Below are 69,547 nucleotides of genomic sequence, written 5' to 3'. Positions count from 1 at the left end.
CTTTCCTTTTATACAATTAATAAACATTCCCACAGGGAGTAGGGCAGGGAGGGAGCTGCTTCCTCCAGCTCCTGCCCAGTGACAGCTATTTTGGGGAAATCGCCAGGGAAAGTGGGGCTCTGACTTCTTTTTTTTTTTTAGCTTTTATTTTTATTTATTTATTTTTTCTTTTTAGGGCTGCACCTGTGGCATATGGATGTTCCCAGGCTAGGCGGTAGAATCAGAGCTAGAGCTGCCAGCCTACACCACAGCTCATGGCAACACTGGATCCCCAACCTACTGAGCCAGGCAGGGGATTGAACCCTGCATCCTCATAGATATTAGTGGGATTTGTTTCCACTGCGCCACAACCGGAACTCCGAGGAGCTGACTTTTTCCACAGCCACAGCAAACCACGTCTTCGACCTACACCACAGCTCACAGCAAAGCTCCATCCTTAACCCAACTGAGTGAGGCCAGGGATTGAACCCACATCCTCGTGGATTGTAGTCGGGTTCATTAACCTCTGAGCCACGAAGGGAACTCCGTGGGGAGCTGACTTCTAATCTTGGAGCATCTGTAATGGTTACAGGGCAACTCACTCCAGTGGACTGGAGTGGGACCGCTGCCAAGAAAAGTCAAAAGGTGGGGGATGGGCAGGATCGGGCCCTGCTGGAGAGCAGGGATGGGGAGGCTGCTGGGAGCAGCTAATCCAAAGGATAGGCAGGGAGTGGAGCCCAGGTCTTCCTGGGGCCCAAGTGGACTTTGGGGAGGACTGTTTGAAAAGCAATCCTGGGAGTTCCCACTGTGGCTCAGTGGATTAAGAACCTGACCTAGTGTCTATGAGGATGTGAGTTCAATCCCTGGCCTCGCTCAGTGGGTTAAGGATCTGGTGTTGCTGTGTTCCATGGCAGCTCTGATTCGACCCCTAGCCTGGGAACTTCCATATGCTGTGGGTGCAGCCAAAAAAAAAAAAAAAAAGGGGGGTATAGCTATAGATCCCATAGACATTAAAGTGATAGGCAAGGAGTTTCCATGTAGCTCGCTCAGTGGGTTAAGGATCTGGTGTTGACACTGCTGTGGCTCATGTAGCTGCTGGGTTCCATCTCTGATCTGGGAACTTCTACATGCTGCAGGCATGGTAGGAAAAAAAAAAAAGATAAATTCTAACTTACTAAAATGAATTTAAGAAGAAAAAGAAAATGTGAGTTGCCCTGTAACCATTACAGAAATCCAATCAATCATCAGCCAATCTTTCCACAAAGAGACTTACAGACAAGCAAATAAACTGCTCATCCTCAAAGGTGCACCACTTGACAAGCATTTAAAAATGAACTTTTAATTTAGAAAGTTGTAGATTTGCAGAAAAATTGTGAAATCCCATATACTGTATTATCTTATATTAGTATGATGCATTTGTTACAATTAACGAACCACCAGTAATACATCATTAGTCAAAGTCCATGCCTTATTTAGACTTCCTTGCCCTTTTCCTGGTCTAGGAGCTCATGTTATATTTAATCACGTCTCTTTAGGCTGCTTTCGGCTCTGACGGTTTCTCTGACTTTCCTTGGTCTTGATGACCTTGACAGCCATCAGATGTTGTGTAGGTCGTCCCTCTGTTGGAATTTGTTGGCTGTTTCCTTTCTCATTAGACCAGGGTTGTGGGTTTGGGGGAGGAAGAGCGCAGAGGTGCGGTGCCGCTTTTGCATCCCGCCCTGGGAAGGGTGCCTACTATCGACATGACTGCTCACGGTGGGTGCTGACCTTGATCTCCTGGCTGAGGAGGGACGGTCAGCTTGCTCCACGGCCAAGTCACTCTGCTTCCCCCTTCTCACACTGAGCTCTTGGGAGGAAAGTCACTCTGCACAGCCCGTATCCTAGTGGGGGCAGTTTTGCTCCACCTCCTCGAGGGCAAGGTGTCTACACACAGAATTCCCGTCGTGGCTCAGGGGAAAGGAATCTAACTGGTATCCATGAGGATCCGGGTTTGATCCCTGGCCTCGCTTGGTGGGTTGGGGATCCAGCCTTGCTGTGAGCTGTGATGTAGGTAACAGACAGGGCTTGGATCCTGAGTTGCTGTGGCTGTGGTGTAGGCCGGCAGCTGCATCTCAGATTTGACCCCTAGCCGGGAACATCCATATGCTGTGGGTTCAGACCTAAAAAGCAAAAAAAAAAAAAAAAAGTATACACACAAATTATTTGGAATTTTTCTGCACAGGTCTCTTTGTGTCTTCTCATTTACCAATTCAATCATTTATTTTTTTAATTTTTATTTTTTTAGGACCACAAGTGTGGCATATGGGAGTTCCCAGGCTAGGGGTCGAACTGGAGCTGCAGCTGGGGGCCACGTCTGCGACCTACACCACAGCTCACTGCAACGCCAGATCCTTAACCCACTGAGCGGGGCCAGGGATTGAACATTCATCCTCATGGGTACTAGTCAGGTTCGTTTCCACTGAGTCACAAGCAGAGGAACCCAGTTCTTAAGAGGCAGGACTGCAGAAGAGAGAGCGAGGGAAAACAAGGAGGGGTGGGGTCCCACGGCTGGCTCATGTGTCCAGGAGACTGGCCGCTAGGGTCAGATACGAATGGGAGGTCACAGAACCTATAGCCCAGAATGGGGCTCCTGGGCTGGTAGGATCTGGGCTATGCCTGGACAGAGGCTCTGTCCTCTCTTCTGTATGAGAACCCTGAGTCTCAGTCACCTGTCCCCAGATGTTCCACAGCAACAGGGAAAAGCACAACCATTCCTGGGATTTGCTCAGACTTGAGCAACTATCCAGCTCAGCCACAGGCAGGAGACCCCCTGGCTGGAATGAATTAAGGAAGAGGCAGTACAGGGACCCAGGGCAGTGAGCACTGGATGGCAGGCAGAGATGTGGGCCTGACCCTACCTCCTGCCAATCTTTCCAGGAGGACACAAGGGAGAATTTGCCAAGTGGTTTGGTGGAAGATTGGATCACAGGGTTTCCTTCCTATACTTGGCAAAGGTGGAGAAGCTGCTGAGTGGGCAAAAAATAGGCTTCTCTAAAACACTGGCCTCACGGGCCTCCAGGCTCTGCCCATTCGTTTTCTCATTTAATCCTGGCCCATCTCGATGCAGGAGACACTACCCGTCATTCTTATTTTGCAGATGGGGAAACGGAGGCTCCAGAAGGTGAGAAGGGAGCTGACGGTTCTCTCTCCACACCCCCACCCCCACCCCCCGCAGTGCTGTGCAGGCAACAGGCGGCTTTAGTAAGCAAGTCACATTCGCCAGGGCTCCAAGCCACACCAGCAAAGGGGGCAGGGGATGCTGATTCAGCAAGTTGGCACGCCCACCCAGAGGGTCCACGCCTGACCACGCCCTCTTGAGGAGCCCCCGTCTCCAACGGGCCTGAAAGAAGTGGCTAGAACAAATCCAAATCCTAACGGCCCCCAGTTTCCTCATCTGTGGCCTGTGGCCACAGTTCTTGAACGCTGCAGTTTCCAGAGACCCGCTAGCAGTGCTCGCCCTGAACCCCAGGAGCACGCCTGCAGCTCCGGACCCACCCGGGGGCGAGGGGATGGAGGAGGGCTCTGCTGTTCCTTCCCGGCCCCTATCCCACACCCCAGGTCTCTTCCCAAGAGAGCACCCCCGAAAAAGCAAATGTCGCTTCAGCAGCCCCTCTGGGTCGCCTGCTTCCCCAAAGCCGTCGTTCCCGCCTTCCGAGCCCAGGTCCCGACATTGTGGGCTAGGGCGCCATAAGGACCGCGGGACGATCCAAGGTGGCGAGGGTCGCGCAGACAGCTGGCACCAGGAGGAAAGTGGAGGCGGTGGAATAAACTCAGAGCTGGAAGGGTGGAAAGCGGCAGAGGAACCCACTCGGATGGCTGGTGCCCTGACCCCCGGGTCGGAGCCCCGAGGCCCGAGCTCCGCCCCTGATCCGCCCCGCCCAATCCAGAGCAGGTTCCTCTGAGCAGCCCTGCTCTCTCTTCTTCTGGGGGAGTCAAGCTCTGTGCCCGCCTGTCCTTCAATCTCCGTCTTGCCCCGCCCACAACCTGTCCCGCCTACAAATCCCCCCTCCCACTCCAGGAGCACCGCTGCACTCGCGATCGCCGGGCGGGGCCAACCTGGGGCTGCCCGCCGAGAAGCCTAGGTGGCTGAGGCTCGGGCCCTCGACTTGGGAGAAGGAGCCCGACAGAGGGGCAGAATATCTTGGGACCCCAATTCTCTCTGTTCCATCCTGCCGCTGGAGACCTGCGGGTCGGCCAGCCAGCGCCTCGGGCTGGGAGAAATCTGAGACACGTGGTTTCTAAAGCCCCCTGAGTGCACGGAAAATTTTATGGTTCAGGCTACAGAAGAAATTGGGCATCGGTGCGGGAGGGCAGAAAAAGCCCCAGTCGCGGGCTCCCACCTACTGCGGGTCCGGTGGGCAGTTTCCGTGGCTTTCCTGGACCCGATGCCGTGACGCTATCCCCAGTATCCTAAAGGGTTCAATCTCTTTCTATTGGTTGCATATTACGGATGACGCTGAGGGCCATAAGGCGAACTACGCGGCCGAGTTCCTACGTTCGGCTCCGGGTCACCGCCGCGACCAGTTACATCTACGCGTTAGAAGCGGGGACAGTTAGCAGATCTCCCTAGATGTTTCTTTGTTTCTGACGAGTGTGTGAAAGCTGGGTGCCGGGGACTCACGCCCCGTCCCATGAGAGCTGTACCTTCCCGCTCCGCGTCACAGTCACCCCTGGCAACCTCCTGGCGCCGGAGACCCGCCCCTTTAAAGAGAGCCTGAGCCCGGGCCGTCTTTGTTTCTCGCGCCCTCCCGCGGCGCCGGCGAAACGAACATGGCCCATGCTGCACGGGTTCTCTGGCCCAACGGGCGCGCCCTGGCCTGGAGACTGGGCGGTCGTCCCTCTCCAAGACTCCCCGAGCAGAGCCGGGCGGGCTTCACCGGAGCGGCGGGAGGCCCAGGCCCCACCGCCACCACCCGCAAGGGGGGCCCACGGCTCCTGGGGGCGGCCGCACTGGCCTTGGGGGGCGCCCTGGGGCTGTACCACACCGTGCGGTGGCACCTTCGCGCCCAGGACCTCCGAGCGGAGCGCACAGCAGCGCAGGTAAGCCCTGGCCAGACCGAGCCTTGGGTGGGGGCGCTGGGATCAGCGCCGAACTTCGGGACTTCTGGGAACCGGCGGGGTCAGGAATCGTCTCCTCTGTCCATTCTTGACCTTGAGCGAGTGACTTGGTTTTAAGTCTCTGATCCCTCAGCGTCCTCATCTGTGAAATGGGGCGCTAATGTCAGCTAACTAGAATTGTCTTTGTTTTAAGGTCGTTTTTCTAACCGGCTTTAAGACTTCTTAATAGAAAGATTTGGCGATCACTGAAACGGAAAGCCTCTTTCACAGTTTATCACTTTAGCAAACGTTTGTCTCCCTCCTACCGTCTCCAAATCCTGAGGTTGTGTGTTTATTTATTAGTAATATTATTAGTGTTTTTACGAAACCGATGACCCTAGCTGCCCTTATGACCCTACCTGCCCTTACGATGCTTTGTACACAGCACCAGCCCCTCCCCATCACACCCCACAGGCGCCTGGTTTCGGAATCCAAGGGAAACAGAATGGCAGATGGGGAGTAGATTTCTCTGTATCTCCCTGTCCACTCCCCCCCGCCCCATGGTCCAGATTCAGTCTCCCATCTCTGAACAGCGTCAGGGGCGAGGCGACTGCAGCTGTGGCTTTCAGATAGGAATCTGCAGCAAGCTTACCTGGGGCTCTCCTGCTGTGCATGTTCTATGCAGGTCCGTGGCCCAGATACAAGGACTCCCCTCTTGGGAGACTCGGAAACGCTGGGCTCTGCCCCCTCACCCCGAGGTCCCTTGGATTGAGAGTGGGGGAGTTGGGGGGGGCACTCCCAAGTTGAAGAAACAATTGCATCGGGGAGGGGGGTCCACCTGGCAGTGTCTGAAGTTCCCTCGGGACAGGAAGGAGAGAGATGTCTATCTAGCGGTGGCGAGAAACCGGAAGAGTCCTCCTTTCTTCCCGGGGAGCCCACTGGTCGGTCGCCTGAGCCTGAGCTGCCCGCTGCTCGAGCCCGCTCCCCTCCCTGCGCCTCCTCTTTTCCTTGCCGTCTATCCTCGGTTCCTTCTCTAGTTCTCAGGGTCAGCCTAGAAGACGCCTTCGGGAAACTTCAGCTTGAGGGCGGGGCCGGGGGCGGGGCCTGGGCACCAGGTCTCAGAAGCCCCCCTCCTCTGCTCCTCCCCCAGCTCTTGCTGTCCAGCCGCCTGCAGCTGACTCTATACCAGTACAAAACGTGTCCATTCTGCAGCAAAGTCCGCGCCTTCCTCGACTTCCACGCCCTGCCCTACCAGGTGGTGGAGGTGAACCCTGTCCGCAGGGCCGAGATCAAGTTCTCCTCCTACAGGAAGGTGCCCATCCTGCTGGCCCAGGAAGGAGACAGCTTGGTGAGCCCCCAGGGAGCCCCCTCCAGTGTCCCGGGTTGTCCTGGAATCCCCCTGAGTCAGGCCCTGCTCTGCAGCGCTGGAAGGAGCTTGGGCTCTCTGGGCCTTGGCTGAGGATTGGGACGCAGCCTGTCTAAGGGAGGAAGAGCACCACAGGCCTTAACAATGTGGGTTTGAGGTCAGGCTGGTCTGGGTTCAAGGTGGGGCTCTGCCACTCACTGGCTCTGTGACTTGCGGCCAGTCACTTAGCCTCTCTGGGCTTGCTTCATTCATCAACAGAGAACCATACTGTCTGGGGTGTAGGGCTTGGCTCCTAGTATGTAGCGTCTGAGTCCACCCTACCTGTCAGCGTGCAGGAGGCCAGGTGGGTGGGTCCTGCCTCCTCCCCACTAGCCACACTACTCCCTCACTTGGAGGGTGGGCTGTCCTGAGGGTGGGGACTGGGTCCTGGGGGTGGGGAAGCTCGGTGGCATTGATTTTGGGGGGGGTGAACCCCCAGGGGCAGATAAACAAGGCTCAGGTTCCACTGGACCAGTTTCCGCAGGATGCCTAGTTTAGGAGCCCCCCGGGATTCTGCCAGTGGCTGCCAGACCCCCCATCCCACCCCCAACCTTGATCTAAACCATCTTCCTCTCCAGCAACAACTGAATGACTCCTCTGTCATCATCAGCGCCCTCAAGACCTACCTGGTGTCAGGGTAAGGAGCCCCCGGCTGGCACTGCATCTCGTCCCCTCTCCTGTCCCAGGGCGGCCTCCCCTGGGTTCCCACGTGGAGTGGGATGGGGCTGCCGCTTGGATTTCCACAGTGGGCCACGGCCGTCACTCTGAGACGGCCTCCCCTCTGCGCCTCTCCCTCTGTCGGGGGGATGCTTTCGGAGTGTCTGCCCCAGATCCCTCTCGCTGCAGGACCTGCTGTGTCACTCATGGGAAGGGAGAAAGCCTTTGTGGGGCAGCCCCGGGGCCGGATCCAGCTGGGGTGGGCAGTCCCCCCCCAGGAGGGGAGGGCTCTGAATCCGGGAAGATGGAGTCGGGCTGAGACTCAGGACGTCTCCCAAAGGCAGCCCCTGGAAGACATCGTCACCTACTACCCGCCCATGAAGGCTGTCAACGAGCAGGGCAAGGAGGTGACCGAGTTCTGCAACAAGTACTGGCTTATGCTGGATGAGAAGGAGGCCCAGCGGATGTACGGTGGAAAGGAGGCGAGGACGTGCGTGGGGCGAGGGGCGGGGCGGGGGCGGGGCCTGGGGGCGGGGCCTCCCCCAGAGGGGACCAGGCTGCGCGGGATGCTCTGCGGTGGGGAGCAGCGTGGGAGACCACGAGGGCTGGGGCTACGTTAAGGGCCCTCCTCCTTGGGGCTCAGCGTCCCATCTGTGCACGGGGCAATGGAGATACTGTGCCTGCGCCCCCCACCCCCCGTCCCAGGCCCTGGCTCAAGAAGCCTACCTGGCTCACCTTCTGTGCCCCTTTTGCCCCCAGGGAGGAGATGAAGTGGCGGCAGTGGGCAGATGACTGGCTGGTGCACCTGATCTCCCCCAACGTGTACCGCACGCCGGCCGAGGCCCTGGCCTCCTTCGACTACATTGTCAAGGAGGGCAATTTCGGGACGGTGGAGGGCGCCATGGCCAAGTACATGGGCGCAGCTGCCATGTACCTCATCAGCAAGCGGCTCAAGAGCAGGTGATGGTGCTGAGTGTGTGTGTGTGTGTGTGTGTGTGTGTGTGTGTGTGGGCACACGTGTGCGCACACATCCCCAGGCCCCCAGCATTAGCCAAGCTGGAACTCAGAACCTGTGATTGCTTCCCTGACCCCAGGGAAAGCAGGGCTGGTCGTGGAGGCCAGAGCTGGGTCCCTGCCCTGTGCCTTCCTCTGCTTTCCTCTCCATAGTCAGGGCTCTTGTTCCTGCTACCCTGTTCTCCCCCACCCCCCAAGTAGCCTTGGCCCCCAGGCCTTCTCCCTCTCCCCACCTGGGCCAGGAATTGGAGCTCCCCTGATGGACTCCCCCCACCTAGGCACCACCTCCAGGATGACGTCCGCGAGGACCTCTACGAGGCTGCCAACAAGTGGGTGGCAGCTGTGGGCAAAGACCGGCCCTTCATGGGGGGCCAGAAGCCGAACTTGGCTGATTTGGTGAGTGCAGTCGGGGTGGCAGCAGGGGCACAGACTTGGGGTCTGAGAACCTGGGTGGAGAACACCCAGGTGCAGGCAATGCCTATGTCTCACAGCTTCTCCACCCAGAGGTACTGGTTGTCAGGGGCTTACGGAGAACCAGATACAAGGAATTTAGTTCACATAACTGAAAAAAATAGGGGATGTGTGTGTTGGCTTCAGGACTAGCTGGATCCAGGGGCCCAAGTGGTGTTACCAGAGTTTAGGCCCTCCTGCCACATATCAACTAAACGTGAAGTTGGTTTCAGCCTGAGGCAGGCCTGGATCCAGCGCTCTAGGCTTCTACTCAGCAAAAGTCCTGGGACAGTGTCTTGTTGGCCTGGCTTCAATGCCAGTCCTTGAAGCAGGTCGATGGCCAGAGTGGGACATGTTGATTGCCCGGACTAGGTCTTGGAGCTGGGGGATGGGGTTCCCTCTCCCCACATCTCAGGACCTGGATGTGGGGGAGCGCATTTTCCTAAAGGGAACTCCTGGGGGAGGATGGTTACCCAGAAAGGGGGTGTGGGTGCTGGGCAGGGAAAAGCTGCAGTCATTCCCCACACTGCATTCAAAGCCCTGCATGCAAAATTGGTCCTTTATTGGGTCGGGGGGCTCTCAGAGAGGGGAGGTGATAGGCTCAGGGCACACACCTGGCAGGACCAGGCAGCCGAGAACCCACCTCTGTACCCACCCCCAGGCGGTGTACGGCGTGCTGCGGGTGATGGAGGGCCTGGAGGCCTTCGAGGACCTGATGCGTCACACGCACATCCAGCCCTGGTACCTGCGGGTGGAGAAGGCCATCGCCGAGGCCCTCCAGTGAGCTGAGCATCCCCGCCAGGAGGAGGCGGAAGACAGTGGAGGATGCCGGCCGTGGGGCACAGGGCGATGCTGTGAGGCTGGGCAGTGGGGGATGGGGTCATCTGGCCTCTTGCGCACCCCCACCCCCACCCCCAGGCCTCTCACTTCCAACACTGGACATTTGCTGGGGCCCTGGGATGCTGGGGGATGAAGCCCAAGCTTGGTTTCCATTCACAGCCACCTCCCCGCACACACAGGCGCACAGAAGGCTACCTCCCCCACCCCCCACTGCCCCCTCTCTGGGGGAACCCCAACCGTCCCTGACCACCCCCCCTTCCCCACCCCCTCCTGGGTCTCCCTGCTGTCAGCCTGCTCTGGGGCTCTCAGGGCTGTGCTGTCTGTGCCCCGTGGATGGGAACTGGGTTGGGCTCCCGCCCAGGCAAGGGAAATGGGGTTTGTCTGGTTTGGGGAGGCCCCATGCCTGGCTCCCTTGTTCCTGCTCCTTCCAGGTGCCCCCTGGACTGTGTGTCATGTTTGCAATAAAGAGATTGGCCTCTCCCCACGTGGCGGCCCCTCCTGCTCCCCGTGTGGTGGCGCTGTAATGGAGGCCTGCAGGCAGTGCCTCTAGGGCAGCTTCTGATAGAGGCCAGCCCAGCCCTGGTGCTAAATACCACTCATCCAGTGCTTATCATGTGTCAGGCCTGGGGTGAAAGGCTCAGCGGGCTTTGCATCCCACAGCTCCTGGGACCTGGCCAGGGGATGTGCAGCAGGGAGGCTCAGAGACAGCCTGGGGCACGGGTCAGCTCTTCTCCCCGCTGACTGTGGGACTCTGGGCAGGGGCACCCCTCTCTGGGCCCGAATCTCATCATCTGTCAGATGCCGCGATGAGAGGCCCCACCTCAAGGGGAAGTTGTGACGAGTTGACAACGGGGTGGTTGTCCGGTGTGTAGAAGGATGCGTGGCTCAGCAGCGGCCAGAATGGCTCCAGTCCTGTGCTGTGGACCAGGAGACCGAGGCTCAGGGGCCCCGTGGCAGCAGCAGGCCACCCAGGTCCTCACTCGCAGGCCTGGGACTTTGCAGGGAGTGGGCGCTGGGACAAGGGTCTGTAGGGAGAAGCAGCTCTGGGAATGAGGAAGGGGCTGTGGGTAGAACCCCCTGGGTCTGGGGTCCCTGTTGCCCTGGATGCAGCAGACAAGGGGCTGCTGAGGTGGCCCTCCGGAGGCGTGACAAAACCCTCCCCCTCTACTGGGGAGTGACTGGGCAACCCTTTCAGGTCCTCTGGGGAGAATTATTTTTCTTTATGAATTTTCTTTTTTTTTTTTTTTTGGTCTTTTTATGGCTGCACCCGTGGCATATGGAGGTTCCCAGGCTAGGGGTCAAATCGGAGCTGTAGCTGCCGTACTACACCCCAGCCACAGCAACGCCAGATCCAAGCTGCATCTGCAACCTACACCACAACTCACAGCAACGCGGGATCCTTAACCCACTGAGCAAGGCCGGGGATTGAACCCGCAACCTCATGGTTCCTAGTCAGATTTGTTACCACTGTGCCATGAAGTGAACTCCTGGCTCGTCTTTTTCTGTCTCAGTCCCGAATTCCCCAAAAGCAGCATTTGGTGTCACCTGCTCAGGGCAGTTGTCCACCTTCTGTCCATGACACCGTGGCCAGGGGAGGTCTCACGTCCCACGACCCTGCCCTGTGCTCCCTGCCCCTTCTGCTCCTCCTGCTCAGCCCAGCGACATTTCCTAGCCTCGGCTTCCGCTGGAGGTTTGGTCCCACTGAGGAGACCCCAGGTACAGGCCAGACCCCAGCTACTGGGCCCCACCTTCCTTGTTTTCACGGACTGAGATGATTCCTTCTGTGTTTGTATTTTTTCAGAGGAGGATACTGTTGATGGCAGAGCCATGCTAGGGACAGGGGCCCAACTTCTGACTGGGGCTTTATTCCTGGGGCTGCTACAGGCAGAGAGGAGCCCGCCCACACCTTCCTCACCCACCTCCACTGAAGGGTCACTTTGATGAAAAGTCCAAGGACTGTGCTATCTAGACCCGTTCTCTGTGACTGAGGCTGGAGAATGACCAGTCAACCCAAGGCCACCACAGGGCAATGAGGCCTGCTTCTGTCACTGAGCATTTCTCCCAGAGGTGGCAACCTCTCCTCAGTTACCCCAAATAGTCTTTCATCAGACCCCTGGACTTGTCTTCCCATAACCACCAGAGGGCGGTAGAGGACGCGAAGCCCTGTAGGAGATGGCAACGAGGCCTGGTCCTGCCCCCCTTGTGGCCAATTCTGGGATCGCACCTTTGGGCTGGCACCTGCCCATCTGCATAATGGGTTTAGCATTCAAGGATCTGAAGATTGGCAGATAGGGAAAATCACACCTCTCGGGGGGAAGGGGCTTCAGGCCAGGAACCCTTGCCCCTGTCTTGGTCATGCTCAGTTCATGGCATATGCCCTGTGGCGTTTGGTGGCAGTAGAACTGTGACCTTGGGCAAGCCCTGGGAAGTCAGTTACCCTTCATGGGGTGGTTGTAATCAGGGATGGGAAGGTTGCATAAAGCTGACATGCGCAGTTGATGTGTGAGGGGTATTTTTCTGCGGCCAATGGGCTCCGCTGTCTCTTAGATTCCCTGCTTGGGGTCCAGCTGGGCTCCCAGAGTTCACGGTCAAGAGCTCCAGGAAGTATGAAGGGAAGAGAGTCGTGAGAACGGCAAGATCCCTCCTCCCTGGGGGGCGGGGAGGACTCCCTGGAGAGAACGAACCACAGCAGGGGCTTTGAAGATTAGGAGGATTCTGGTTTGCTTTTTTTTTGTTTGTTAGACTGTTAAATTTTAAAATTTCATTTCGATTATGCAGATGATTTTTATTGTACATAAACAGAACCTAGAGATAAACAAAAAGATGATACCGATTATTCCTAGCCTTCCTGATTTTTTCATCAGTCAGATGAAAAAATTTGAAAGTCAAGGAGTACAGTGGGTTAAGGATCTAACATTGAGTTAGAGTTCCTGGAGTGGCTTGGGTTGCTGCTGTGGCACAGGTTCAATCCCTGGCCTGGGAACTTTCACGTGCCACGGGGGTGGCCAAAGAAATTTTGTTTTAAATCAAAGATTAAAAATTCTTTGGAGTATCACCTACTAGTTTATGTTTTATGTAGCCTACATATAGCATGTGTGCCTACTATATGTAGATATACACGTACATAAGATATGTAAATTTATATTTATATATAACTCGTATATATAATAAATATATATATTTATCTAACACTTGAACAGAACCTATTTTGTGGCAAGCACAGTTTTAAGCACTTTACATATATTACCTCATTTAGTCTTTTCAAAATCCCTATATATTAGGTACAAACATTCCCCTTTTAAAGTTGAGAAAGCCAAGGCATCGGAAAGGTTAAGCGACAGAGTTCCCACTGTGGCTCAGTGGTAACAAACCTGACTAGTATCACCGAGGACGCGGGTTTGATCTCTGGCCTTGACCAGTGGGTTAAAGGATCTGGCGTTGCTGTGAGCTGTGGTGTAGGTCACAGACGCGGCTTGGGTCCCACATGACGTGGGTTTGATCTCTGGCCTTGACCAGTGGGTTAAAGGATCTGGCGTTGCTGTGAGCTGTGGTGTAGGTCACAGACGCGGCTTGGGTCCCACATGGCTGTGGCTGTGGTGTAGGCCGGCAGCTACAGCTCCGACTGGAGCTCTAGCCTGGGAACCATTATATGCTGCAGGCGTGGCCCTAAAATAATAATAATACTAATAAGCAAAAAATAAATAAATAAATAAAGAGAAATGTTAAGTGAATCGCCTGGTGTCACCCAGTAAGGGGCAGAGGCAGAATTTGAACCCAGAGCTCCAGGCTCCAGAGTCCATGATCTTCAGCACAATGTCTTTTTTTTTAAATAAAAGTTCAGATCACACAGTAGTTCCTCAATTGTGAACGTACTCTGGATCAATACTGAGCTCCATCTCCATTTTAAATGATTGTGTAATATTCTGCAGTTCACCATATCCCATAGGGGTGACCGTTCCCTAATTTATTTAACCAGTTGAATGGGAAGGATTTTGATGGGGAGAGGTGTCTAATGGGGAACAGGGCCGGTGGGGGGAACGGAGGTGGCAGGCTGAATAATGGCCCCCAACTATATCCAGATCCTCATCCTCGGGACCTGAGGATGTTACCTCTTGCGACCAAGAAAATCTGTAGATGTGATGAAATTAGCGGTTTTGAGCTGGAGAGAGGTTCCTGGATTATCCAGGGGGGCCCTGAAAGTAATCACAGACTCTTTATAAGAGGGAGGCAGGGGAGGTTCGGCTAGAGAAGGGCCGTGAGACCGAAGTGAGGCTGGAAAGAGGCCAGGAAAAGGTCACAAGCCAGGGACAGCCAGTGGCCTCCAGGAGCCGGAAGAGGCAAGGCAACAAATTCTCCTTGAGAGCCGCCGGAAGGAACCAGCCCGTGGGCCACTTTGATTTTGGCCCAGTGACATGGATGTGGGGCTTCCGGCCTCTAGCACTGCCAGCGAATCCATCGACACTGTTTTGAGATGCTGCATGTGTGTGGATTTGTCACAGCGGCCGTGGGACATTAATGCAGATGGTAGAAAAAAGAGTGTATTCGGGGAGGAGAAAAGGCCCCTGGGAGCCAGGGGCCCCGTGTCACTTTCCTCCTCTGTGAAATGGGGGGCAGGGGTTGGGCTCCTCGGTGCTGGCTGCCAGTGGGCCCCACCCTGGTGGCCGTGGGTCGAACCAGCCCCCCTCCCTCCAGCCTTCACCACTGCTGTGGGGAGATAATGGTTTTTCCTGGGCCACGGGCATGTGCTGAGGGGTGATAGCACGTGGCCAAAGGAGACCATTCCTTCTGCTGCTCCGCCTTCCACCCCCCGCCCCCGCCAGCCTCCCTGTAATGGGAAACAGAGAGCCGGAGAGGCCTAGGCTTGTCTGGCCCCCAGGGGGGCTGGGGCAGGCCTCTGGGCCTCTCCGGTCTGTTTCCTCATTCTTGGGTCCTCCCTGCCCTCCTGCGGCCTTGCCAGCCTGTGCTGGCCAGCCTCCCTAGCCACTTTGACTGGGCCTCACTGGTCCGCTCCTGCACCTGTTGGCCCTGGAGGGCGGGGGCAAAGGTCCAAGCCTGGGCATCAGGGCCCAGCACGGGGGCTGCTCCTTCTCACCCTTCCCCTACATTCTGGCGGCGGCGCTGAAACCAGTGAGATCGGGGATCGGGGGCATCTGGCTGGCCAGGAGCCAACCCTGAGAACGTGGCTTTAGAGCCAGCAAAGTTGTTTGAATCTCAGCACAACAGGTGCCCTTTGCATGACCCTGGCCGTGTCCCTTCAGCAAAGTACTGAGCCCCGCTTGCTTGCGAGGCAACCGAGGCTCAGAGAAGCAGGAGATTTGCCCAAGGATCACAGTGCCAAGTGCCAGGACGCTCAACGTTTCTCAGGTTCTCTGCAGCCACCTGGTCTGGGAGGGCAGCCAGGGACCAGGTGTCACCTACCTGAGGGAAGGCAAGGTCCCCACAGGGAGGTTGTGGCATGGTTCCAGGTTCCAGGGCACCGTGGGGTGGGCAGGAGCCCCAGGGGAGCCCACCCTGTCTTCACTCCCAAGCATGCCACACACCTGGGACCCTCTCACCTGTACTCCCGAGGCCCTGTCACCTGCTCACGGGGAGCCGCTGGGCAAGTCCCTTCCCCTCCGGGAGTCTTCGTTGCTGCCTCTGTACAATGGGGACATGGCAGTGGCAGCTCTTGTCCCCTGTGTGCAGAGCCCCAGCTGGCGCTCAGGAATGGCGCTCCCAGGATTGAGAGATGAAAGGGTCTAGCTTCAGAAAGGGCGCCTGAGGAGTTCCCGTTGTGGCTCAGTGGTGGGGCCTTAAAAAGGAAAAAAAAAAAAAAAGGAAGGGAGGAAGCATGAAGAGGATGCGGTCAGATCCCGCAGCCCCAGCGGCTCCCCGGCTTCCTCACCCAGGGAGGGGGCAGGTTGGAATGAAAAGCATTTAGGGGAAATTACTCTGTGTGTCTGGAATCTTGGATGGGGCAGGGGAACTGGGAGATAAAAAACAAAAACTTTATTAATTATGAAGGTCATTTCCATTTCCTGTCTCATCTTAACTTTCCAACAGCCCTCCCGGCAGCTGATGTCCGGAGGCTCTTGGGGAGAGTCAGTCTCTGCATTTTCCAGTTTCTTTTCTCTCTCTTTTTCTTGTCTTTTCTAGACCTGCACCCACGACATGTGGAGGTTCCCAGGCTAGGGGTCAAATCGGAGCTGTAGCCACCGGCCTACGCCAGAGCCACAGCAACACGGGATCCAAGCCACGTCTGCGACCTACACCACAGCTCACGGCAATGCTGAATCCTCAACCCACTGAGCAAGGCCAGGGCTCGAACCCGCAACCTCATGATTCCTAGTCAGATTCGTTAACCACTGAGCCACGGCGGGAACTCCTGCATGTTCCAGTTTCTAGAGGCTGCAGCATTCCCTGCCTTGGGGCTCCCCGCCTCATCTCCAAAGCCAGAGACCTCAGGGACCTTGGGCTGAGTCTTGGCCCATCCCTCTCCCCCATGGAAGGATCTTATGACAGCCTTGAGTCCACCTGGAAAAACCAGGCTAATCTCCCTATTTTAAGGTCTGCTGATTAGCAACCTTAATTCCATCTGCGGCCTTAGTTAGCTTTGCCACGTCATCATGTAATTCACATGTTCTGGGGATTCGGCTGTGGACGCCTTTGGGAGAGGCTGTAATTCGGCCTCCCACACTTAGAATATTTGCACCTGTTTTATCCAAGTAGTAAGTATTCCTCAAGCACATAGTGGGTGCCAGGCACCTACTGGGAACGGTAGTGAAAACCAACAAGTCCCCTGCAACCCTATAGGTGAGGATGAGCCGTGCAAGGGAAAAAAACAAATGGGGTGGGGAATGGGCTGGGTTGGTGGGGGAAGTGGGGGGTGGGGGGGACAAGACTGCCATTATCAGTAGGGTGACCAAGGAAGAAGAATGTGACGTGTGGGGTTCCCATCGTGGCTCAGCAGTGATGAACCTGAGCAGTATCCCTGAGGACGAGAGTTCGATCCCTGGCCTCGCTCAGTGGGTTAAGGATCTGGTGTTGCCGTGAGCTGTGGTGTGGGTCGCAAATGCGGCTGGGATCCTGCGTGGCTGTGATTATGGCTGTGGCTGGTGGCTGCAGCACTGACTCGACCCCCAGCCTGGGCACCTCCACATGCCGTGGGTGCGGCCCTAAAAAAATAAAAAAGAGAAGAATGTGACATGGGTTTAAGACTGGAAGGAGGGATGAAGGGACAAGGGAGGTGACCACAGGAAGGTTGGCTTGGGGACACACCACCTGTCACCTTAGAGCACCTCCCCAAATTAACCTCTGTGGAGAAACCCCAAGAACCTGACATCTGGCCACCGTCCCAAGGGGAAGCCTGGATGGGGTGGGTGGAGGGACTCACTTGATAAGACCTGATGGTGTTGGGAAAGGTTTATGCCGTTGCCCTGGTAACGAATGACGCACATGGCATATTAATTTCCTAGGGCTGCAGTAGTCATAGTCTTGGGTGGCTAAAAACAATAGAAATGAATTCTCTCACAGTTCAGGAGACCAGAAGTCAGAAGTCCAGGTGCCGGCGGGGTTAGTTCCCTCCAGAGGGTCTGATGGAGGAATCGAGAAATCACTCCTGCCTCTTCCCTCGCTTCAGGGGGCTGTCTGCTTTCCTTGGCATTTAACCAGAAGGTTGGTCACTCCCACCTCTTCCTCTCCCTGTATCACACGGGCTTCTCCCTGTGTCGCTCTCTCCTCTGTGTCCAAACTGCCCCCTGCGTTCCTTTTTTTTTTTTTTGGCTTTCTTTTAGGGCCGCACCTGTGGCATATGGAGGTTCCCAGGCTAGGGGTCGAGTCGGAGCTTCACTTGCCAGCCTCCACCACAGCCACTGCAAACACAGGATCTGAGCTGAGCCTGCGACCGACACCACAGCTCATGGCAACGCCAGATCCTTAACCCACTGAGGAGGCCAGGGATTGAAACTGCGTCCTCATGGATGCTAGTCAGATTTGTTTCCTCGGAGCCAGACGGGAACTCCCTTTTTTCCCTTTTTTGGAAACGCTGCAGCACATGGAGTTCCCGGGGCCAGGGATCAGATCTGAGCCACAGAGGCCACCTAGGTCGCAGCTGTGGCAATGAGGGATCCTTAGTCCACTGTGCCAGGCCAGGGATCGAACCTGTGCTCCAGCGCTCCCGAGACACGGCCAATCCTGTTGCACCACAGCGGGAACTCCAAACTCCCTTCTGTTTAAGGACACCAGTCCTTGGTCTTGGGGCCCATCCTCATCCAGGATGACCCCATCTTGACCCGACTACATTGGCAAAAACCCTTTTCCAAACCAAGTGACATCTGAGGTTCCCAGTGGAAATGAACTTGGAGGGATACTGCTCAACCCAGCACAAGTGATGCCAGTTACGCACACGGGCACGCCGCTGTGCGCCTTCCTCCAGCCTCTGAACGCCAGAGCCCCCACCACATTCCCCAAGCTGCTTTACACAGTCCCGTGCTAGCCTGGCCCCCAGGTGCCCAGGGCTGTCGTGGGATGGGGAGGGGCGGGGGGACGGGGACTGGGACGTGGGGTTATTTAATGAACATTTTATTGAGCACTCTGTGCACTGGGCACTGCCCTACGCTTTGCCCTGGGCACTAGAGGTACAACTGCAAACACATTCCCTGTCCCCAGAAAGCAAATAATGTTGGGGGCCCCCTCCAGCATCTCTGAGTCAGAAAGATGGGCAGGAACCAACCCTGAGGCTGGGGAAGGGCAGCCAGGGACAAGCAGAGAGGCACCGTGGTGTCTGGAGGTGCTTCAAGCAGGAGGGATCAGTTTTGCCTGAGATGGGCTGAGGAAGGAGCTCCGGACTCAGCAACTTCCAGGGTGCTGGCAGAGCACCCCAAACTCAGCAAGCACTCACTCCAAAGAGGGACTGCCTCCATAGGGAGCTCCCTGGTGGCCCAGCAGTTAAGGATCTGGTGTTATCACTGCTGTGGCATGGGTTCCATCCCTGGCCCTGGAACTTCCGCATGCTGCAGGCATGGCCAAAAAAATTGGGGGGCGGAGAGCCTCCAGAAACCCAGAGGGGTAGCTGCTCTGAGCGGGAGGGTAGCTTTCTCATGTTCTCTGATGAGAAAAATGGATTCACATTCTTTTTTTTTTTTAATTCATTTTTTGGCCAATGGTAGATGGAAGTTCCCAGACCAGGGATTGAATCCGAGCTGCAGCTGTAACCTATGCTACATCTGAAGCAATGCCGGGTCCTTAACCCACTGTGCCAGGCTGGGGATCAAACCGTGCTACCACGGAAATGGTGCCAGGTCCTTAACCCACTGTGCCACAGCAGGAACTCCTGGATTCTTATTCTAACATGCAAACAGTCCCACACCAGCCAAGCCCAGATCGGAAGAATCATGGCTCCGTCATCTGCTTCGAAACAACTTTATTAGAAGGCTGTTTTCAATGACAACTTCCAATTCTTTCTTAATTCGCTTTGTCACCAATTCCAGTTATAACTATTTATATATAACAGTAATTTTTGCATTGATCTTTGCATCCTATTTAAATTGTCCTCATCAGACCATTCCGGTGCAACAGAGGGATGACTGCACAGCTGCACGCTGACCAGCATTACTGAGCAGGGGCAGTGGGGCCCCGGACAGAGAGGAGCCCGTTTCACAGGTACAGGTGGGGAGCCCGCTGCCCTCTCCTCCGGCCCCCACCCCAAACTCACAGTGATGGGCACCTCACTGTCCTGTCATTCGAGAGGGTGAATGAAGAAATCCTCCCAGTGCAAGAAATGGTTTGGACATCTGTCTTCAGGGCTGACATTTCTCCCACGCTTCCCACCTCCTAGGCAAACCCTTGGGTCCGGAAGCTTCCTGGGTGCTGGCCCCGGCCGGACCTGCCAAAGGGCTTCCTCTGTGGTCAGGGCCCTTCTGCCTTCTTGCCTTTCTTCTGTCACCAGTTCCGAGAGGAATTTCTTTGGACAGACACGACGGTCGTGGCGAGAAGGGTCACGTCACTCCCACGGCCCCCCTCCTTCCTCTCCCCACCCCACCTTGCAGGTGTTGGGAAGGTACAATCAACCGTGAACATAAATACGAATAAAAAATGGACTTGAAAATGACAGGCTATTAATTAAACAAATCTATAAAAATAGTTAGGACATAACTCTGTTAAATAAATACGAAATAAATAGGCTCCAAGCAGTGAGATACGTTGAAGCAGTGGAATGTGAGGCTGGTCCCACTTTGCCCCCGTGGGGATTGGACACGAATCCCCCGGCGCGGCAGAAACAGACGTTAATGCCATCAGCCGAGCCACCGGCTCCCTGCTCTTCCCTTTGGAAGAACGCGGAACTGCACCTTTGTCCAGCTTGTCTTTCTGAACCAAACCCTTTGCCCAACGATACAAAATTAAGGCCTTGAACGCCTTTTCCTTCTCCCGCCAGGACCCACAGCCACCGGGCAGCAACTGCCTGTCCTGCTCCAACACGATGCCTGCTGCCCTCATACCAGCGAGGGGAGAGGGAGTTGATTCTGAGCTGGTGCCAGGCCTGACAGCGTCCGGGGCCAGCTCAGAGCCCCGGGAGCGCAGGGAGCAGAGGCCGTCTGGGTTCCAGGACCCGCAAAGCCATGCGCCAAGATGCCGGGCAGCCTCTCGCCCCTCATGCATGCGCCACCCGGGTGCCCATCAGCAGGGCCGCTCAGAAGCCGGAGCCCGCCTGGCGGACTGAGGGTGGGGAGCGGCATGGGGAGTGGGCTGGTGGCCCTCCTCCTACCATTTCCAACAGTAGCGAGGAAGGAAGCAAGGTGGGCCCGGGGGCAAACGCTCGGCAGGCCAGAAGGCGGCCTGTGTCAGCCGGCTGGCTGCGAGGATGCGATGGAAGAACTAAGCCGGCCCCCCAGCCGTGCTTCTGGGCAGGTGCTGCAGGAAACATTCTGTCCCTGTGCGCGCGCGAGCCCGTGTCCTGCTGAGCCCTGGTCCCTGAGGAATACCCATAGGTCTTCCCCGGAAAGAACGTGAGGGTCGGCCAGGGTCAGCAGGACACACCCAGTGGGCCTGCGGCTCGCCCCACCCCCTTTGCAGGCGCATCCCAGGGTTTTCACAGCTTGGCTTAAGTCAGCTTAGTGTTGGCACATTCACAGAATGAGATGGCGATACATCCCAGGGCTGCAGGCCCAGGATCAGTGAGTCCGCGGGCGGGCTGCCCCCCCTCCCGTCACCGCGACTGCACGCCCAGGGTGATCTTCAGATTCTCGTACACCACGTAGCTGATGCTCACGGCCGGGATCACCTTCATGAAGTTGGGGGCCAGCCCCCGGTACAGGCCGAAGGCCCCCTCGGTCCGCAGGATCTGTTTGAAGAGGCTGCTCATGCTCACTTCCGGAGCGCCCTCGACCGAGGCTGCGGGGAGAGAGGCCGCCCGTCAGAGGCCTTTCGCCAGCTCCTCCCTCCATCCCAGCCTGCCCGGGAGAGGGACCCCTGGGCGCCGACGGGCCAGGGCCCAGCCTTACCTTGGGCCTGCATCCGGGTCCTGACCAGGGCCAGCGGGTAGCTGGCCAGCTGGCCACAGGTGCTGGACATGGTGCCACAGGCCAGGAGCACAAACACGCCGGGGTCTGCGCTGTTCACTGCGTAGCGCTGCAGCCAGGCGTTCTTGAGTGTCTGGAAGGGGCGAGGGGGAGGGGGTGAGCACAGTGCCTGCAGACCCCAGAATGGAAGCGCTTGCCAGGCAGTGAGCGTCTGGGCGGGGGAGCTGGGGGACAGTTATTGGATCCCCACAGGAGGCGTTTCCCCATCACATGGGACCTGTGGGAGGCCACTGTAACCCAATTCGCTTGGCCTGGGTTGGCCTGGAGCTTGCAGAGCTCCTGGCCTGCCTGCCCTTTGCTTTTGCTGTCACTAGGGATTCCTGCATAAGATGGGGAGCGGGGAGAGGGCAGAGAGAGCACCCCCCTTTCCTTCCCCAGGGAGCCCGACTCCTGTGCTCCGGAGTCTGCCCGCCGAGCCCTCGGGGGTACAGAGCCTGGGGGTGCGGGGGCCAGGCAGTGTGATGGGAGACCCTTGCAACAGACAGAAGAGCTGGTGAGGAGACCAGCTTCTGATCTCGCTGGTCCCCAGGGGGTCTACCCGGCAGGGTGTCTGACCCACGGCTGGGAGGGGGGCTCTGAGTCTCTTGTGCTGCTCAAGGGGCTGAAGTCCTCCAGGGCGCACCTCGTAGACGGCGAGGTCTATCCCAGCATAGGGGATGATCCCGAGCATGTTGGGAACGTAGCCTTTGTAGAAGGCGGCCACGCCCTCGCGGGCCAGGATCTTTCTGGCACAGTCCAGCATGCCCGAGTACTGGCCCGTCTTGCGCAGAGCCATCCGGGTCTTCAGGACCTGCAGGGCCCAACAGGAGTGATGGAAGCGTGAGCCCCGGCCGCCCCCACCCTCGCCCGCACACGTGCTGCCCACCCCAGGACCAGGGACCCTCACCTCCATCGGGTAGATGCTGCTCTGGGCGATGGCTCCTGCCAAGGACCCTGCCACCAGCCTCTCGTGAATCCTCAGAGTCTCCTGGTCAGTCCCCACGAGACGCTTGATCTGGAACAGGGGGCAAACAAACTGATACACCCGGAAACCAGAACACCTGCTCTGTCCCGCTCTGCCTCTCGGAACCTGTAGGGTTTAGCTGGGACCCGGTCTTCCTGGCACTTTATTTGTGTATTTTTGTCTTTTTAGGGCTGCATCTGTGGCATATGGAAGTTCCCAGGCTAGGGGTCCAGTTGGAGCTACAGCTGCTGGCCTACACCAGATCTGAGCCACATCTGCAGCCTATGCCACAGCTCAGGGCAATGCCGGATCCTTTAACCCACTGAGGGAGGCCAGGGATGGAACCCACATCCTCGTGGATATGAGTGGGATTCTTAACCACTGAGTCACAATGGGAACTCCCTCCCTAGTACTTTTTTTTTTTTTTTGCTTTTTAGGGCTGCCCCTGTGGCACATGGAGGTTCCCAGGCTAGGGATCCAATCAGAGCTGTAGCTACTGGCCTACGCCACAGCCACAGCCACGCAGGACCTGAGCCATGTCTGCAACCTACACCAAAGCTCACAGCAACGCCGGATCCTTCACCCACTGAGCGAGGCCAGGGATCGAACCTGCATCCTCATGGATACCAGTCAGATTCTTTTCCGCTGAGCCATGACGGGAACTCCTCTCCCTAGCACTTTTGATGCTGTCCAGAAACAGAAGGACCTGGCCCCCAGTGGAACAGGGGGGCAGAGCTGGGGGCAGATCCAGGCCTCCCCCTCCCACTCTGGCCCTGCTGTGTCCCTCAGGTACAAGGACTGGCTCCAGGTCCCAGGGAATCAACAGGGCAGGGACCTCATTCCAGGGGAAGCTCGGGAAGCGGCTGCCAACTGGCGACTCTCCCTGCACAGCTGGGTCCTCACCTGCTCATAGGCCATGAATTTGATGGCCGACTCGGGGGCAATCTTGAGGACGTTGATGCCGTTGCCCCGCCAGAGTGATCTGGCCCCTCCTTCCCGAATCATCTGGGTGAAGCCACCCACGATGCACATGTTGTTGCTGCGGGAGGCGTGGACCTGGGGTGGGAAGGACAAACGGTCAGCATCAAGGTCAGCGGACATGCTCTTCCTTCTTGGCCCTGAGACCAGCCCAGCACCCTGAGCATCAACCATGGTTACTCGAGGCCCAACGAGACTTTGCTGTGGACCGGCTGCTGCCGACATCATGCTAGACACCGCCCCAAGGACTACTTTTTAAAAATTAAAAAAACAAAAAAACAAAAAAAAAATTGAGCTTTTTTATTATGAAGAAATGTCAAACATAGATACGAGTTTAGAGAATTATATAAGGAGCTTCAGCAATCACCAATGACAGCCAATCTGCCTCTCCCCCCCACAACCCCGCTCCCCCCTGCCCCCAACTCTCCCACTCCCACCCCAGGCATTGCGTCATTTCACCCAAGGTCTGCCATTATCTCTAAAGCATTCCTGGGGATTCAGTCAAGACAAACAAACGGATGAGGTGATTTGCTCGAACCCCTTAGTCTCCGGAGGAATAGAAGCCCTGGGGTTAAAGTGACTTGCCCAGGGTTACCCAGCTGGGAGGGTGGGCCCCCAGGTTGGGTCCCAGGCCCGGAGCGCCTCCTCCCGAACCACGCTGCCTCCCTGATTTGGCAGTGGCAGGGAGTCCTCATTCTCCTGTCCAGTGGCCTGGACCCGAGGTAGGCCCAGGGGGCCGAGGGGCATAGGGAAAGGATGACACCTTTTCTGAGCAGGGTGCATGGCACAAAAAGGGCCAGGATACAAGCCCGAGGACAAGGGGTGGCCGGCCATCACAGAGACAACACTTTAGTCCAGCAGTGTGTTCTCAGGTTGATTTCACAACCCTGCCCCTGACACAGGTCCAGCTTATCTCTGTCCTGTGGACACAAGGTCAGGTGCCTGGCCAAGGGAGCAGTGTCCAGGCCAGGTGAGGATCTGCTGGCACCGCCCCCACGTGTGACTTCTTCAAGATGCACCTAAGGAAACCAGTTCCTGCCACACCCCAGTTCTCACTGGGGTCATGTGCCCACATTACCACCTTGAAATGTGACCCCTGGCTTAAGGTCCTCAGATAAAATTAGATCAGCTATGTGCAAAAGGTCACCTGGACCGGGATCTAATGTCATTCTTGCCTGAGCAACAATTCTGATCTGCTTTACTGGGTTAGAAAAGTATGGGCCCAAAGCAGGGCCCCAGGCAATGGAGGGGAAGCCAGTCGGGCAAAGAGCCCTGAGATGGACACCAGACGTACCTGCATGAGCACCTTGAGTCTGTCCAGGGGGGCTGTGCAGGTTCTGGAGACGGCCCCCGCCCCGCCGCCGGCCACCAGGTGTCTCCACCACATCCCCGTCTGCCTCTCCTCCACCGTGAATTCATCGGGGACTGTCAGATTCTCACCCACATCAAAGATCTGTGAGGAAGGCGGGCAAAGAGAGGTTCAAGCAGGCTCCTGAGGCCTGTGGAGGGCCGGCCGGCAGACGGCTGTGTCCACGGCCTCCCACTGTCCCGAGTGGATGACACCTCGAGGGACCCCACAGAGGGTGAGGCTGCACCCCCCCGACCTTCACGATGTGGAGGGGCCGAGCTCTGAGCGGACTGTGGCCTGGGCAGGGGGCGGGGGGGGGCAGGTGGCGGGGAAGCCCCCGGCTGGAATCTGAGCGCACAGCTGGAAGCACGCAGAGACAGCCCTTTCGAACCCAGCCAGGGGCTGTGGCAAGAACAGCTTACAAAGGCATGTCAGCTGAGGATCAGCAGCCTGGCTGTACAGAAAAGCTCAAGTCAGGGGTAAAAATTCTTCTGAAACCCGATGTGTAACCGGATCGTGCTGGCAGAACATTATGCAAGGCTTCTGCAAACATGAGAGGGCCGAGATCCCTGTGTAACACCCTCTCTCCCAGGCCACAGCCCGGCTCGGCAGGCACAGCCAGCTCTGCTCCGACCCCGGGTCAGCCCATTCCTACCCATGCACCGTCCAACAGAGACTCCAGGGGTCCCCTGAGGGCACACAGAGGAGGAGGAGCACCCACACCCTCTGCCCCCAGCCCGAGCCCTGAGTCTAGGGGGGGACTCAGCTGTGATCAGGGGGCGCTCAGCAAAGACTGGCAGAAAGGGCTGCTCGAACATGAAGGGGGCTCGCGGGCAGGGGTCAAGGGGGCCACTGCCAGGGAGCGTGCAGAGCGCTGTGTGTTTCCGACCAGGGATGAGGAGGTGAAAGAACGGTATGTGTGCAGCAGTGGCAACATATTCTTTTGTCACAGAGAGAAATGACACAAAAAGTGGGGGAGAAACTTCACAGCTCTGCTATTGGATCACTAATATTTCTTTCTTCTTTTCTTTCTTTTTTTTTAAGGCTGCACCTGCGGCTTATGGAAGTGCCCAGGCAAGGGGTCAAACGGGAGCTGGAGCTGCCAGTCTACACCACAGCCACAGCACCATGGGATCCGAGCCGTGTCCGCAACCTACAAGACACCTTGCAGCAATGCTGGATCCTTAACCCACTGATCAAGACAGGGATCCAACCCGCATCCTTACAGATACTATGTTGGGTTCTTAACCTGTGGAGCCACAATAGGAACTTCTCCCCTAATAGTTCTTTTCTCTTCGTTTTTCTTTTGGGCCACAGCATGCAGCGGTTTGACGTGGGATCTCACTTCCCAGACCAGGGACTGAACCCAGACGGCAGTGGTGAAAGCACTGAGTCCTAACCACTAGCCCACCAGGGAACTCCCAGGTATTTGATCTCTACAGACTGGCCCCAACTCCCCCCCAGGAGGGGTCACACTGGCTTTGGGAGAACAAGCAGGATCAGGGAGCGGGGTGCTTAAAGTGGGCCTTAAGAAACAGGCAGCGCGTGGAGATGGGAGGGCAGAGTTTCTGCAGAGGAAATCTGGCGTTTGGGGAATGGGCAGGCTGTTCAGGTTGGCCGGCGTGTGGGAAACAGAGGGAGCAGATGGTGGGCTGGCAGAGGAGTGGACACCTCTGCTAACTGAAAAGCAGGCAAGGAGTTCCCGCTGCGGCTCAGCGGTAACGAGCCAGACGAGCATCCACGAGGATGCGGGTCCGTGAGCTGTGGTGGAGGTCCCAGACAAGGCTCGGATCTGGTGTTGCTGTGGCTGTGGTGTTGGCCGGCCGCTGCAGCTCCGATTCGACCCCTAGCCTGGGAATGTCCATATGCGGCAGGTGCAGCCCTCAGAAGCAAAACAATACAAAATTAAAAAAAAAAAAAAAAAAAGGACGGATGGGGGGGCTGAGGCTTGGGGAAGGGGGCCCCCTGGCCCCGAGGCCCGGAGCGCGGCACGCACCGTGGAGTGCTTCCAGTAGAGGATGATCTCCGGGATGTTTTCCACGGGATGCAGGAGGTGGTAGTCTCGCCACTCGTTCCAGTCGATGGTCATCGTGCCGTTTTTGTCCATGCTGCAAGACCAACGCACGGGTGCCCACGTGTCAACAGGCCCCAACTGTCAGCCGAACGTCCCACCTCCAGGGGAGCTGAGGGCAGGCGTGTGGAAAGCACAGAGGGCGCCTCCGTCCCCAAGAAGAAAAGGCAAGGTGGCAGTCACCCCCCACTGTGCACAAAACAACGGGATCTAACGGCCCACAAGAAGCCCGTTCTGATCAGGCACAGAAGGCAAGGAGGGAGGCGGTCCCCAAGGTGACACGGATACTTACTAGGTGACAGGGCCCCAGAAGTGGCCCGTTCGTATTCTGACACACAGACAAAGGAGGATGCAGAGGAGAGAGGAGAAACAACACAGATAAGTGCCCTGAGCGGATGTTAGTGAGGCAAGCGCACAGCACAGCACAGCACGAGGACGTGCCCTCCACAGCGCCGGGGAGCCAGGCCAGGAGCCTGCCGTCCCTGCCCAGCTGGCTTCTGGCCCAGGGGGCTGGGAAGGCTTGGGAGGGCAGGAAGCAGCTCCAGGGCTACGCTGCTGGGTTTCCCAGCCCACCAAGGATGCTCCAGGACCACTGCGCCCCCATGGGCAGCCTTAGCAAGGCTGATTATGGTGCTAAGAGGAAGTGACCCCAACGGGAGGGGGGGGGGTTTGCCCCTGCTCGGCCAGGCAGAGAAAGGGGCTCCTTGCTCGCCTTTCACCTGCCGAAACCACTAAACGCCCCCTCTTCCCCGAGTCCTCTCTTCACGGGTCGCTGGCACTTGGGTGCCCTGCCAGGCGGGTTGGGACTCTGGGGGCTGCCCTTGAACCCGGGGAGTGGCTGGCCTCTGGCAGGGGTTACTTATTCATCCCTTCCAAGCACCAGAAGCCAAAGTTCGCGGAAACTGGGTCAATACAGTGAACGGCAGCGCGGAGGGAGGCCGGGAACATTTCTTTTGTCCATCACACGTTGGTTAAACCGGACACAGAGGCTGGCTACGCACTCACCTCTTAAGAATTTTTTCTGCCTGCTGTTCAGATATCTTGACTCCCAGGTCCCGCAGAGACTGCATGATCTCTTGGGCATCGATGCGTCCTGGAACAACAAGGGCTGTGAGCCCGGGGCCAGGCTGGGGGAGAGACCCGGAACCCCGCTGGCCGCAGGCAAATGCTCACCATCGTTCTTTTTGTCCAAACTCTTGAAGACCAGCCTCAGCTTCTTCTCGTGATCTTGGAGATAATGGACAAACTCTTCAAAGTCTAGCTGCCCGTCGAGGTCTTTGTCGCCAGCTTGTACGATTTTCTAGAAAACAGAAGTGAGGTTTCGTCCTTGAGCTCACGCACCAGCTTCTCCCGTCCCTCGTGGGGCCCTGTCCCCAGAAAACAACTGTGCACGGGTCACGTGCCCTGAGACGTCCCCCGCCCCCACTCCCAAGGCCACTACGTGGACCTCCGAGGGCCGGCCAGACCTCGGCCAAGAGCTCAGTGTGCTGCCCTCAGAAGCAAAAAAGGGCAGAGAGCCTCCGAGAGGAGCCTTGGTTTAGGGAGCCCTCCAGCCAGAGGCTGATGGGGTGGGCTTAGTTCAGTGTTCTGAAGATTAACTCGTTCCACTGGATCAGCCGCCCGGCTCCTCGGCTGCCCCGTCCCGGTGCCAGGCCTCAGCCCCACATGCTCTCTGCCTAAACGTGGCTCCTCGGCTGCCCCATCCCGGTGCCAAGGCCTCAGCCCCACATGCTCTCTGCCCAAACGTGGGGTGGCCTTGGAGCTCCAGATTCCGCTTGAAACACCGCAGCTTGCTCTTTTGATCCCGAAAAGTGGCACTGGCCCAAGAACAACTGGGTGACTAGGGTGAAGGGACCGGGCAGCGCTGGCCCCTGCCCATGCCTGCTTGGCAGAAACACTGCCAGAGACAACTTGGTAGGACAGAGAAGTGCGAAGAGCCTGGGGACTATTCTTGGGCCTGTGCTTCATGGCACTGCCTGTCTCTGATCCCAGGGGAGCTGGGGATGCTACAACCAACCTCAGCTCCTGAACCAGGAGCCGCGAAGCAGGGCAGCTCTCCGGAGGAATAGTTCAGTGACCCGGGGAGGCTTTACGAGCCCCTGTGCCTTGGCAGCGAGGTTCCCAAAATCTCCGCCCTTGGCCGTGAGCTTTGTTCAGCAGCTGCAGTCGGCCATGAATGTTTCAGCAAGTGGAAGTTTTCCACAAAAGCGCAAGAACCTGGCTTGTGCCTCAGGCCCTGCTAAATGCTTTACCTCTCGTAACCTGCTGAATCCTTGCAGACGGCTCTAGGAGGTAGGGACTATCATATCCCCCATTTTTCAGAGACGGGAACAGACACTCAGACAGGTTAAGTAATTTATCCAAAGTCACACATCCAGGGAAGTGGTGGGCGGGATTCAGGCCAAGCCTGTTGGACTCCAGAGCCACCTCCCTAGAAGGTGGCTGCCTTTCTAGACGTTCATCTCAAGAAGGTGAGGGACACACGAGTCACTTTGACCCAGCAACACCCCAAAACCCAGGACCGAAAATCTCCTAAGGAAGGGGTTACAGCCTCCGTCTGTTGCCCAGCTCTCTTCACGAGACACACATTCACCCTCCACAAACCAGTGTGGGTTTCACTGTCTTCTGAGCCACTGGGTTTGGAAACGGATGGACCCCTGGCTAGCTGGTGCTCTCCAGATCCCATGTCACCTAACATGGTCCAAAGAGCCACCTGGGGGGGTGGGGCTGGAATGTGAGACAGATGCTGGTACATGTTCTACCAGCTAACTGCCTGCAGACACAGACACTTGTGCTCCGCCAAGAATGACACCGATTACGTATAGGTTACCACCCTAGATTTATGATGGGGCGGAAATTGAATCTACATGTCATTTAAGGAGGAGGCGAACACTAGGCGTGAAGCTTGTGGGTATCCAGGTTGCTCTGCCACCAACGCCATCCATGGGCCTTGTTGGGGTGGGTGCCCCTGATACAGACAACCCAAGCATGTGCTCATGCAGCTGATTTCAGATCTTCCAAGTCTGTGCTTCTCCCTCAGACCTATCTCCCTCCTAGGACCCAAATCGCCCTCCCCGCCCCCGCCCCGGGGATACCATCTGAGCTGCACTGCCATCAGGAGCACTGGGGGGGGGGACCGCACAGGGTCTGATTAACAGAAAAGTCGGGGTGTCCTTTAGGAGGCAGGCCACCCCCACAGACTCTAGCTGTTTCCCCAACTTAAAGCAATGATGATTTCTGCTGCCTCCTACTCCAAAGAGTCGCCAGGGAAGGCTGCCCCACTCCTGCCCCTTGGTTGGTTTCACCTAGGGCACAGCCCTGTCACCTCCAACCTCCGAAACCACGGTTCCAACTCCTGGGGCTCCAACAAGGAGCCTCCCCGCTGGCCTCTCTGCCCCCCAGCTCAGAAAGAGCCCCACAGCAGCCAGACCTGTGCCCCCACATCCTGGCCCCACACTCCTCAGAACCCGCCTCTCCGCAAAAGAATTCCTCTCCATCTCCCACAAATGCCTTCCCTGTAATTCCAGCCATTCTGGGAAGTCACATGAGAGCCAGTCACGCCCTTGACGTAGCCCTTCAGCCGGCTCTCGCCACGCGACAGCTGCGGAAAAAAACCCTGGCACGTTCAGAAACAGTGGGGACACGAGAGGCGGCGGGACCCTCTCCCCCGGCTCATCCATTCCCTCGGCCCACCCTGATGCGGCGTACAGACCTGCTTCCACTGGCGGAAGGTGGAGAACTCCTGGGAGGGGATAAAGACACTGAGTTTGAAGATGGATTTCAGCTCGGCGGGAAGCCCCTTGGACTCGAAGTACTGGAACTCGGTCTGAGCTTCCCCCATGAGGGGCACATACAGGCACAGGCAGAGCATGCTGGCGGGAGCTGGTTCAGGCGGCGGCGTGCGCACCGGGGAATGCTGCCCAGCCCGGCACACTTGCCCAGGATATGCCGGGGCACGGCTGTCATTGGCTGCCTGAGCCCTGCCCTTTTACTTAATTGAAAAAAGTCGCTCACTGTACTTCCCGCCCGCAGCCAATGAGCACAGGCCCCCGCGCGAGGAGGTGGAGGCGGCTGCCCGAGTGCGGAGGGATCAAGATCAGGACTGACGTCACCTGCTCCCCAGTTAACCCTTCGGAGGCAGGCGGCGCATCCGGTCCTGCTTGGGGACCCTGCCCTAAACCTTTACCCTCTGGCTGCCAACCCCTGCAAATAAACAGAGCCTTTGGCTTGTTTTGTTTTTTTTTTTTCCACAAGGTCCCCAAACGCGTCACACCGTAGTGGTTTCTCCCCTTAGTAAATCATTCCCAACAGAAAGAGAAGTGGATGGAGGATTGACTCAATGCTCATGGGTCGGGTGGTTTAGCCATGACGGGAGAAACTGGTAGGGTCGGGAGTGGGGGGTGCGTCCTGGAAGTGGCTGGAGGGGGGCATTCAACTGCAGGGGGGCTGCCCCCCACCCCCCGCCAAGCCGGCTGAGCCCTGGACTCAGCTGCCTGGGCCACAGGGCCTTCTAGACTGTTTCAGCTGGCTCTAGGGATCTTTCTCATGCCACCCTGCACATAAGCACCCCTTCCCCTGAAGGTGCCACCTGGGGACCCCACAAGAGCCAAGGGGCTGACATTGCAGGGGCGGGAAGAGGAAATGCTAGGCCAAAGGTCATTGTGCCGGGGGGTGCTCCTCAGCAGCACCAATCTGGGGTCAACCCGGGGCCTCACTTAAGTCCCTCAGACCTAGTCTTTGTGGCCATGTCCACTCAGAACACTCGGAAGTTCAGGGGATTGTAGCTTTCTGGCCTAGAACTGTGCTGCTCCATACAAAAGTTTTTCAACTTTAAATGGATTACAATTAAAGGAACCTAGGGAGTTCCCTCCCTGGTGGCCTAGCAGGTTAAGGATTCAGTATTGCCACAGCGGTGGTGCAGGTTCGATCCCTGGTCAGGGAACTTCTGCATGCCGTGGGCATGACCTAAATAAATAATAAATAAACAAAATAATAATACAAAAGTAAATGAAAGGAAAAATTCATTTCGGAGTTCCCGTCGTGGCACAGTGGTTAACAAATCCGACTAGGAACCATGAGGTTGCGGGTTCGATCCCTGGCCTTGCTCAGTGGATTAAAGATCCGGCATTGCTGTGAGCTGTGGTGTAGGTCACAGACGCGGCTCGGATCCCGCGTTGCTGTGGCTCTGGCGTAGGCCAGTGGCTACAGCTCCGATTAGACCCCTGGCCTGGGAACTTCCGTATGCCACAAGAGCAGCCCAAGAAATGGCAAAAAGACCAAAAAAAAAAAAAAATTCATTTCCTTTGTCACATGGCCATATTTGAGGTACTCAACAGCCACACAAATTCCCCATATGCATCTCTATCATCATGGAAGGTTTACTGAGCAACACCGCCCTAAACTGTCCTGTTTAGGTGAGGATGAGAGAAAACCTCAGGCCCTGGGCCGTCAAGATCTGATCTTTATGTAAGGGCCAGCCCGCCACCTCCAACTCATTCCTTCCCCCGGAAAGTGTCAGGTTCCTGCTGCAGAGAAGAAAAGACGACGACGTCACAGAGACGAAAAAGGAATCCATCTCGCCTTGTTCCTTTTACAGCTACTTCCTAATACAGACAAAACCTCACGACCAGGATGGGTGAAAACGGATGGGCATCGTGGGGGGACCCACCAAAGTACTTTTCTGCGTTCACTAAGAAGCTTTTTGTTAAGAACTGGAAAAAGGTTTTGACAATAAGATACTGATGCCTCTGTGCGTCATTATGAAATGGATTTTAACAGCATATACAGTATCTCGGCCTTTCTAAAAGAGACCTGATAACGAGTCTGTAAAAACAGGTCTTGCCCTGTTTCTTCCATCCACGAGGGTGGATCCCATGAGGTACCCAGAGGCAGCTCAGGATTATCCAGGCAGATTCCGGCTCAGCCTCCACTGAAACCCAGGACACTCGGCGGCTGCCTCTTAAGCCACCCAAATCCAGAACGTTCTGCCTTGGGGCTATTTTTACATACCTCCTATCTCTACGCTTGGGGTCCTTGAAGGCAGGACCTTAGTGCCTCCTTGCCTGCAAAGAGCCCTTGCCTTGCTCACGGAAGGTACTTGACAGAAGCAGTTTCTGCATGACCTCGGCAGGCCTCTGAGACCCCGAGAAACAAACATGATCACTCTTGATGAGGACCCCTCCGTTGCTTTTTTTCCCCAAGTGTCTGCGAATAGAGTCTGCAGGGTACTTTAATCCACCTCAATGGACAATATATTACTATTTTTAGTTTAAAGGAAATAAGAAAAAAAGAGGAAATCTACATTTCTAAGTAAAAGAGCTGAACTTTTCTGAACTTCCTGTGTTAAATTACTCACGTGTGCTTCTGAAACAAAAATGACACAGATCTGTTGATGTGTTTCTCTTTCCAATGATCACTTGAGTCCTTCCAACTCAAACTGGCAAATATTTTGACTGAATAAATACGTTGTTCAACTGGAGATGCTCATTTCCCAATAAACTATAGATTTCAAATAATTCTGGTAAACTTCATTGTGCTATTGAGGTTTTGGGGGGGTTACCACTGAACTTTACGATGTATTTACAAGACAAATCTGAGAAGAGATTTGGAAACGATGCCAAATGAAAGTGAAATCAATATTCAGGAGACAACAAAAAATTATGAACGTTTTATCTAACAAGGGCAACTATCTTCTAGAAAAAACAGAACAGAATCTCTTTGATTATAACAGAGGCGCGTGACGCTATAGGCCAATGAAGTCACAGTGTCGGGAAACGTTCTCTGGAAAGTTCTGCACATGTTTGTTAATTCTACCCTGATGTTACAAATCGTAGGAAAAAAAGAGGGCTCCAACGCATTTTCTTTTGCAACTGTGATCAAGTTCAGCAGAATGTCTTCACTGGACACACGTAAACTGGCGTATGTTCTTATTTATTTAAACCATCCACCCACCTGAGCTGCACAGGTCATGCAGAACTCCGTTTCTCACACAGAAACTGGAACTTGGGAGTTCCCAGAGTGGCTCAGTGCTTTATGAATCTGACTAGGATCCATGAGGACTCGGGTTCGATCCCGGGCCTCGCTCAGTGGGTTAAGGATCCTGCGTTGCCGTGAGCTGTGCGGTAGGTCACAGACGCGGCTCGGATCCCGCGTTGCTGTGGCTGTGGTGTAGGCCCGTGGCTACAGCTCCGATTTGACCCCTAGCCTGGGAACCTTCATATGCTGAGGATACAGCCCTAAAAAGCCAAAAAAAAAAAAAAAAAGGAAAATGGAACTTGTCAGTTGAGCCAATCTCCGGGCATCTGGTGTCTAAGGCAACAGCTCCAACCCTGGAATTACAGACACTGGGCCCCAGAGGGGCCCTGGGGTCATCTGAGATGATCAAATAGACCAGGAGCTCCTGCCCCAGTTTGCCCAGGCCCCAGAGCCAGTTGGCAGTGGGCTGAGGCTCACCCAGGGCCCGACTCTTGTTTCAAAAGCCGCTTAAAACAGCACCCGAACCTGAGTCTACCAATAAGAGATTTTAGAATTCAGTTTCCAAAGGACGCTGGTCAGCCAGACCCTGAGAATTACATGAGCACTCCCTCATGTGGGAAGGTGGCAGGTGTCAGGAGCAAGTGCAGCCCTCGCCTTAGCTATAGAACAATACCATAAAAAAACCGAGTCTGTTACACGCTGAACACATACATGGGAAATACAAATAAGGAAGAAGAATAAAGCAGGGCTCGGGTTCCCTCCCTGATGCTTCACACCAGCTCCAGGCACTTCTGGATCCTTGTGTAATGTTCTCTCTCTCCCCCTCCTGCCATCTACACGTCTCCTTTGCTCCCTTTACCTGTTCTAATTCTGTGACCCGGATCTACTCCTGTTTCCTTTCTCCCAACGTCCATTCCTGTAACTGGGGGTGGGAAGCAAGGGCCACCACTCCAGGTCCCGTCCGAGCCAGTGGTATTCGGTTTCCCTCATCTGCTAGGTGGCTGTTCCTCTCCCGAGCATCTTCTCACCCTCTGATCTGCCAATGCCCCGCTGCCCCAGCCCACACGCCTTTCTTGTGCTACCACGCTGCCTTGTGCCAAAGAAACTGGTGCTTCCTGTAAGGACTGGAATATCGTGAGTAAGAACGGGGCAGGTAGAATACCTTTGGGAGTGAAGCATTAGCTCATCAAGTATCCCCCCTCCCTTCCCCAATGACTCAGACCAAGCCAAAAATGTTCATGCGTGAAGGAGCCTTGCCGCCAGCATCGGGCTGTTCTAGCCCCACCCACCCATAAGGCTCGCGAACCTCATTTGCTGCTGTGGCTGCGGTGTCATTTGATGATCAGGTTGCCATGACAGCCCAGTGGAGCCGGTTTCCAATGAAACCTGCCTGCACTTGGCAATTAGACACACAATGAGCAAAATTCTCTGAGCTTCTGAGAAGACGGCCCCTCAGGATTTGAAAGCTTGAATGCCGCCGAGGGTACCTCCCACTCCAGACTAATGGCTTTCTTCTCCAACTGCAGGGCAACTGTAAGACAAAGATAAAGGGGGAAACTGGAACAGTTCCTAGAATAAAAGCTTGCGGGAGCCTGACTCACTAGCAGACATATTTAAAAGAGGGAAGCGAGAGTCAAACAAAGTAGCGCTGCTGGGAAACCAAGAAGCCTGAGAACCAAAGTCTCACTGAGGTTTCCATGAGGCTGTGGCAGCCTCTTCCTGAAAGAAGTGGCGAGGCCAGGCCCCACTGGCCCCGCCGATCGCAAACCCCAACCCCTGCCTTCACTGGCAAAGGACACACGCTGCTGAAACACTCTGTTGCCACTCTTGGTTTCTCTGCTTTGAAAGAGTCCACACACCCAGACGTGCTTTCTTTCCTGCTTGCTACAAACCAAACCGGCTGACCCATCTCCCTCTTGGGGGTTCCCCCACCCCCAGCCAGCTGCTCCATCTCACTTTTGGGGAGAAGTGCCGGCGAGAGGTGTGGGTCTCAGGTTCAGCTTGCCCTGCTCCCTGCTCTGTAGGCAGGAAAGAAGCTGTTCTGAACACACACTCCTGATGCCAGCTCAGGGTGGGGGTGCTGGCAAGAGATGCCAAGTCAGTGTGAGTCTGGGAAATGGAGCAGTTAATGATTAATGTCAAAAGTAGGTGAACTGAAAAGGGAGCGAGCCAATTCCTTGGTCCCTTGGCCATGAGGACAGCAGGTCTGGAGATAAAAGTTCCTCACAACAGACAGAGCCACAGCCGCTTCTGAGCTCCTCTAAAATGATGGAAAATGACGCCCACCAAAGCACAGCTCAGGCACAGCAGAGACGCCGAGACCCCTGCCGCCCAGGATGAGCCCGTCACAGACTAAGGATTCTGCTCAGGGCTTAACCTGAAACCACTGCCAAATGTGCTGCATCAAAAGTCCCTCCCACTTAGCAAAGCAGAAATGAACATTTCTTTCTTCAATGCAGCAGAACCTTTTTTGGATGCAACTGTGTGCCCCACACAGGGCAGCATCTCCTTCCTTTTTCCCGTGGATTTTTATCCGGAGAGAGGAGAAGAGATTCAGAATAACTGAGGCTCAGGAGGTGAGCAAGGTACTCCTACCGCAGGCAGGAGAAATCTCAGCAAGACAGCCTTTCGCTCTAATCCCGAGGACGCAACTGGTCTCATTAAAAACGGCTTTCTTCAGGGAAGGCGAGGCAGGACAGGGCAAAGCTCCGGGTAGCCTGGAGTGAAATCTCACTTCTACCCCTTCTGTTGACTCTGTTTACTCCTGGGCAAATTACTTAGCCTTTCGGCACCTCAGTTTCCTCATCCATGAAATGGGGGCACTACCTCTTAGCCTGGCTCTTGGGAGGATCGGCTGACATAACCCACGGCTCAGGACACAGAGATGGACGGGAGGCCCTGGCACTCGGCCGGCCTGCGGGCCCACAAGGAACCCTGGCCTCCGCACACTAAGACTCCAGCCTCAGCTCTGCCCCCTCGCTCCCTTCCTCGCAGGCCTACAGCTAAGACGGGACCTCCAGGAGGCAGGACAGCCTGTTCCTCCACACCTCCCTGAAGCTGGGTTCACCTTTGAAGGTTCACTCTGTCCCCGCTGGGCTCTGTGGTCCCTCCCTTGTTCAAACAAGCTAAGCCCTAAGACACATTGTAACTGTCTGTCCCTTCCTTTCAAATGGCTTTCTGGGACTTCCCGTGTGGCTTGCAGCATAACTACTCAAGTGGCTTTCTGGGGCCAAAGTGACAAATCCTAAGGTATCTTCTCTTGCAGTTAATCTTCCTTGCTCAACCGGCCACACTGAAGTGGTCACGATAGGGTAATAAAGCTTGTGCAGCGCCACAGAGATGCTGGACTGGAGTTGGGCTTCTTCACTGTCTAAGCCCTTCTCCCCAGCCCCCGGTGCCAAACTCATCCACACTCTTTCTCCCCACACTCCAGCTTCTTCCAGGAAAACGATCCTAGTAGGTCAGCCGCTAAACTAGGAGGCCCTCTGGAGGGTGACATTACCTTAGGAAACTGATCTGCAGGTCCGACCACCAGCAAGATGGTGGGTCTCTTTTCCGCAGCCTCAGCCCTTCCGTCCTGTTTCCCCAAAAAGCTTGGCATCTGGTCTCCCCGAGCTGGAGCCGGGCTGCCTCTGACTTCATTACCGCTCCCCTCTCTGGAGCCTTGGCACCCGGCCCTCGGGAGAAGGCTAGACAGAAAATGCCACAGCATCTGCAACATCACGGCTTCCTCCCCACGGCGCCGACGGTGACCGTTCACTTTTGAGGAGGGATGTGACCACGATACCAAGGGTCTCTGGCTACCCAGCCGCTTGGAAGACTAGCCTGGGGAGTTGGAAGGCTGGCGGCTCCGCATGCAGGGGCCGTTGCCTGCCTTCTCAAATGGGCTGGCACTGCTGTCGTGCCCAGCCTGAGAAGCAGCTCGCTCTGAGAGCCCCGCCGGCTTGCTGGAAACAAACGAGAGAGCCGCTGGAGCTTCTTCAATGGAAACTCACTTTTGCAGGCGGACCGTGATCAAACGTTTGGCTTTTTTCAAAAAGGCAAAAGCAGCAGCCCGACGGACCTCTCCCCGAGGCAGAAGCCACTCCAAGCTCCCAGTTATTCAGCTGTCCCCGCTCAACTAATGATCCGCACGCAGGCAAGGAGCGAGCATCCAGCCCGCATTCTCACTGCAGCAGGGCGCGGCCAATCACCTCTGCCGACACTACCGAGTTCGTTATCCCCACCAGCAACGTCCCTCCAATCACAACCGGCCGATTCCCTGCATGCGGCCGGCAGTTCTGCAGGGAGGTGCCCGCGGCAACCTCCAGGGGAGCGTCCCAGGCTCCCAGGATCCACCTTGAACGGGCTGGTGGGCAGGAGCCCAACTTCCTCCGCTCCACCTGGCGGTTTCCGGGACAACGTTCTCCATCCAGTTAGTTCAACGCGATCGAAAGAGATGCTGGCAACACTTACTAAGACATCCAGCAACACTTTTCCTTGTTCCATCATCCCATTCTCTGCAACTGTGTGTAGCGTAATACACGCCATATCATAGCCGTTTCTCCGTGTCTCCCTCTAAGTGACCAGCTGCTGGGGACGGGGGCCAACTCACAGATCGTTGGGTCTGCGCCTAGTGCCCAGGACCAGGCAGAGATGAAGTCTGTAGACTGAGCGGAGTAAATGATCATGAATAAAAGGGAGTTAATCTGTGGTCACTTGTTTCTTAATTTACTAGCAGACAAATGCAGTGACGAAGGTAATCCCTTGATACAGTGCTCATAAGCATCATTTTACAGACAAACAGCAGGAAAAAGTTTAATAGACTGTGTTGGGGTAAATTAACTATAATAGAAAAAAATCACAAAAAAAGAAATAAAATAATAAACAGAAAAAAAAAAACAAAAAACAAAAACTGCCTGGGGGAGAGGATGGGAAAATACGCCCTCATAGCTGCTATGACAGTATATAAATCAGTACAACCTCTCTGGAGAGCAATTTAGTCACAGCTACCTACATGTCACAAGTACAAACCCTCTGACATAGCAATTCTCCTTTTAGTCATTAAACCTGCAGATATACTGGCACATGTGGGAAATTACATTCACATACATGATATATATGTGATATAGACATGTGATAAAATAGAAGGATATTTTTGGCAGCCTGGTTTATAATAGCATAAGTTTTGAAATAATTTTAAAGGTCTTTAAAAGGAGAGTAGATTGTAAATTAACCATACATTAGAGCCCTAGGCAGCTGCGAAAAAAAGGCAGCTCTATAACTACCATGATGGAATGACTTGAAAATATCTCATTAGACGAATGTGTGGTATACAACAATTATTTAAGAAGAAAACACGAGAAGGGAAAGCAAGATGGCCCTGCTTGTTTGAAAGCTGAGGAGCCCGCCTCAGTTGCCCTCTCATTAGATATACAGAGCAACTGCATCTAGAAGCAGTTCTGTGTGTTGATTAAATGTCTAGTCTTTGGAGCCAGTTGCCCAGCTTCAATCCTGGACGTCACTAGCTGTGTGATCTTGGTCAAGTTACTTTAGTTCTCTGGGCTTTAACATCCTTATGTGCAAAAAGGGGATAGGAATAGGGCCGTATTATTACTTCATAGAGTCTGTTAAAGACTAAAATAAATAATGTATGACGCTCTCAGAACAGAACATATTACCTTTTTTTTTGTTTTTTTGTTTTTTAGGGATGGTGCACTGAGGCATATGGAGGCATATGGAGATTCCCAGGCTTGGGATCTCATTGGAGCTACAGCTGCCAGCCTATGCCAGAGCCACAGCAACACCAGATCCAAGCCACGTCTTCGAACTATACCACAGTTCACAGCAACACCGGATCCTTAACCCGCTGAGCGACACCAGGGATCGAACCTGCAACTTCATGGTTCCTAGTTGGATTCATTTCCACTGAGCCATGACAGGAAGGTCACATGTTAGCTATTTTTATCTAGATTGTGAGTTCATAGAACTAAAAAGTATTTAATACTAAAGAAGAGCCAAGCCAGAGCAAAAATCCCTAAAGAAATCCTTTAATGAAATGAATCTTTTTTTAGGCACTAAAAATCTGGTGAGTTGGGGGGAGATGATGATGTTTCAGGCCCCCATCTACAAACATGAAAGAATTCCCTCATTTAGTAGGTTGCTGGCTGTTCCTTTAATGGGCTTCTCCACACCCCAGACCTGAGTTATAAACTCAGGAGGGTTCCAGCCAAGATGGAGTGACAGGAGTCAATTCACCTTTCTGCCTAGAACCATGAAAGGTCCAGACAAAATATCTGAAACAATGGTTTTCAAGACACTGGACCTAGTTAGGCAATGAGGGACAGTGGCTCCTGAGCTTTCTCATCAAACGAGCACCTCAGTTGCCCCAGCTTCCCACCTGGAGTTTCCAGGCTACAGTGCAGAGAGGATACCCAGTAGCACCCAGCAGTCTCGCTGGGAGGCGGGACGGCTAGTTTGCAGAGCAGAGTAGCAGAGAGGACGGAGCTGCACAGAGCAAGCTCTGGCGCTCTGCTGAGGGCCCCAGGAGTCACAGCACGTGAGTGTGAGCTAAGTGCCTGAGCGTGGAGAAGGAATCAGCCAAAGGTATCACAGGGCTAAGAATAGTTCCTGTTCCCACCAGCTGGAGTGGAAAACCGTATAACACAGGGAGGGGGTTCAGGAAGGGTTCTCAGAGGGTTTTGCCTCAATAATGGGGCAAAACTGGCTGGAGACTAAATGCTGTTCTGACCTGACCAACAAAGCTTTAATAAACCGGCCCTGAAAAAGCCAAACTGTCTCCCAATACCACATCCCAGAAAAAAGCTCAAGGATATTTAGGGGAGTTCCCGTTGTGGCTCAGCAGTAAAGAACCCGGCTAGGATTCATGAGGATGCAGGTTTGATCCCTGACCTTGCTTGGTGGGTTAAGGATCTGTCATTGCCATGAGCTATGGTATAGGTCGCAGACACGGTCTGGATCTGGCATGGCCATGGCTGTGGTGTAGGCTGACAGCTGTCGCTCTGATTCAACCCCTAGCCTGGGAACCTCCATACGCCACAGGTATGGCCCTAAAAAGCAAGTAAGCAAGCAAACAAACAAACAAAAAGAATATTTATAGGAATACGAAAATATCCAAGATAAAATCCCATTAAAAAATCAACATCATTGCAAGGACAGGATGACCCATAATGAGAAGAGAAATTCATCCACTGAAACTGACCTGGAAATGATTACATGTGATAGATTAGTACCCAAGGATATTACAAGTCATAACTGTATCCCATATGTTCCAGGAGGATCCAGCACCTTAAAGAGATACACTGTAGATCTAGATAAAAACTTACAATGTCTGAGACAAAAAACACACACTGGATGGTTTTAATAGATCAGACAACTCAGAAGAAAAGATTCATGAATCTGAAGACCCAGCAAGAGAAACTTGCCAAAATGAAATGCAGAGAGAAAAGACAAAACAACGCCAAAAAATGAACACAGCATCAGTGAGCTGTGGGACAACCACTAATAGACTCATTAGTTAAGTTCATGGAAGTGGGAACAGAAAAAATATTTAAAGAAATAATGGCCAGACTTTTCCTAAATTTGTTGAAACCTACAGGTTCAAGAAGTTCAATCCCAGGATAAGAAATATCAAAACAGGAGTTCCCACCATGGCGCAGTGGTTAATGAATCTGACTAGGAACCATGAGGTTGCAGGTTCGATCCCTGGCCTTGCTCAGTGGGTTAAGGATCCAGTGTTGCTGTGACTGTGTAGATCGCAGACACGGCTCAGATCCGGAGTTGCTGTGGCTCTGGTGTAGGCTGGTGGCTACAGCTCCGGTTAGACCCCCTAGCCTGGGAACCTCCATAGGCCGCGGGAGCGGCCCTAGAAAAGGCAAAAAAAAAAAAAGCCAAAAAAAAGAAAGAAAAAAGAAATATCAAAACAAAACAAAAAGGAAACTACACCCAGGCACATCACAATTAAATTTCTAAAAACCAGAGGTAAAGAGGAAAATCTTAAAAGCACCTTTAGAAAAAGACCCATTACTTACAGAAGAACCTGAATAAGAATGACAGGGGGCTTTCCATCAGAAACTGTTAACCCAGAATTTTATTTTATTTTTTAATTGAAGTATAGTTGATTTACACTGTTAACTTCTGCTGTACAGCAAAATGATTCAGTTATACATATACACTTTTTTTTTTTTTTTTTTGCTTTTTGGGGCTGCACCTGTGGCACATGGAAGTTCCCAGGCCAAACCCCCTCCCCCTTGGCAACCACAAGTCTGTTCTTCTTGTCTGTGGTTCTGTCTTTGTAGATAGGTTCATCTGCATATTTTATTTTATTGCTTTTCAGGGCCACACCCACAGCACATGGAGATTCCCAGGCCAGGGATCTAATCAGAGCTGCAGCTGCCGGCCTACACCACAGTCACAGCAATGCCAGATCCAAGCCACGTCTGCGATCTACACCACAACTCACGGCAATGCTGGATCCTTAACCCACTGAGGAAGGCCAGGGATCGAACCTGCAACCTCATGGTCCTTAGTCCGATTCGTTTCCGCTGTGCCACGACGGGAACTCCCTTGTCATATTTTAGATTCCACATATAGATGATATCTTCTGGCACCCGTCTTTCTCTTTTGACTTATTTCACTTAGAATGATAATCTCTAGTTCCACTTATGTTGCTGCAAATGACATTATTTTGCTTTTTATGAGTTAGTACATTTGTACCAACTCTGCTATACATTTATACCACATCTTCTATATCCATTCATCTGTCGATGGACATTTAGGTTGTTTCCATGTCTTGGATATTGGAACAGTGCGGCAATGAACATAGGGGTGCCTGGATTTTTTTGAATTAGTTTTTTATATGAGCATATGCCCAGGAGTGGGATTGCTGGGTCACAGAGTAACTTTATCCTTAGTTTTCTGAGGAAGCTTCATACTGTTTTCCGTAGTGGCTGCACCAACTTACATTCCTACCGACAACGTAGGAGGGTTCCCTTTTCTCCACAGCCTCCCCAGCATTTGTTATTTGTAGACTTTTTTATTTTTATTTTACTTATTTTTTTATTTTTTTGCTTTTTAGGGCTGCACCGTCAGCATATGGCGGTTCCCAGGCTAGGGGTCTAATCAGACCTGTTGCCTCCGGCCTACACCACAGCCACAGCAACACCAGATCCCCAAGCCACTGAGCGAGGCCAGGGATCGAACCTGCAACCTCATAGTTCCTAGTCGGATTCGTTAACCACTGCACCACGACAGGAACTCCATGTAGACTTTTTTGAATCATGGTCATTTTGACTGGTGTGAGGTACTCATTGTAGTTTTGATTTGCTTCTCTAATAATTAGTGATGTTGCCCATTTTTCAAGTGCCTGTTTAATCCAGAATTTTATACCTAGGTAAATACCTTCAGAAAGGAAGGCAAAATAAAGACTTTTCAGACATACAAAAGCTGAGAGAATTATTGCCCGCACATCTGCATTTTAAGAAATGGAGTCCTTGAGACAGAAGGAAAATGATGCCGGATAAAGAACGGAATGAAAGGAATGAGGAGCTAGAAACGGTGATTATGTGGGCGAACAGAACTTTTTTCTGACTATTTAAATCTCTTTCCGAGATAAGTGACATGGAGTTCCTGCTGTGGTGCAGTGGAAAGGAATCCGACTAGGAACTGTGAGGTTGCGGGTTTGATCCCTGGCCTCGATCAGTGGGTTAAGGATCCAGCGTTGCAGGGAGCTATGGTGTAGGTAGGTCGCAGACGTGGCTTGGATTCCGAGTTGATGTGACTGTGGCATGGGCCAGCGGTATAGCTCTGATTCAACCCTTAGCCTGGGAACCCCCACATGCCCTAGGTGTGGCCCTAAAAAGCAAAAAAACAAAACAAAACAAACAAAAAAAACAACAACAGTGGCAGTTTATTTAATTCAAAGAATTTTATTACATTCATAGCTGTACAACGATCATCGCAACCCAATTTTATAGCATTTCCATCCCAAACCCCTAGCCCATTCCTCCCACCCCTAAACTGTCTCCTTTGGAAACCATAAGTTTTTCAAAGTCTGTGAGTCAGTATCTGTTCTGCAAAGAAGTTCAGTCTCTCCTTTTTTTAGATTCCATGTGTAAGTGATAGCATATGACAGTGGTGTCTCGCTGTCTGACTAACTTCACTTAGCACGATAATTTCTAGGTCCATCCATGTTGCTGCAAATGCCCGTATTTCTTTGCTTTGAATGGCTGAGAAATATTCCACTGTGTATATGTACCACATCTTCTTGATCCACTCCTCTGTCGATGGGCATTTAGATTGTTTCCATGTCTTGGCTATTGTATATAGCGCTGCAATGAACACTGGAGTCCATGTGTCTTTTCGAGTCATGGTTTCCTCTGGATAGATGCCCAGGAGTGGGATTGCTGGGTCAAATGGTAGTTCTATGTTTAGTTTTCTGAGGAATCTCCATCCTGCTTTCCACAGTGGTTGTACCAATTTACAATCCCACCAGCAGTGTAATAGGGTGCCCTTTTCTCCACACCCTCTCCAACATTTATTGTTTGTAGACTTTCGGATGCTGGCCATTCTGACTGGTGTAAGGTGGTACCTCATAGTGGTTTTGATTTGCATCTCTCTAATAATGAGTGATGTTGAACATCTTTTCATGTGGTTTTTTTTTTTTTTTTTTTTGTCATCTGTGTGTCTTCTTTGGAGAACTGACTGTTTAGATCTTCTGCCCATTTTTTGATGGTGTTGTTTGTTTTTTTGGTATTGAGAGGCAGGAGGTGTTTATAAATTTTGGAGATTAATTCCTTGTCAGTCACCTCATTTGCAAAGATACTCTCCCATTCTGTAGGCTTTTTGTTTCGTTTAGGGTTTCCTTTGCTGTGCAAAAACTTTTCAGTTTAACTAGGTCCCATTTGTTTATTTTTGTTGTTATTGTCATTACTTTAGGTGGTGGATCTAAGAAGATATTGCTGTGGTTTATGTCGGAGAGTGTTTGGCATATGTTTTCTTCTAAGAGTTTTAGAGTAACCAGTCTTATAGTTAGGTCTTTAATCCATTTTGAGTTTATTTTTGTGTATGGTATTAGGAAGTGCTCTAATTTCATTCTTTTCCATGTAGCCATCCAGTTTTCCCAGCACCACTTATTGTAGGGACTGTCTTTTCTCCATTGTATACTCTTGCCTCCTTTGTCATAGATTAGATGACTGTAGGTGTGTGGATTTAATTCTGGGCTCTCTATCCTATTCCACTGACATATATTTCTGTGCCAGTATCCATACAGTTTTGATGACTGTAGCTTTGTAGTATAGTCTGAAGTCAGGGAGGCTGATCCTCCAGCTCCATTTTTCTTTCGCAGGATGGCTTTGGCTATTCTAGGTTTTTTTGTGCTTCCACACAAATTTTAAAATATTTTGTTCTAGTTCAGTGAACTATGTCCTTGGTAATTTGATAGGGATTACAATGAATCTGTAGATTGCCTTGGGCAGTAGAGTCATTTTGATAATATTGATTCTTCCAATCTCAGAGCATGGTGTGTCTTTCCATCTGTTGTGTCATCTTTGATTTCTTTCATCAGCATCTTATAGTTTTCAGAGTACAGGTCTTTTGTCTCTTTAGGTAGGTTTATTCCTAAGTGGGTTTTTTGGTTTGTTTTGGGGGTTTTCTTTTTTTTTCTTTCTTTCTTTTTTTTTTTTTTTTGATGTGATGGTAAATGGGATTGTTTCCCTAATTTCTCTTTCTGTCTTTCGTTGTTAGTATATAGAAATGCAGTCGATTTCTGTGTATTAATTTTGGCAACTTTGCCAAATTCATTGATGAGATCTAACAGTTTTCTGGTAGCATCTTTTGGATTTTCTTAGTATCCTGTCATCAGCAAAGAGTGATAATTTTACTTCTTCCTTTCCAATTTGAATTCCTTTTATTTCTTTTTCTTCTCTGATTGCTGTGGCCAGGACTTCCAAAACTATGTTGAACAGTAGAGGTGAGAGTGGACATCCCTGTCTTGTTTCTGATCTCAGTGGGAATTCTTTCCCTTTTCACCACTGAGAATGATGTTAGCTGGGGGTCTGCCATACATGGCCTTTATTATGTTGAGATAGCTTCCCTCTATGCTCACTTTCTGGAGGGTTTTTATCAGAAATGGGTGCTGGATTTTGCCAAAAGCTTTTTCTGCATCTATTGAGAGGATTATGTGGTTTTTATCCTTCAGTTTGTTAATGTGGTGTATCACACTGATTTGCAGATATTGAAGAATCCTTGCATCTCTGGGATAAATCCCACTTGATCATGATGTACAATCCTTTTAATGTCTTGGATTTGGCTTGCTAGTATCTTGTTGAGGATTTTTGTATCTATGTTCATCAATGATATTGGCCCGTAATTTTCTTTTTTTGTGCTTTGTCTGGTTTTGGTGTCAGGGTGATGGTGGCCTCATAGAATGAGTTTGGGAGTGTTCCTTCCTCTGTAATTTTTTGGAATAGTTTCAGAAGGATAGGTTTTTGCTCTTCTCAAAATGATTGACAGAATCTGCCTGTGAAGCCATCTGGTCTTGGGCTTTTATTTGTTGGAAGTTTTTTGGTTTTTGTTTTTTAAATTAATTAATTAATTAATTTGGTCTTTTCTAGGGCCACTCCTGCGGCACATGGAGATTCCCAGGCTAGGGGTCTAATTGGAGCTGTAGTCACCAGCCTACACCAGAGCCACAGCAACGCCAGATCCGAGCCGCATCTGGGATCTACACCACAGCTCATGGCAATGCCAGATCCTTAACCCACTGAGCAAGGGCAGGGAACAAACCCGAAACCTCATGGTTCCTAGTTGGATTCGTTAACCACTGAGCCATGACAAGAACTCCTGTTGGAAGTTTTTAAATCACAGTTTCGATTTCAGTTATTGTGATTGGTCCATTCATCTTTTCTACTGCATTTTGGTTTAGTCTTGGAAGTTTGTACTTTTCTAAGAATTTGCCCATTTTTTCTAGGTTGTCCATTTTATTGGCATATAGTTGCTTGTAGTAGTCTCTTATGTCCTTTGTATTTTGTGATGTCCATTGTAACTTCTCCTTTTTCATTTCTAATTTTATTGGTTTGAGTCCTCTCTCTTTTTCTTGATGAATCTGGCTAAGGGTTTATCAATTTTGTTGATCTTTTCAAAGAACCAGCATTTAGTTTCATCAATCTTTTCGGTGGTTTTCTTTGTTTCTATTTCATTTATTTCTGCTTGTATCTTTATGTTTTATTTCCTTCTGCTAACTTTAGGTCTTGTTTGTTCTTCTCTCTTTAGTTGCTTTAGGTGTAAAGTTAGGTTGTTTATTTGAGCTTTTTCTTGTTTCCTGAGGTAGGCTTGTATTGATATAAACTTCCCTTATAGAACTGCTTTTGCTGCATCCCATAGGTTTTGGATTGTTGTGTCTTTGTTGGCATTTGCTTCTAGGTATTTTTAAATTTCCTCTTTGATTTCTTCAGTTATCCACTGGTTGTTTAGTAGCATGTTGCTTAGTCTCCACGTGTTTGTGTTTTTTGCAGTTTTTTTCTTGTTGTTGATTTCCAGTCATATAGCGTTGTGGTCAGAAAGATGATACAATTTCAATTTTCTTAAAGTTACCAAGGCTTGATTTGTGACCCAGACTATGATCAATCCTAGAGAATGTTCTGTGTGTACTTGAGAAGAATATATATTCTGCTGCTTTTGGGTGCAATGTTCTACAAATGTCTATTAATCCATCTGATCTAATATATCACTTAGGGCCTGTGTTTCCTTGTTGGTTTTCTGTCTGGATGGTTTGTCCATTGCTGTAAGTGGGATGTTAAAGCCCCTGGCTTTGTGATAAATTCATTTGAGTAATAATAATAATTTAAAAAGCCCTTGGCTTTATTGTGTTATTGTCAATTTCTCCTTTTAAGGTTATTAACAGTTGCCTTATATATTGAGGTGATCCTATGTTGGGTGCATAGATATTTACAATTGTTATATCTTCTTCTTGGTTCAATCCTTTGATCATTAGGTAATGTCCTTCTTTGTCTCTTATAAAATTCTTTATTTTAAGGTTTATTTTGTTTGATACGAATATTGCTACTCCAGCTTTCTTTTGATTCCCGTTTGCATGGAATATTTTCTCCCATCCTTTCACTTTCAATTTGTATGTGTCCCTAGAAGTGAAGTGGGTCTCTTGAAGATGGCATATAGATGGGTCTTGTTTTTGTATCCATTCAGCCAGTCTATGTTTTTGGTTGGGGCATTTAGCCCATTTACATTTAAGGTAATTATTGTTACGTATGTTCTCACTGCCATTTTATTAACTGTTTTGGATTTGTTGGGTTTTTTTTAATTTAATTTTTTTATTGGATTTTTTTTGGATTTTTGTTAGTCTTTTTTCTTCCCTTCTTCTCTTGTGGTTTGATGACTATCTTTAGTTTTGTATTTGAATTGCTTTTTCTTATTTGTGTGTGTATCTATTGTAGATTTTTGGTTTGCAGTAACCCTGAAGTTTTGATATAGGAGCCTCTCTCTCTCTTTCTCTCTCTCTCTCTCTATATATATATATATACACATATAAACATATATATATATATATATGTGTACACACACACACACACACACACACACACAAAGTTGTTGCTTCTTAATTGCAAGTGCATCTCCAGGGTCCTGCATTTGTCATCTCTTCTCACGATTTCTGATTTTGGTAGCATATTTGTGTGCAAATGATTTCCTACCTTTACTATATATATGCCTTTTCTGGTGAACCTTGTTATTTGTAATATTTTCGTTTCTAGTTGTGGCCTTTTCCACCTAGAGAAGTTATTTCATCTTTGCTGTAAAGCTGATTTAGTGGTGCTGAATTCTCTTAGCTTTTGCGTGTCTGTAAAGCTTTTGATTTCTCCTTCAAATCTGAATGAGAGCCTTGCTGGGTAGAATAATCTTGGTTGGAGGTTTTTTCTTTTCATCACTTTAAGTATATCATGCCACTCCCTTCTGGCCTGCAGAGTTTCAGCTGAAAAATCTGCTGATAACCTTATTGGGGTTCCCTTGTATATTATTTGTTTCTTTTCCCCAGCTGCTTTCAATATTTTTTCTTTGTCTTTAATTTTGGTCAGTTTGATTTAATATGTGTCTTGGGGTATTCCTCCTTGGGTTTACTTTATATGTTACTTGTTGTGCTTCCTGGATTTGAGTGAGTGGTTCCTTTCCCAAGTTAGGGAAGTTTTTGGATATTATCTCTTCAAATATTTTTTTCTGGACCTTTCTCTCTTCTCCTTCTGGCACCTGTATAATACTGATGCTGGTGCATTTAACGTTGTTCCAGTGTCCCAGAGTTCTCTTAGACTGTCTTCATTTCTTTTCAATCTTTTTTCTCTTTTCTGTTTTGCATCAGTGATTTCCACTAGTCTGTCCTCCACCTTGCTTATTCATTTTTCTGCCTCCTGAATTCTGCTATTGGTTGCTTCTAATGAATTTTTTATTTCCGTTATTGTATTTTGCATTTCTGCTTGCTTAATCTTCAACTGTTGTATTTCTTTGCTCAGTGTTTCTTGTAGTTAATCAATCATTGCCTCCAGTTTATTTCCAATGTCTTGAATCATCTTCACTATCATTAGTCTAAAGTCTTTTTCATGGAGGCTGATACTCTCCAGGTCACTTAGCTGTTTTTCCTGGGGATTTTTCTTGCTCCCTTATCTGAGTCATAATTCTCTGCCTTTTCATTTTATATAGATTTTTGGTGTGGTCTCCTTTTTGCAGACAATAGAGTTGTAGCCTCTCTTATTTATGGTGTCTGTCCTTGTGGCTGAAGTTGGTAAGGGGGCTTGCTGCAGGCTTCCTGATGGGAGGGACTGGTGCCTGCCCACTGGTAGGTGGAGCTTATTCCTATTTCTCTGGTGGGTGGGGGCTTTGTGTGGGTGAGATGTGAAGCTGGCTGTGTGTATGGGGGCTCTTTAGCAGCCTGCTGACAGGTGGGGCTCTGATCCCACCTGGATTATTGTTTGGCCTGGGGCTTCTCAGCACTGATGGGTGGGGCCAGCTTTCCTCAAAATGGCCACCTCTAGAGGAATACACGCTGATGATTTTTCCCGAGACCTTTGACTCCAATGTCCTTCCCCCACGACAAGCCACAGTCACCCTGTTTTCCCAGGAGATCCTCCAAAAACTGCAGTCAGGTCTGATCCAAATCCCTATGGAGCCTCTGCTTTGCCCTGGGACCCAGTGCACCTAAGAGCCTGTGTGTGCCTTTCAAGAATGGGGTATCCATTTCCCCCAGTCCTGTGGAGCTCCTGTGCACAAGCCCCACTGGGCTTCAATGCCAGGTGCCCCGGGGACACCTTCTTCCAACGCCAGATCCCCGGGGATGAGGACCTGACGTGGGGCTCGGAACTCTCACTCCCATAGGTGAGTCTCTGTGATACAGTTACTTTTCATTCTGTGGGCTGCCTACCCAGCGGGTAAGGGGTTGCTTATATGGCATAATCGCCCCTCCTAGTGTCTTGATGTGGCCTCCTCTCTGTCTTCTGGAGCAGGATATCTTTTTTGATAGTTTGCAGTCTGTTTGTTTGGAGGTAGTTCAGCAGTTGGCTATAATTTTGTTGCTTTTATGAGAGAAGGTGAGCTCCAGTCCTTCTACTCTGCCATCTTAATCCCGTCTTTCTGATAAGCGACAGTTTAAAACAAAAATAAAACAATGTAGGAGCTGCTCCTGCTGTGACACAGTGGATTAAGAATCTGACTGTAGCAGCTCAGGTCACTGTTTGAGGCTCAGGTTTGACCCCTGGCCTGATACAGTGGGTTAAATGATCTGACATTGCTGCAGCCATGGCATGGGTCACAGCCGTGGCTGGGATTCAATCCCTGGCCCAGGAACTTCCGTATGCTGTCGGTGTGGCCATAAAAACAAAGAAAGAAATGAAACAAAACAATGTATTGTGGGTTTATAAAATATGTAGCAGTAAAAATGTATGAGAACCAAAGCAAAAAAGCTGGGAGGAAAAAAATGAAAGCATATATTTAAGATTCTTAAACTACGTATTTATTTATTTTATTATTATTATTATTATTTTTTATGGCCACACCTGTGGCATATGGAAGTTCCCAGGCCAGTGGTTGGATTGGAGCTGCAGCTGCGGGCCTACGCCACAGCCATGGCAACACCATATTTGAGCTGCACCTTTGACCTACTCCTCAGATTATGGCAATGCCAGATCCTTAACCCGCTGAGCAAGGCCAGGGATTGAACCCACATCCTCATGGATACTAGTTGGGTTCCTTACTGCTGAGCCACAAGGGGAACTCCCTCTTAAAGTATTTATGAACTGGAATAATATCAGTTGAGGTAGGCTGTGAAAGATGTTTAGTATAATTCCTAAAGCTACAGTTTAAAAAAAGAGAGAGAGGGAGTTCTGTTATAGCTCAGTGGTAATGAACCTGACTAGTATCCATGAGGATGCGGGTTCGATCCCTGGCCCCAGTCAGTGGGTTAAGGATCTGGCGTTGCCGTGAACTATGGTATAGGTTGCAGACTCGGCTTGGATCCCGAGTTGCTGTGGCTGTGCTGTAGGCCAGTGGCTACAGCTCCAATTCAAACCCTAGCCTAGGAACCTCCATATGCCAGTGCGGCCCTAAAAAGACAAAAGAGAGAGAGAGAGAGAAAGTAAGAGGGTTACAGTTAGTAAGCTAACAATAGAGAGAAAAGGGAATCATAAATAATACTCAATGAATGCAACATTGCAAATCAACTATACTTCAACAACAAAAATAAATAAAAATAAATAAATACTATTCAACTGACCCCCAACAAAGCAGAAAGAGGAGTTCTCTTGTGGTGCAGCTGGTTAAAGATGTGGGATTGTCACTTCAGCAGTCTGGGTGGCTGCTGTGGCGTGGATTCAGTCCCTGGCCCAGGAACTTCTACATGCTGTGGGCATGGCCAAAAGGAAAAGAAAAAAGGCAGAAAGAGAAAGGGAACAGAGAACAGAGGGCACACATAGAAAACAAAGAGTGTGATGGCAGACTTACACCCATGTCAATAGCAACAGTAGACGTAAACGGTTTAAATATCTCAATTCAAAGGTAGAGATTGTCAGGCTGCATTAAAAAAGCTGGACTGAGCTATAAATTGCCTATAAGAAGCACACTTTAGAGTAGTTAAAACCTAAAAGAACAGACATAGCAATCCTAAATGTTTTTGCACCACATTACAAAGCTTCAAAATACAGGAAGCGGAGTTCCCGTCGTGGCGCAGTGGTTAATGAATCCAACTAGGAACCATGAGGTTGCAGGTTCGATCCTTGGCCTTGCTCCGTGGGTTAAGGATCTGGCGTTGCCAAGAGCTGTGGTGTAGGTTGCAGACGCGGCTTGGATCTGGCATTGCTGTGGCTGTGGCGTATGCGGGTGGCTCCAGCTCCGGTTAGCCCCCTAGCCTGGGAACCTCCACATGCCACGGGTGTGGCCCTAAAAGACAGAAAAACAAAACAAAACAAAAAACAAAAAAACCCCAAAAATCCAAAAAGCAAAATACAGGAAGCAAAACCCAATGCAATCACAAGTTAAAGGAGACAAACCCACAATTACAATCAGAGATCTCAACAGCCTTCTCTCAGTAAATGGTGGAACAAGTAGAAAATCAGTGAGGACACAGAAGACTTGAGCAATAGTAGTTGGCAACCACCTTGACCTACTTGGCCTTTAAAACACCCCACCAACAAGACGAGAACGCACTTCTTTTTTTTTTTAATTTTTTTTTTTTGACATTTCTAGGGCCGCTCCCGTGGCATATGGAGGTTCCCAGGCTAGGGGTCCAGTTGGAGCTGTAGCCACCAGCCTACGCCCCAGCCACAGCAACCTGGGATCTGAGCCGCATCTGCGACCTACACCACAGCTCACGGCAACGCCAGATCCTTAACCCACTGAGCAAGGCCAGGGATCGAACCCGCAACCTCATGGTTCCCAGTCGGATTCATTAACCACGGAGCCACGACGGGAACTCCAGAGAATGCACTTCTTTTTAAATACACATAGAACATATTCTGGCCCATAAAATAAGCCTCATGAAATCTGAAAGGATTCAACTTGTACAAAGTTTTTTTTTTTTCTTTTTCTTTTTAGGACCACACCCGCAGAATATGGAGGTTCCTAGGCTAGAGGGTTGAATCAGAGCTGTAGATGCCGGCCTACCCCACAGCCACAGCAATGCAAGATCTGAGCCGCGTCTGTAACCTACACCACAGGTCACAACAACACCAGATCCTTAACCCACTGAGCGAGGCCAGGGCTCAAACCTGCAACCTCATGGTTCCTAGTCAGATTCATTTCCTCTGCGCCACGATGGGAACTCAGGAGTCTACAAAGTGTTTTTTGGACCATGGTGGAATTAAATTAGGAACGAGGGAGCTTCCCTGGTGACCTTAGTGGTTAGGAGTTAGTGCTCTTATCGCTGCAGCCTGGGTTCAATCCCTAGTCTGGGAACTGAGATCCCATCAGCCAAAAAAAGCCCCCAAAAACCTTAAAAAAAAAAGAGAAAAGACATCAATGACAGAAAGACATCTGGAAACTAAACATTTAGAAACGAAATAACACAATTCTAAATAATCCATGTGTCAACGAAGAAATCAAAAGAGAAATTGGAAAGCATTTTGAATGGTGTGAAAACACAACACATCCAAACTTGGGAGGCAGCCAAAGCAGTACTTAGAAGGGATGCCTAGAGCAGAAAAGAGAGGTCTCAAGTCAGTGATCTCAGTTTTCCACCTCAAGAAACCAAGAAAAGAACAAATTAAACCCAAGTCAGCAGAAGGAAGGAAGAACTTGGCAAAGAAGAGTCCGGCACCTAAGACAGAGGTCAGTGAAAATCTATTCAAATGCATACTTTACCATTTTTTTTTTTTTTTTCTTTTTAGGGCCTAGTCGGATTTGATTCTGCTGCCCCACAATAGGAACTCGCCCAACTTTTTTTTTTTTTTTTGTCTTTTTGCCATTTCCAGTGCTGCTCCCACAGCATATGGAGGTTCCCAGGCTAGGGGTCTAATCAGAGCTGTAGCCGCTGGCTTACACCACAGCAACGTGAGATCCGAGCTGTGTCTGCAACCCACACCGTAGCTCACGGCAACGCTGGATCCTTAACCCACGGAGCGAGGTCAGGGATTGAACCCACAACCTCATGGTTCCTAGTCGGATTTGTTAACCCCTGAGCCACGACGGGAACTCCCCAGCACTTTTTTTAATTGAAAAAGGCAGCCAGATTTTATTTGACAGAAAGCCCAGCTGATCTGACTTGAAAATGAGGACTGCCTTGGCCAAGCAGGTTATGTGGTGGGCAATTTTCACAAAGTGAATCAGTCAAATCTGCAAAATTCTAAGGTTTTGACCAAAACTGAAACTGAAACCAACAAACTAAAACTTTCAAAGCAGATATTCCATGTGCCAGAAAGTATATCCTTGGCAGCTACTAAACTTATGACCAAAATGGTTAGATGTTACTTAGTGAGGTGCAAGAATTTGTTTTTTCAAGTTCTTTTAGGATGGCACAGGAACAAAAGAGTCTGAAGGATCTCTTCTATACAGTGATAGTGACGATTTGCTATTTCAGAGGCACCATTGTGGCAAGTGACTATCCTGGCCTGAAACGAGTCAACTGGCGAATATAACTGCTTAGACCCTGGGTGCTGTCCTGTGCCGTCCCAGGGCAGCAGGGGTTTCAGGATGTCAGGCAGGGTGTTTTTATTTGGCCTTGCCATTGGCATTTGGAAGTTCCCAGCCAGGGATCGAACCCTCGCCATAGCAGTGACCCAAGCTGCTGCAGTGACAATGCTGGATAAGGATTAACCCACTGAGCTACGAGAGAACTCCCAGGCAGGACTATTGAGCAGCCTCCTTCCCCAGGACTCAACCCACACTTAGATGATGAAGGGGAGCCAGGCGCTTTCCTCATTAGGTTCGGAAGATGACAAAACTGCATAATGAAAAAGGTAAACTCTTTCCATTTTAGGAAGTAAAATCAGAAAATCTGGCTTTGGCAAAAGCTCTCTGACGGGGATTCCTATGCTCGTGGAAAAGAAAAGTGCACTGCAGAGAAATCAGTCTCTTGGACGGCTTATTTCTTCTTGGTGAGAAGCCAGTCTCCGCCAAGGTCCCAAGTTCAAGGCCAATGCCTACTAACAAAGACCTCTTTTTCTTTTCTCTAAAAGAAAGGCAGGGGTGTATAAAATTAAGCCTAGGATTTTGAGAGGTAGCACGTAAATTAAAAGACCTGTAGAAACAGGAGACAAAACAGAAACACAGCACAATTTCTCTTATTTTCCTGCTCTTCTCTCTTTCTCCTTTCAGGTTTAGTTAGAGGCCAAGTGCAAGAGGAAGGGGGAGAATATGATATTGAGGCTGATGTGTAAAAACCCAATCACCGAAATGGATCAGAAAATTCTCAACCAACACAAAACTGACCAATGAGAGCCAAACCCCCCTGCCCGTGTTCCGCCTCTGTCAGCAGCCACGCCTTCCTTATTCCCTCCTTCTCTTCTCTCACTTGAGAAGGCAAATCTGCAGATTATTAAAAGCAACACTAAAAGGAGTTCCCTGGTGGCTCAGTGGGTTAAGGGCCTGGCGCTGTCAGTGCTGTGGCTCAGGTCACTGCCATAGTGTGGGTTCAGTCCCTGGCCTGGGAACTACCGAATGCTGTGGATGCCGCCACAGACAGGTAAATAAAGCAAAACTACATGTTTGTGGTTTCTTAAGCTGATTTCAGGATCACACTCTAAGACAGAGATGTCTAAAGGAGTGCGAATGGAGCTGCCACCAGCTGCTTGCTCTGTCCTCTTCAGAAGAGAGAGGAGCCCAGATACAGGCGTGAAACCCACCGGATGGACAGGCTGCTTTCAGCAAATATACATCAGAGCTGTGCAGGGTGCGACGGGGAGCTGGGAGAATTCTGTCTAAGAATGACTGGTTTTATTGACCAAACCAGCACTTGGAAACAATTCAGAAAAGGCATTTTTTTACCAACAGAACTATCTTCCAGATCCTATTTCTTTCTTTCTTTTTTTAATTTTTTATTTTCCCACTGTACAGCAAGGGGATCAAGTTATCCTTACATGTATACATTACAATTACATTTTTCCCCCACCCTTTGTTCTGTTGCCCAGATCCTATTTCTACTGCTTCTACAGGTTAAGGAAGAGACTCTAGCAAAAAATACACCCAAAAGGAAGAAAGTCAGCCATGTCCTTAAATACATCGCTAAGGCACACGGGGATGCCACCTCTCCCGAGAGAGCTTCCAGGGAGCCCTGGGTAAGCCCTTTAACCCTCTCTGGACTGGACAAACCTCGAAAACCCTTCCAGTTCTAACATCTAAGGGGGTCGAACTCAGTCCAAGGCTATCAACCAAAAGCAAGTGGGATGGTGAAGCAGCCAAGAAACTGGTGAAGGTGGCCGCTCTAGCGGCTGGTTGTAACCAACAGGATGCTTTAACTGTGTCAGACCAAAGACAAGGATTTAACACGGGTGCTTACTCTCAGTGATCAGAACTACTTTCTGTACTCCGCCCCCCCCCCCAATTTTTTTTTTTTTTTTGCGAGTTTTCTCACACCATGGGGGTGGTTTTCCTTGTGTTGAGTAAGAAGCATTACACCAGATTCCAGTCGAGGAGGAGGGAGGGCTGGAGGAATGAGGCCACGAAGCCACAGGGGTGGATGGAATGTAGGAAGCTTGACAAAGCTGCAGCAGGAACAGGGGCAGCCACAGCCTCCAGGTGCCCCTGGACCGGGGGGAAAATCAGCCATGACTCATGTCCTTTCCGAGCTTCCTGGGCAAGAGTTTAAGGCAGATAAAAAGCTCCTCGGGTCCTACCTTTGTTATTCATTTACTTTAAAGGAAGGTGCATCTTTAAGACAACAACTTGTGTTTTGAGGCCTAGTGTTGGGTCTTTGACAGCCCAGGGTTAGGAAAAGTGCCCCTGTCATTCCAGGCACATTTCCTGAGCACCACTGGGGCTCTTAAAACCCTGGGCTGGTGTCTTGCACAGACGCGTCCACCCAAACTGTGAACATAAAGGTTGCAAAGGGTTAAGGGCTAGTTAACACCTCCAGCCCTGGCAGGAAGGAAGGAGGCGGCGTATGTTGAGCTAAATTGAGCGGAGTCCAAATCCTGGGTTCCACCACCGCCTTTGCCTTTGGCCAGCCTGACCTCTGATCTGAGCCTTGGTCCCACGTCCACACAACGAGCTTAGCGCAATGATCTCCAAAGGCTTCATTTAATAAGGTTCTACTGGAAGCTGCTGTTTCTACAACTTCCGAGTGAACTCTGTATTTGAGAAGAGATGGTCCCTGGCTCATGAAGTCCCTGCCAAGAGCTGTGCTCACAGGGGCTCACTGCCATCCCGGGGAAACATCTGGGCCCAAGACGTGGTTATGCTGTCAAGTGACACCACCACTTCAATAACTTTTCAGAAATCTCCTGCCACCAGGAATTCTTTTTTTTTTTTTCCCCTCTTTATAGTCGCACCTGCAGCAGATGGCAGTTCCCGGGCTAGGGGTCAAACTGGAGCTGCAGCTTGCAGCAACACGGGATCCTTAACCCCCTGAGCGAGACCAGGGATCAAACCTGAATCTCACAGACACTACGTCAGGTTCTGAACCTCCTGTGCCACAACGGGAACTCCACGAATTCTTTTGGTTTTGTTTTCATCTTCCCAAAGGCTCTAGGACCCAGGCTTTCCACAGCCCTGGCAGCTGATAGAACCGCTGGGCTCACCCTGGGTGCTACCCACCCTTCATTACCCACTGCCCCCAGGTGTTCTGCTTCCTTCTCATCTACTTTTCACCTGAGCGACCCAAGAAAAAAATGTAGCTCATTACAACCAGCTCTGGGCAGCTTATTTTCAACGACTCAGTTGCGGGAGGGGGGAGTCACTTTGAACACCTATGGGTCAGACCCTGTCCCAGGCTCTTTATGTACTTACTCTAATTCGATCCGGGATAAGGAGACTGATAAGGAGACTTGGAGAGGTTCCGTAATGTGTTCAAGGTCAAACAGCTTACAAGTGACAAAGGCAAAAATAAATACTTGAACACAGGTTTATATCGCAAAGTCGGTACTGGGTTTTGTTTTGATTTGTTTTTTTCGGCTGCCCTGCAGCATGCGGTTCCCAGGCCAGGGATCAGATCTGAGCCACAGATGCAACCTATACTGCTGCAGCTATGGCAGTACCATCTCATTTAGCTCAGATCCTTTAAGCCGGGCCAGGGATGACACTTGCCTCCAGGTGCTGCAGAGATACCACCGATCCCGCTGTGCCATAGCCAGCGGGGACTTCTGTATTGGGTTTTTATTTTTTATTTTATTTTATTTTATTTTATTTTTGTCGTTTTAGGGCCAAACCTGCGGCATATGGAAGTTCCCAGGCTAGGGATCCAATCAGAGCTGTAGCTGCCGGCCTACACCACAGCCACAGCAACGCGGGATCCCGGCTGTGTCTGCGACCTACACCACAGCTCACAGCCACGCCAGATCCTTAACCCACTGAGCGAGACCAGGGATCGAACCCGCATCCTCATGGATCCTAGTCGGGTTCATTAACCGCTGAGCCACGAAGGGACCTCCGAGGAGTTCTCAGAGGAGGGACCTTGAAAGGGTGGACAGTGTACTGTGTGACAAATGCACAGTAAAACCTACTGCTTTGAGCAGCAGCAGCAGCAGAGATGATAGGATGACAGCTGTTTTCAGAGAGGACAATGGTGTCACTTTTCCGTGCTGTTCCTGAAGCTACCCTTGAGGCAAGTGAAGGGCAGATGCAAGCAGGCAGACTTCGGGCTGCCCTAAGAAAGAACCCACCAGCACCCGGACCAGGTCCACCAAGGAATGCACTATGGACCCATCCCAGACTAAATTCTTTGGTTCTGCCAAATTCACATTAGGTAAAAGAAGAAATGGGAGGTCTCACGTGGCGCAGTGGGTTAAGGATCCAGTGTTGTCACTGCAGCGGCCCGGGTTCCACCCTTGGCCCGGGAAACCCCACATGCCCTAGGTGCAGCCAAAAAAAGAGAAGTGGTTAAAAATAAAAAGGCTGCTGGGCCACTTTGCTGTATAGCAGAAATTGGCACACCATGTGGATCCACTATACTTTAACAAAAAATACATAAAAAGTCAGCTGAGGTTTAGTTTAATGAGACTGCTCCTCTCTGAGTGCAGCTGTGTCCACTGAATTCATCCTGCGGCTGTGTACTCAGCTGGACTAGAAAATGAATACCAGCAAAATATTTGTTTCTCTCATTCCCCTGTGGTTTCTGTGAGGCTGGAACAATTGATGGCTCTTTGAACATCAGAGGAATTCATCCAACTGAAGCTCCACATCGGGCCCACTCTGAAATAGTCTTACTTTTTTTTTTTTTTAGTCTTTCCTAGGGCCACACCTACAGCATATGGCGGTTCCCAGGCTAGGGGGTCTAATCAGAGCTGTAGCTGCTGTCCCATGCCACAGCCACAGCAATGTAGGATCCGAGCCGCGTCTGCGACCTACACCACAGCTCACGGCAATGCCGGATCCTTAACCCACTGAGTGAGGCCAGGGATCAAACTCAAAACCTCATGGTTCCTAGTCGGGTTCGTTAACCACGAAGCTATGATGGGAACTCCTGGAATATGCTCACTTATTACTTGGTCTTAGGATCAGGGTACCTGGCTCCATCTGTCCAGATATCAACTACTTTCAAAAAATATCTCCTTGGGAGTTCCCGTTGTGGCTCTGTGGTTAACGCATCCGACTAGGAACCATGAGGTTGCGGGTTTGATCCCTGGCCTCACTCAGTGGGTTAAGGATCCGGCGTTGCCGTGAGCTGTGGTGTAGGTCGCAGACGCAGCTCGGATCCCGCGTTGCTGTGGCTCTGGTGTAGGCCGGTGGCTACAGCTCCGATTGGACCCCTAGCCTGGGAACCTCCATATGCCGCAGGTGCGGCCCTAGAAAAGGCAAAAAGACAAAAAAAAAATAAATGAATAAAAATATCTTCTAGTTGACTTGATGATAATCCTTTGAAGCCAGGAATCAATTGTACAACCATATACTACAATCAGTTTCATAGATGAACTCAATCCCACCTGCCAATAGCCATTTTCCTTTTTCTGATGGGTCACTCTATTATACACCAAATTATGTTTACCCCTCGTCCATGGGAAAGGCTCTTTCTTCTGTAGACCCTCGTATCTAAGTCCAGCTATTTCGGTAAACACCTGCCCCACGAATGGCCAAACACTGAAAAGGTATCGAGTTCAACAGGGCTGTCCGATTAAGCAATACCAATGTGATATCAATGACTTCCACTCAATTATTTCAAGTCACAGAGGCCGGCTCCTGGACCTACTGCTCCCCTCAAGGAGATTATTAGGGCGGGACCGACTCTCCTTTTTGACAGGCTAATCTCTGGATAATCGGGATACCTATTTCGGGAATAGATGTGGTTCTAAACGGGAACTCTCCCGAAAGCCCAGTTTGTGATGCTCAGACCGGATGGTGCAAGTGTCTGAATCAGCAAACTCAAGCATCTCATCTTTCAGAATCCCCACCAGCATCACACCCCGGCCCCTTAGGAGAGCTCAACAAGCCTCAGCTAAAGGAAGAACTGTTGACAGGTAACGCAGCTTGTGTTCTTTCTCTAAGTGGCTGCTCCAGTTCCAACCTATGTTTTAAATTTGTTTGCAGGCAGAGATTTTTATTTACCCACATGAAAATGCCTAAAATAGGCAGTGCTATAATTAGCTCTAGCGAGGGTCACTTCCCAAGGTTGTTACTGTTTTTGTCATGTCTTTCTCTGTCTTTAATAATCTCTTCCCTTCTTTTGTCCCAGAACAGGCTTCTGGCTCACATGTCTTTTACGGTAAAGAAAAGTCCCCTGGCTGCCTGCCATCAGTTTCTCTCCCCACTGCCATTTTAAATAAAGCTTCCCTGATGGTCCCAATTTCTTCTAAAACCAAAGCAGATGCCAAAAACTGCCGGTTCATGTCTCAAGAAAGCTTGACCCAATGGTAGTAAGCTAGACTTTGTGTAGTCACGAGGCCTGGGTTTACCCATCACCCACTGATAAGCACTCACAAACCCCAGCATCTCAGACCAGTCCTGGGGGGGCGGGTGGGGATGGGGGGTGGTCACACGAAGCGGCTGCCAAAGGTTGAGGTTGTGTTTTTCAATGCCTATTCCCATGGCAGATAAACCCATTTTGAACTGAGGGCCCCAAATTCTCTTTGACTTTGCTGGTTCTGCAAAATTACATTACTTTTTCTGCATTAGCTAATACTGATACTATTTGCAGCAGGAAGTGGTATGGAGGGTTCACAAGCCAGGCTGTCTTCCTGTCGCCCAGCTATTTACAAAAAGGCAGGTTCTTTCTCTAATACTTCTTTTTTTTTTTTTTTCTTTTTTGGCTGCCCCAGGGCATATGGAGTTGCTGGGCCAGGGATCAGATCTGAGGCCCAGCTGTGACCTAAGCCACAGCTGCATCAAGGATCCTTAACCCATTGTTGTCGGGGGAGGGGGGGGGGGGTGTCGAACTTGCACCGATCCTGTTGGGCCACATCGGGAACTCTGTCTTTCTCTAATACTTAAAGCATTCGTTGCAGGACTAGCTCTTGGGCTCCTTCGCAGGGAGTAAACGAATCAAATGGATTCTCCCCAATCTCTCAAAGCTGTATAATTTCACATTCACAAGCTGAAGGAGTTGTAGAAATAGTCAGAGTCCATATTAAAGCCACACGCCAAAAGAATAAACAGGAATTTTTTCAGATGATAGAACTTAGCCACAGAGTTAAAGATTTTAGAGCCAATGTGGCCCCCGCAAGGGGCTAGGCTCCCTTTGGTTAATCCAAAAGGTTTCCTTTCAACCTTGGAAAGGAAAACCATCACTTCTCCCTATTTGCCCTTAGACACTTACTGCCAAAAACAAAAACCCAAAAAACTGGATTTGGACCAGTATCAAATGTGCCATGAAGGGAGTTCCCATTGTGGCGCAGCAGAAATGAATCCGACTCGTAACCATGAGGTTGCGGGTTCGATCCCTGGCCTCGCTCAGTGGGTTAAGGATTCAGCGTTGCGGTGGCTATGGTATAGGCTGGAAGCTACAGTTCTGATGCTACCCCTAACTTGGGAATCTCCACATGCCGCGGGCGAGGCCCTAAAAAACCAACAAAACAAAACAGAAAACCAAACGTGTCATGGATCGAGGGAACACTGGAATTCCAGATGAGGCACAAAGCATGGTGTATACACTCCTGAAGCCAGATGCACAGATGTGCCCGGTGGCAAGGTGGCAAACACCAGGTGCCCACATTCATGAAAGCAGTAAGGGTCACCCAGGCACAGGCACACACCTCCCTGAGCCCAAAAGGCACAGGCCCTCTGAGTTTAGCCATCCTGTCTTTCCAAGTGACTTACTCATCAGTTATGGATTGGAAAATATCCAGCTCACAACAACATTCTGCATAAAACTTGTGTTCGAAGATTTTTTTCTGTTTTTTTTAAACTTGTCTCTCCACCTCCCGGACTTAACCCAGTGATTCTCTCTTGCACAGGGTTACCCTTGGTCTCCTAGGCTGATCCTAAGTAGGTTATACATCTTGGATGTTGAGCCAAGATATTTTGGACATGAGTTTAAAACACTTCACGTTAACCTACCCAGTCCATAAAACTGGTTGAATTCACAGGGATTGGACCAGATGTTTCCCCACTCTTAGCTCTGAGAGATTCTCTAATTGCGCTGTGTATAAACAGACCAAAGGAACAAACTTCGAAGAGAAACAGGTTACTAGGTAAAGGGCTCATTAGTTTTCCTCCAGGTTTATAAATCGGGCTAAGCCATAATAAAAGAACCATGTGGAAAAGGACAGCCACAGCTACAAAGTCAGACGGAGAAACATACCATGAGAGACAGAAGGGAGAGAAACAGCCTCTGCTTGAGGTTTTTAATACTGAAAGGACAGCACTTCTCTGTCTGCCCTTCCTCCTTGGCTGGGAGCCTATTGGAGGACAAGAGTAACAATACCCCCTCCTGGGTGGGTCACATTTTCACTTTTAGGAAGGATTTCCCCCTAAATTCTTTCATTCTAATCTGCAACCCTGTAAGAGATCACAATTCCATCTTCTGAATCAGCGTGTCCACGGGGATGGCTCTAACTCCTGAGAATCATCAGTTCTCAACACCCCCAGATTCATCAGAAACCCCAGTTTCTATTTTTTTCTAACTTCCACATGCTTCTGAGAGGAACCAGATCAGGGCCCACGGGCGGCATGGAAGGGAGCGGGAGAGGCGAGTGAGGGGTGTCCCTGGAGGAGGATGGATGAAACCATTAATGAAGGGTAGAGGGGAGCATCAAAGCTTACTCTTGAGGTCAGAAGGTGACATAAGGCAGACTTTTGAGATTTGACCTTCTACTTTGGGGAAAGCCCGACCAGAAAGGGGCCTTTCTACCATCAGAATGTCCAGAGAGTGCCCACCTGTACCCAGGAAGAGCCTTTCCTCCTGGCCCAAGAGCCCACAGAGGTCAAGAAGGAGCTCCACTCCCACCAGAAAATGGGGTGCCATCTGTCACCCAGGGGGTCCCAGCCCACCCGAGAGGTCATCCACCAAGACCTCCAAGCTCCAAGGGATTGCCCAAGAAGGCGATGGTGCAGACCAGACCTGTCACCTGGACCTCCCGAAGGTGCTGGGGAACGAAGGGAGTCCCCTCCCCGCCCACGCGGACAGAGCTCATTGCCTACCTGGAGCTCGCCCTCGGTGCGGTGCAGTCCCAGGCGCCGAAGCCCCACTGCTAAGTCGTTGACACACAAGCCGCCGTCGCGGTTGACGTCGAGAGTCTGGAAGAGGCTCCACAGGCGCAGCTGGTGGTCCGGGCCCCCGCAGACGGCGCCGCCGCACGGGTCTACAGACGCCGGCGACGAGGCGGACGAAGAGGCGGCGGCGGCGGCGTCCGGCGGCGGGGAAGCCACGCAGCGGCACAACACACTGCTCACCATCGGGCGCGAGGCAGGGGCAACGGGCCGGCGGGGAGAGCACGAAAGATACGCGGGTGTCCCCAGACACTGAGCGCGGGCTCAGGGATGCCGGCAAACTGGCCGGATGGGCGGCTTCCGGGAGCCCGGCCCCGCCTCTCGCCGCCTGGATGGTCACGCCCCCAGGCACGACGCCCGCCAGTCATAGACCCGGACGGCCACCTAGAGAGGCGGAGCCTCCCCAAGAACTGCCTACGCGGCCCTGGACTTACCCAGATCAATGGAGAGGGCGGGGCGATCTCCGCTCAGCCAGGGGCCGATTCAAACTGAGGGAGGTGGGGATTGGCTGGGTCCGGCCGAGAGAGGAAGTCACGCTGTGATAGGCACAAGTCTTGTGATTGGCAGGCAGAAGGTCCCGTGTCATATTTCCATTGAGAAACGTGGTTTAGATGAAGGAATCGTAAAGATTGGAGGAGCTGTCCTATTCGTAGAGATTGTAATATCCGGTGGGAAGTAGGATTTACGTGAGGAGCAACTGTGAGATGCGCTTGCAAGGCAGAATTTGCGCACCTGGATGGAATTAAAAATTAATTGGCCAACACCTCAAGGCCGCAAGCACTAGAGATCCTCAGGAGGCCGAGTTTTGGTAATCTAACTCCCTAAACCGCAAATAAAAGAGCTGAATTTAACGGCGCAAAACTCGTAAAACTGATGATTGAACGACATGACTATTTTCCAATGGAAATGAATTAAGGCTAGATTAGGTGGAGCGCTCTGTAGCGACAGACACGCCTTTAGACCAATCATCAGCCCAATTTCAGTAAACAGGCGGGCCCTTGGTTGAATGACAGATGGAAAGAACCAGTGAGCGACGTAATCTGTGAGCCTCGGCCAACCGGGAGGGTGGGTCCCCTGGAGAAGCTCTGGGAGGCGGGAAGAGGGGAAGTGGGCGGATCTCCGCACATCCCGGCGGAAGAGGCAGATTCAGGAAGCCATTACGCAGCTGGCTGGCAGCGGCTGAGCGAGTCGGAGCTGGGCCCTACGCAGTTTGCGTAACGAGGGGGGTTACCAAAGGCCTGGTGCTTGGCCTTGGACAAGCCCAGCCTATCCTCTGTAGGAGGGGGTGGGTGAGGAGCGAGGCTAAGGGAGAAGAGAAGGGGAATTAGGGCGGGTAGGGGATTATAATTTCTTTAAAAAGCGGGGTGGGGAGAGGCCATGGCTGTCCCAGCCAAGAAGAGGAAGATGAACTTCTCTGAGCGAGAGGTGGAGATCATCGTGGAGGAGTTGGAATTGAAGAAGCACCTGCTGGTGAACCACTTCAACGCCGGGGTCCCTCTGGCTGCCAAGAGCGCAGCATGGCATGGCATCCTGAGAAGGGTCAATGCCGTGGCCACCTGCCGCAGGGAGCTGCCCGAGGTCAAGAAAAAGTGGTCTGATCTCAAGACCGAGGTCCGTCGCAAGGTTGCCCAGGTCCGGGCGGCTGTGGAGGGTGGTGAGGCCCCAGGGCCCACTGAGGACGACGGAGCCGGTGGGCCTGGGACAGGTGGTGGCAGTGGCGGTGGTGGCCCAGCTGTAGCCCCCGTACTGCTCACCCCCATGCAACAACGCATCTGCAACCTCCTGGGCGAGGCCACCATCATCAGCCTGCCCAGTACCACAGAGATCCACCCCGTGGCCCTTGGACCCACAGCCACTGCAGCCGCAGCCACAGTCACCCTGACACAGAGTGAGTGACCTCTCCCGCCCAGTCTGGCGAGCCTAAATGGGAAGGGCCAGCAAGAGCTGGGGCAGCCCAGGGAAGGTTGGCTGCCAAGGGTCAAAGGTCAGATGGGAGCCTTGGAAGACCATGAGGCCTTCTAAGAGCTCCGCAAGCAGAAACGATCTTGTTTTTTCTGGGACTTCCTCAGCACGCAGTCTGGACTTCTGACAGGCTGGCTTGCTCTCCACGGTGTGGCCACCATTCGTGTCCATGACTGAACTATGTGGTCCTTGAAGACAGAGACCCTGTTTATATCCTCACAGGACTTATCACAGGGCCTGGCACACTGTGGGCAGGCAGGACCTATTTGTTGAACCAATAGGTGGATGGACATCGATTCTGGACAAAGACATTCCAGTTTCCAGGGTGGTGAGCATCCGTCGGGCACTGCTGAGGAGCCTCATGGTTCCTGGTGTTATTCTGCTCCTCTGTTCACGCCTCAAACCTTAGCGCGATTCTGTGCCAGACCCTGTGCTCGGCGCTGGGATTACCAAGGTGTCTAAGAGATGGGCCAGTTATATTCTAGTAGGTCAGATAAGACACATATGTCGATAATGGCACTGTCAGTTGGGAGGCCCTAAGAGCTCAGAAGAGAAAGGGGGCTTCTTGGTGGGGGTGGAAGCACACAGTAGATGTTGGCATTAAAAAGGGGGTGGAGAAGACTCACCTTTTCCTACAGGCTTTTTTTTTGTCTCTTTGCCATTTCTTGGGCCGTTCCCATGGCATATGGAGGTTCCCAGGCTAGGGGTTGAATTGGAGCTGTAGCCGCTGGCCTATGCCAGAGCCACAGCAACACGGGATCTGAGCCGCATCTGCAACCTACACCACAGCTCACGGCAACGCCGGATCCTTCACCCACTGAGCAAGGGCAGGGACCGAACCCACAACCTCATGGTTCCTAGTCGGATTCGTTAACCCACTGAGCCACGATGGGAACTCCTTCCTACAGGCTTGAAGGCCCAAACAGCCCAGCTAAAATGCCTTCAAGCCTACAATGCACAATGAAATTTGTTGGTTGGACTTTTTTGTTCAGTTTGCATGGGTGACTGTTTACTGCTCTTTGTGATGGGCTGGGAACTGCATTGGTCAGTGATTCTCAGTGGGGCTTGAGGGAACTGGCTGTATGTGTGCCATCTGCCCCCAGTGTCGTATTTCTCAAGGACGTTGAGGTGGAAAAGGGGAGCGCGCACTGGTCTAGATCAGTTGCTGTTGTGGAACGGAAGGCTCTTTAGGTATTCCATTGGCCAAGGTGATTAAGGAACCAGGAGACCTTTCTTGGGTGCTTTAGCTGCTGGCTTCCCACTCCTGCTTCCTTTCGCCTTGGCCGTAAGAGACATGGAAGTCAAGAAAGCACCGAAGGTGGTGAGACCAGTGTGGCTGCAAACCGCTACCATCGAGGGTCCCACCCAGGATGCCTGCCGTGTGCTGGCACTTCGGGGAGCATGTGACCTTTCCTTCATTAGCCAGAAGCAGCCCGGTGGGTGATTATGGGCACATTGGCCTCTGGTACTGGGGAGACCTGGCTTTGCTGCCTGGACCTGCTGAATGAGCTGTGTGACCTTAGGCGAGTCCCTCCATATTTCTGTCTAACTCCTCTCTTTGAGAATGCAGGTGACACTACCTTCCTCTTGGTGTCATTATGGGGATTCATGGAGCTAATGAGTGCAAAGGGTTAGCACAATGCCTGGCACATAGTAGGTCCTCTACGTGTTTGGTTTTTTTTTGTTTGTTTTTTGCAAGTCCTAGCATTAGTAGGTCTGCTTTTGCCAGATCTGGGACTGGTCCTTTGGTTATTAAGTGGATTAAGATTCTACGGAGTTCCCATTGTAGCTCAGTGGGTTAAGAACTTGACTAGTATCCATGAGGATGTGGGTTTGATCCCTGGCCTCACTCAGTGGGTCAAGGATCCCTCGTTGCTGCAAGTCTCTGCAGAGATTGCAGATGTGGCTTGGATTTGGCGTTGCTGTGGCTGTGGTGTAGGCTGGCAGCTCTGATTTGACCCTCAGCCTGCAAACTTTCATATGCCTCCCTATAAAAAGACCCCCCCCAAAAAAATTTTTTTAAACCCCTTAGATTCTAGACTTATACATAAAGGGCTATAAAGCCAAGGGAGGCCTGAATTCCCCAGAGCAGGGCATGACGGCCTCCTGCCCCTCCCACGTGGCCAGCCTCACTCTTTCTAGAAAGTGACCTGCCACTGCCTTTGCTCTTCCCCACAGTCCCGGCAGAGACCACCTACCACACGCTGGAGGAGGGAGTGGTGGAGTACTGCACGGCTGAGGCGCCCCCGCCCCTGCCGCCCGAGGCCCCCGTGGAGGTGATGGCCCCGCACGCTGACGCCTCGGTCAAGCCACAGGCGCTCAAGAGCCGCATAGCCCTCAACTCCGCCAAGCTGATCCAGGAGCAGCGGGTCACCAACCTGCACGTGAAGGAGATCGCCCAGCACCTGGAGCAGCAGAACGACCTGCTGCAGATGATCCGCCGCTCCCAGGAGGTCCAGGCCTGCGCCCAGGAGCGCCAGGCTCAGGCCATGGAGGGCACCCAGGCGGCCCTGAGCGTCCTCATCCAGGTCCTCCGGCCCATGATCAAAGATTTCCGCCGCTACCTGCAAAGCAACATGCCCACCCCTGCCACTGCCTCTGACCCTGGACAGGTGGCCCAGAACGGGCAGCCTGACGGCGTCATCCAGTGAGGGCCGGGGTCCAGCCAGCCTTCCACCGTGAGTGGATGACACGCCGTGGTCTTGCAAGTGGGTCGTGTGGTTGGCCTCAGGCTGGGACCCGCCCCGTGGACAGCTCCCAATTCGATAGACATTTAGGGGTCCACTGTTTCTGAGGCTGGAAGGAGACTGGGCAGAAGAATGGGTTGGGTTCCTAGGACTCAAACTCTCTTACCCCTGCCCCTTGAACTGTCCTGCAAAGAGCCTGAAGATTGGCTAGGTGGGTGGGGGTCGGGTGGCTGGTGATGGGACCCAAGTTGGCATGCGCCAGGGCCTGTGACATGACCCAGACTCAGACCAGGACCACTGCAAGAAACAGTCTCTCCCTAGCGGGGGGTGGGGAGGGATAGGGTCTCACAGCCGGGCATCTGCGCTGAAACACCCCCTCCGTCGAGGTGCCATCTTCCGGAGTAAGATAATGTCAGTAGCTGGCGGTAGCACCATAATATCTCCTTCCTCCCTTGGGAGGCAGACCGACGTGTGGGCCTGAGGAGGAAACCCCACCCTTTCCTCCTTGTCACTGTGCCTCAGTTCTCAGGGGACTCTAGTTAGCGCCATGCTCTTCACCCACCCAGCGCGCCTGGGCACAGCAGGGGCCCCTGCATGACACCCAGGCTGCGGCCCATCAGGAATGCTGGGTGTGGTGGGGACAGCTTGGCCGCCGTCTGGTCTTCCACTGCGACCCCGGGGCAGCCCTTTGGTGGTCTGTCCCAACGGCTTTTGACTCAGGTCAAGCATCAGGCTTTGGGTGCTGTCAATTTTCTTTGCTGTCCCACAGCAGCAGCTCTGAGGCGACCTGTGGGCTCCTTCCAGAAGGCTTGCTTCAAGCCAGTGGTATTTATTCGGTGCATGAACCTGCTCTGGGAAGGCCTCCAGGACTTCGGAGGGCCGCTCTGGCCACGCCCTTCCTCCTTTCCGCTCTGCTGCCTGGGTGTTTCCCAAACTCAGTGCAGAGAAACACCTGCTCAGCATCCTCCCCCCGTGACTCCCTTCTCACCGTGTTCAGCGCCTCGTGTTTGTGTTCTCGGGAGACCTCCACCCACTAGTTGGAGGAAGCTGAAGGCCTGGTTGGCCCTGATGGGTGCGGTGAGGGAGTTGAAGGAGACCTACGAAGTGGGACCTTGGACTTTTGTGCTTGGGGAACAGCAGACCAGTCTCGGGGTGCTGACAGAGGTGGTGTTCCCTGTTCCGTCTTGACACTTTCTCCCCATTTGTAGAGACTTTACCCAAGTGGCATTTGTCTGTTTTGTCTGCAGAGCAGCCACAGTCCCCAATCATTTCCTGCTTGCCTTTTCTTTTTCCTTTTTTTTCTTTCTTTCTTTTTTCTTTTTTGGCTTTTTAGGGCTGCACCTACGCATATGGAGGTTCCCAGGCTTGGGGACTAATTGGAGCTGCAGCTGCCGGCCTACACCACAGCCCCAGCCACACGGGATCCAAGCCGTGTCTGCAACCTACACCACAGCTCACGGCAACACCGGATCCTTAACCCAGTGAGTGAGGCCAGGGATCGAACCTGCAACCTCATGGTTCCTAGTTGGATTCATTTCTGCTGCGCCATGATGGGAACTCATCCCGCTTGCCATTTTGCTGCCAAGGCCTTGGCCTCCCGTGACCGATGGTTACAACTCAAGGCTCCAGAGCTCAGCTAAACAACGAGGTGCTGCCCTTCTGGGCACGTTTAGAATTGCCCAGCTCCGCTCTTGCATTTATGGGAAGATGCCCCCAAAGACAGTTGGGTGGTGACTGCCATACTATCAACCTCTCCGTGGGGGGGCGAGGGCAGTGCCAGCTGCAGAGCATTGGAGAGGAATCAGACTGGTAAGGGAGCCGGGTGGCAGAAG

General features: G+C 51.9%; 3 protein-coding genes across 4 annotated transcripts; 2 read left to right on the top strand and 1 right to left on the bottom strand.

The window, feature by feature from the left end:
* The first annotated feature begins 4,746 nt into the window (after window positions 1–4,746).
* Window positions 4,747–9,922, top strand: PTGES2 (prostaglandin E synthase 2). The gene is made up of 7 exons (XM_047768527.1): window positions 4,747–5,058; window positions 6,206–6,403; window positions 7,039–7,097; window positions 7,458–7,607; window positions 7,877–8,077; window positions 8,410–8,527; window positions 9,243–9,922. The coding sequence occupies exons 1-7, from the start codon at window positions 4,789–4,791 to the stop codon at window positions 9,363–9,365; spliced, it is 1,119 nt and encodes a 372-aa protein (XP_047624483.1). The 5' UTR covers window positions 4,747–4,788; the 3' UTR covers window positions 9,366–9,922.
* An 8,882-nt stretch (window positions 9,923–18,804) lies between these two features.
* On the bottom strand, window positions 18,805–64,380 carry SLC25A25 (solute carrier family 25 member 25). Of its 2 annotated transcripts, none has more exons than XM_047768524.1 (10): window positions 62,998–64,380; window positions 27,490–27,616; window positions 27,322–27,409; window positions 26,242–26,353; window positions 24,192–24,350; window positions 22,823–22,975; window positions 21,863–21,970; window positions 21,599–21,766; window positions 20,899–21,049; window positions 18,805–20,788 (listed from the first exon to the last, which is right to left on the bottom strand). In XM_047768524.1, exons 1-10 carry the CDS (start codon window positions 63,250–63,252, stop codon window positions 20,604–20,606), a joined length of 1,506 nt encoding a protein of 501 aa, XP_047624480.1. In that variant the 5' UTR covers window positions 63,253–64,380; the 3' UTR covers window positions 18,805–20,603. The 2 variants fall into 2 exon arrangements, with proteins under 2 accessions (XP_047624480.1, XP_047624481.1); XM_047768525.1 differs by lacking the exon at window positions 62,998–64,380 and adding an exon at window positions 30,029–30,292.
* Window positions 64,214–69,042, top strand: NAIF1 (nuclear apoptosis inducing factor 1). Its single transcript, XM_047768526.1, has 2 exons — window positions 64,214–64,954; window positions 67,207–69,042. The coding sequence occupies exons 1-2, from the start codon at window positions 64,444–64,446 to the stop codon at window positions 67,677–67,679; spliced, it is 984 nt and encodes a 327-aa protein (XP_047624482.1). The 5' UTR covers window positions 64,214–64,443; the 3' UTR covers window positions 67,680–69,042.
* The last annotated feature ends 505 nt before the right edge of the window (window positions 69,043–69,547 follow it).

Source organism: Phacochoerus africanus, chromosome 2, assembly GCF_016906955.1.
Source record: "Phacochoerus africanus isolate WHEZ1 chromosome 2, ROS_Pafr_v1, whole genome shotgun sequence".
NCBI classification, from domain to species: domain Eukaryota; kingdom Metazoa; phylum Chordata; class Mammalia; order Artiodactyla; family Suidae; genus Phacochoerus; species Phacochoerus africanus.
This window is presented reverse-complemented; position numbering and strand designations above follow the sequence as displayed.

Bases quoted from the DNA above. Each gene is read 5' to 3' on its own strand.
- PTGES2 (XM_047768527.1), top strand. From the start codon at position 4,789: ATGGCCCATGCTGCACGGGTTCTCTGGCCCAACGGGCGCGCCCTGGCC. The intron at 6,404-7,038 runs GTGAGCCCCCAG...CTTCCTCTCCAG, and splicing joins CCCAGGAAGGAGACAGCTTG to CAACAACTGAATGACTCCTC. The intron at 8,078-8,409 runs GTGATGGTGCTG...CCCCCCACCTAG, and splicing joins AGCAAGCGGCTCAAGAGCAG to GCACCACCTCCAGGATGACG.
- SLC25A25 (XM_047768524.1), bottom strand. From the start codon at position 63,252: ATGGTGAGCAGTGTGTTGTGCCGCTGCGTGGCTTCCCCGCCGCCGGAC. The intron at 26,354-27,321 runs GTGAGTGCGTAG...TTGGTCTTGCAG, and splicing joins GCAGAAAAAATTCTTAAGAG to CATGGACAAAAACGGCACGA. The intron at 24,351-26,241 runs GTGCGTGCCGCG...CCTTCCTCACAG, and splicing joins TCTACTGGAAGCACTCCACG to ATCTTTGATGTGGGTGAGAA.
- NAIF1 (XM_047768526.1), top strand. From the start codon at position 64,444: ATGGCTGTCCCAGCCAAGAAGAGGAAGATGAACTTCTCTGAGCGAGAG. The intron at 64,955-67,206 runs GTGAGTGACCTC...TCTTCCCCACAG, and splicing joins CACAGTCACCCTGACACAGA to TCCCGGCAGAGACCACCTAC.